A 72,089-nucleotide genomic window follows, 5' to 3' on the forward strand; every position below is an offset into this window, starting at 1 on the left:
AGGGTGGCCGAGGTAATAAGGGTGGAAAAGTGATCGAAATCACTATTGAAATAAAAATATGTGAAAGTTGTGAAATCATTGATGTGATGAAATAATGTTGAAAGGGGAAAAGGAGAGATTGTGGTGTTTGTTTGGCTTTGGTTGTTCCTTTCATGTGCATTTGATTGTTGATTCTATTACTGTTTGTTATCTGTGTATTTCTTGATTTTACTTGGGGTAAAGTTTGTTCATACATACCAGTACAATTCAAATGTACTGACGTCCCTTTTGTTGGGGGCGCTACATTCGTGTTATGATTGTAGGTGGTTCCATAATAGGTACTCCAGCCCACCAACAGTAGCACTCATTCACCTCCCGTCAGCTGAATTGGTGAGCCCCTTTCCTCTCGGGGCCCTGCGTGGCTCATGCCGCTTATCCTCCCGAAAATTTTATTTTGATATTTGCGTAAGGTATAACCGAAGCCTTGTTACCGACAAGTATTGTAACACTCTTTTGTATCTCTTGAGGCTCCGTAGACATGATATGTGGCTTATGTACTTATGTATTTTGGGCAGTATAACTTGTAAACCATGCTAAGTAACTACGTATGTTATGTAAATCTTGTAAGAATGTGTTTAAATTTATAAATGGCTATTTCACTTGGTTAATGGGTAATGGAAACACAAGGTATCACGTGGAATAGGAAAGGCACCCAGGTCCGCTTGGCTGAGGGATACCCGGTCGCGCCCCTCGGTTTTTGGGGCATGGCACAATGCTCCATATTAACTCCAAAACACTCTTTAACTTTCTCATAGCCCGGAATTACTCCTGCAAAGCATAAAGTTCTTAGTTAGAACAATTTGCTATCATTTAACATTCAAATATCAATAAAGTGCAGGTAAGTTAGAGCGTAAATAGTAGCTAAACTACATAATTATAGCATACTATCAACACCCCACACTTAAACTATTGCCCGTCCCCGAGTAATCAAACCACACTCTACAGAGGCCTAACTTCACTAAGCGACTTTCCTAACTCATCATACCAAGAATATTTTACATAGATTGAGTACAGTAGTGTAACATCTTCACCTCAAGAGTTGACTCCCATGCGCCACACAATATTCCTAACTTACTCACTTACTCTAACGCAGAGGTCAAGATTTACCTTTCCTTCATGAATCAAGTGCCTGCTCATGACAAAATAGACTCATTCCACATTCAAATAAAATTCACGCACAATGAGGAACTACAAAATAGACAGAATTCACTCACCCTCAGAACGATATTCTTGTGCCACAAAAAATGCTCCATAGGCTTTTCCGTAGTGTACTACTCTACTAATCGAGCTCATTTAGTCTAATATCAAATAAGACTTTATTTGGTTGTAATGTAGGCTGCAGTTTGGGTAGAATATATTTGGATATAAGAGTGACTACACCTCCCTAAGCACTTTAATATATATACTTTAACATTCAAGTCCATACTTATGTCAAACCAACACTCCACCTTAAACACCACGTATATCACCCCATACTTCTTTAAGCACCATTAAAAGCCGCCAAAGGGATATTATTCAGCACAATCTAGCTAATTTTTTTATTTTAAATGTATTTTTTCAATTCAAGTGGCTTTTTCAACACAGTGCGCCTTTCTCCTTATTTCATTAGTTCCACTCAAAAGCTCCACCAGCCACCCCACACTTTAACCTTTACAAGTTCATAGCAATGCAAGTGCTCACGAGAAGTGAAAATGGTTCACATATATGGTTAATTCAAACAAAGGGTAAGGCTTGTAATGTGATTGCCAAGGAAACTGGATTACAGGCTCAACGAGGTTAACTACGATACAAAATAATTAGGCGGGTGGAATATATATATGGATCAACAAAGAAACACCTATATCACTTCCAAGACTGAACAAGAGTACTATTTCGCTTTCAAACACACGGGGCAAGTTCTAGGCATCAAATACAATGCACAGAATACAACAAGCCTTACACACACATGACACATGAAACATGACTCACTCCAGATTAGATCATCAAAACACTCTAGTCAGGGTACTTAAGCCAAATTAAGAACATACAATTTAAGGCACTCTTACGAGAATCAACAATTGAGCCTAAGCGTCACACTAAAGCACCTGCTATATTCAAGGCATAACGATGTTAAGAGATTCTATTTCCATTTCAGCCCATAGCCCACGAGTTTCTAAAAAAAATAAAAACTAACTACACCCGGTTCAAAGGAAACCCTTGGAAAAGAACCGCAACACAAAGAAAAACCAAGGGGGGTTGCTCCACTACCTATAAAGAAAATCTTTTTGTCCATTTTTATTTATACTAAATGCCTCAAGAAAATTGTCTAATAGATCCATCGTCGGGAAAAGTCCAATCTTTTTAAAAAAAACATTATTCAATTAAAATAACACAACTAAAGTAGCACAGAAAGTCACCCAGACAATCTCCTTACCCCACACTTAAAATTGTGCATTGTCTCCAATGCACATCATAACTAATAAGAGGGTAAAAAAACTCCCTAGTAGGCCAAAAGCCGAAGCACTAGCAGCTCATGGGGTACTTAGACTTCTCCTAGGCTTGGTCCTTCGTGCGGGTACCTCACACTTAGTTCCAACCGTCTGGTTTATTGTTGCATCCTTCCAATAGCTTTGCTTTTCATACTCCTAGAAAATAAACAATTGACACTACAAAAATAATACAATAAAAAAAAAAGTAGTAAAGCTGGGTGCCTCCCAACAAGCGCTTGATTTAACGTCGCGGTACGACGTGAATCACTTTCTGCCTCCACCTTGAGCTTATGAATTGAACCCCATGTTATGCTTCAAGCTTATGATTATGCTCTTGGTGTGGTACATTCTTGCAAGCCAAAAATTAGATAAAGTCTTATGCACTTTTTGGCTCTCGACCGAGGAGTGTCATCTTGCTTAGACGGCCTTGAGAATTTCAAAATATAAGGCTCATCTACCTCTTCCTTTGACTCTTGCATTGGCTTATACAGATCATTTTCCTTTTTACCATCTGAACATAATGTAGAGAAGTGTTTGGAATGAAGTCCAACACGCTTAAATACATGAACTTCAAGATTTTTAACCTCTCAATACCAATCACACTAGAGTCAACTAAGTTTGTACCTTCAACATCCCTGGTTGACTCTAGTATTACTTTTTCAACATCGGCATCCTGAAATTCTAGATGGTTAGAGTGTTGGGGTTCTACTTTGGACCCCTCCATTGGAACCTCAATTTCCATCTCTAATGCACGCTGCTCCTGACTACTATCTGTAATATTGACATATTGAGCATTAAAAGCTTCAACTAGTTGACTCACTTGAGCCTCCAAGTTGGGAATAGTTGCATCTTGCCTTTGTACCTGCAGTTGTATCTCATCATATTGTTCCATAAGGCACTTTAGTATATCCTTGATCTCTCTCAGGTTATCATCCATGGGTTCTTTATTCCTATTAACTTCACAAGAAAAAGAAGAACCATCAAAGTAAGGGGTTGAGGAAAGATAAAAAATATAAGCACAACCATGAAAGTGACCATCTTGACCACCACACATATCATATACATTCCACACGTAAGATTGAGTTGGTGCACATAACTCACTCTCGAGAATATTTTATCCCAGGTGATTTTTGCCACAATTCACACAAGGAAGATCAACAGTAGAATTACCAACATCAAACCTCCCCTAATTCCAGGATGTCATGTTTCTCAAATTAACAAGTAAAACAAAAATAAAAAAATCAAATACAACAAAACAAAAATAAAAGTTCAAACTTGCAACCTAGCAATATGTACACCTACAGCTACACCATTTTTTTTCTAGCAATGGCACCAAAATTTGATCACGTCTAACTATGCCTTATAAAAAGGACTAAGCGGTTGTTGCAAATATAATCCGGTTTAGAAGTCCGAAGTCAAATTCCACAAAGAACTAAGGCTTAGCTACAGTTGTTCAATATCACTAAAGAGATAAGCTCAAACAATTCCTAAGTTATAAATATTAAGATTCTTATATCTAATTAATGAAATAATTAAAGTAGTAGATTAACAACTAAAGATACTACGGGTTGGAGAAAAGATTAAGGAGGTCTAGAGTTATAATTTCTCCAATTATCGGAATCCTTCCCGCTACGTCTTCTATAATTTCGCCTAGGTATTCTATACTGATCATGAGCACACTGAGTATCATAATTCTCTCCCAAGTAACTACCACAATTTATTATGCATATTCTCCCAAATTACGCTAGATGGCGTTAAGTACGGCTCACTCGGATCGCACCAAGGCTTCGTTATCCCTAATTCCACCTTTAAACCCTTCGTGATGATCCCTCATATACCTTAGGAGTGATGTTGTTTAATAACTACCTAAATATGTACTCTCTCCCAAGTAATACATACTAAATAGGCACAGTCGATTGAAAGCTCTTCAACCAACCACAATAATAACATAGTTAAACAAATAGAGAAAAAGCTACAGCAAATCTATATTAACGTAACAGAAAAATCATCCTCCAATAGGTTCCATCAAAACCCTAAATAAGAAATTAGATATTCATAATAGTATGCAAAACTACAATACTAGAATTCATAACCAATAATGGAAATAGGAAGAAGGAAGTGAAAAACTCGTAGAAGAATTCTCTGCCTTGCTCCTAGTGTGTTCTTGCCTCCTTAGGTCGAATCCCTGGTCTCCTTAGGTCTAAATTATGTCAAAAGTCAGTCCCCCATCTTTTTGGGCGAGTCAGGATTCATATAGGTCAAGGTTAGTCGTCTTTGAAATTACAAAATTGGCCTTGGACTATTTTTCCTCGTACTCACGTGCGCGGCCGCGGATTGACCGTGCATTTTGACCAATGTTCTGCCTGACCTGCACGGCCACACATTGACCACGCACCTGGAGGAGTTTCTGCCTTCGTTTTTTTCTTTCTTCTTTTTACGCGCGCTAACCTCCGATTGGCCTTCAATGCTCCATATTAACTCGAAAACACTCTTTAACGTCCTTACAACCCGGAATTACTCCTGTAAATCATAAAGTTCTTAATTAGAGCAATTTGTTATTATTTTAACATTCAAATATCAATAAAGTGCAGCTAAGTTAGAGCGTAAATGGTAGCTAAACTACATAATTATAGCCTACTATCACTACATGTTTTGCATGTTTCAGCTGTGTGTTGCCCCTTTGATCCTCGACTCCTATGCTTGTATTTGCTTCTGAATTGTCCTCTAATTCTTGTACTTCATCACTCCATAATGACCTATCACCTCTAGCTGCTCCAGTTGACTTAGGTGATTCATTAAAAGTTTGTAAGGGCACTTCTTGGCATAAGTAATTTGTGGTGACATTTATATCTTCACGAGCTGCCCCAAATCTCCTAGCAACCCAATCAACCGTCATTTCCTTACTTACATCATCCCTACTCCCATTAGCATTAGGAATTCATGTTGGAAAATATTAGCTGGAGGAATTCGTGTTGGAAAATGATTTAATAATTATGGAAGTACTTATATTAAAGAAAAAGTTTGAGAAGTTGGAAATAAATAAGGAAATCAAATTCTAAAAGAATTCTTTTCATTAACCGATTTCTTTTAGGTTTTGGAGCATAAATTGGAGAAGGATTTCGTCCAATCTCATGCCTATATACAACATCACATTTGTGTTGTAAATTGATTATCTTCGTTTGGGCTTCGTTCCCTTAGCATATTTTGACGCCGTGATTTTGATTTTTGATAGATTCAACGCGAGTGGAGGCCAATTCGAGGGGCAAAGGCGTCGCGAGCTAGAGATTTGACCAGATTGAGGTGAGTAATGATTGTAAATAAAGTTCTGAGGGTATGAAACCCCGGATTGCACATCGTTGTGCTATATTGAGGTGGCGCACACACTAGACGACGAGCGTGGGGTCGTGCACTATTGGGGATTGTGACTTAGTCCGTCCCGAATGACTATTTTGCCACGTATTTGACTGAAATCTATTTGCTATCATCATGATTTGGGCTGAATGTCATATTTGGGCTGAATGCCATATTTGGGATGAATTCCAACTACTTGAACCTTTAGGGGACTTTTATTGATATTTTCTCACTGTTCTGACTTTATACTTGAACTCAGTCATGTTATATTTCACTGTTTTCGCACTCAGCCATGTTTACTCTATTTTAACACTTAAATGATCTTTTAAATAATATGTTTGGCTGAGAATCATATTTTACCATTGCCCGAGTGGCTTGTGAGGATTTTGACTGAGTAAGGCCGAGGGCCTATGTGGTGAGGAAACATTTGATATTGATTATGAGGCCGAGGGCCTGAGATATGTACACCACGAGGTGGCTTGTTGATATGAGGCTGAGGGCCTAGTGATGATGCCACGGGATGGCTTGATATTGCGTTTGGGCCGTAAGGGGCCCCTCTAGGAGTCTGCACACCTCGAGTGAGTGCGAGTACCCATTGTGATGTGAGATATAGCCCGAGGGGCTGGTATTGTTCTGAGATATTGCCCGAGGGGCGAATTTTTGATACTGTGCCCGAGGGGCAAACCTTTATGTGTTTATTTTCCTTAATTGTCTGTCATTTACCTGCTTAAATTGTTGAAAAAGGTTTTCGTGAAGTTTAATTCGAGTTAAATGACTTTCACATAATTTTCACTGGTTTTACTGCTTCATTATAGTCTGCAAATGTGCTTACGTGATTTCCTGCTTTCGGTCTTTATTTATGATTATTACTCACTGAGTTGGAGTACTCACTTTACTCTCTGCACCCTGTGTGCAGATTCAGCCATATCTGGTCCCGCTCCCGAGTGCTGATCTTTCCAGCTCAGGCGGATCTGAGGAGTCTCTAGGTAGCTGTCGGCGTTCGCAGCCCAGAGCTTCTTCCCTATCTTATTCTCCATGTTCTTAGTTACTGTATTAAACTCTATAGATTTCTCTGAGTATTTCAGATTGTTTAGAGGCTCATGACTAGTGACACCCCGGTATCGGGTTGTTTTGGGTTGTATTCCGCAAATTATGTTGTTATCTGCTTATACTTTGGATTATTTTATCATGCTTAGACTGTTTCTTACCATTTAACTGTTAAATACTGAAATGGGAAGTATTAGCTGGCCTTGTCTTCACGAGAGGCGCCATCACGACCGGGTCCGGGTTTAGGGTCGTGACAATATAGGAAGGGTACTAGAGTTAGTACCCTTAATTATTGAGTTGTAACATAATATTGCTTTTTGAAGTTAGTGAAGTTTTGAAGGCAAATCCTATGAGAGTATGTCGTGGTTTTTTACTCACTTGAGCAAGGAGTTTTTCATGTAAAAATTAATGTTTCAGAATGAATTAGGACACTTAGTCCCAAGGTTGAAAGCCTAAGTTAAAAGAGTTAACCAGATATTGATTTATGTATAAATGATTCCAGAATGGAGTTTTGATGACTCTGATAGATTTGTATGGTGATTTTGGACTTAGGAATACGTCCGGATATTGATTTGGAGGTCCGTAGGTCGCTTTGGCTTGAATTTGGCAAAAGTTTGAAAGTTGAAGGTTTGGAAGTTGAGAAGTTTGACTGATAGTTGACTTTATTATTACCGAGCTCATATTTTGGTTTCGGAAGTTGGAATAGGTCAGTTGTGCTATTTATAACTTGTGTGCAAAATTTGAGGTCAACCAGAGTTGATTTGGTGTGTTTCAACATTGGTTTTAAAAGTTGGAAGTTCAATAGTTCATTAGGCTTGAATTGGGGTGCGATTTGTGTTTTCGATGTTGTTTTATGTGATTTAAGGGTTCGACTAAGTTCGTATGATGTTTTAGGATGTGTTAGTATATTTGGATAGGGTCGCGGGGGCCTCGGGTGAGATTTGGATTGATTGCAAATTGAGTTTGGCCTTGTAGAGTTGCTGAATTGCTGGTGTCTGATTTCCTTATACGCGTTCACGAGAGAGGTCTCGCATTCGCAAAGAAGGCCACGCGTTCGCGAAGGTCTAGATAGTTTGTGTCTTGTAAGCCTTCACGTTCGCAGAAGATGGGTCGCATTAGGCATTGGTTCAATGGTCATCGCTTTCGCGAGAGAGGCCTCGCGTTCGCGTAAGAGGAATTTTGGCAGTTGAGGATTTTGTGCTTCGCGTATATTATTTTCAAATCGAGGGTTTTGTCCCATTTTTCATCTTTTGAGCTAGAGACCTCGATTTTGGGCGATTCTTAAAGAGATTTTTAAGGAGTTGATTGGGGTAAGTGATTTTAATTCGGATTTAATTAATATACACAAGTCTATCATTATTTTTACCATTTAATTAGTGTTTTGGGTTGAAAAATTGGGAAAATTTGTGGAAACCTTCATAAGCTATATTTTGAGGATTTGAAAGGCGATTTGAGGTCGGAATTGGCTGATTTGGTATAGTTGGACTCGTTATTGAATGGGTATTCGAATTTTATAAATTTTATCGACTTCCGAGACGTGGCCTCGGGTTTGACTTTTCGACTTTGGTTAAAAAACATAGCTTTATCATATGGAATCAATTCGTATAACTTGTATTGATTGTATTAAGTTGTTTGTGGCTAGAATCAAGTCGTTCGGAGCTGATTCACGAGGCAAGGGCTTATTGGAGTTGTAATTTGTGTGGTTTGAGGTAAGTAACACTTCTAAACTTGGTACTGAGGGTATAAATCACTGGGTTTCGTGTTATATTGTTGGTGTTAAGGTGACAGGCGTGTGGGCGTGCACCGTGGTAAATACGACTCGGTTGATTTCGTGATACTGTGTAGTTATCAAATCTTGTTGCTATTCATGTAATCCCTACGTGCTAGAGTAATTGAGTTGCGATCCATGTTAGAAATTATGCTTAGACTATATATTTATTCTGTTGGGACCCACTGAGGTCATTTTTGTTGTTGAGTAATTTGCTTAAATTGCAATTATGTACTCAGTCATATTCATCATTTGCATATAATATCTCAGTCTCTGTTATCATTTATTGTTACATCATGTTATCATTGTTTAGGCTGATTGACATAAGATTTGTGAGCCCGAGAGACTAGAGAGATTGATGACTGAGTTGAGGCCGAGGGCCTGATTGTGAGTGATATTTATGGGATCAGGCTGCACGTCGCATCAAGCTTTATTGATACATTTATGGGATCGGATTGCACGCCGTAATATGTCATGTTGGCTTATATTAGTGCTTGGGCAGGATCCGCCCCTCCGGAGTCTCACATACCAGCAATTAGCACAGGTACCGTTGAGTGTTGAGTATGAGTACCGAGTGAGAGTGCTGAGTGATTGAGCGTACTGAGTGAGATTGAGTACTTTGAGAGTGTGAGTACATGAGTTTATTACTCTGTTGCATTACATGTAACATGCATATTTGACAAGTAGATATAGAGACGCAATATTCCTCATGCGGGCTATACTTGGTATATCCTATCAGTATTGAGCTTAAATTGTTGAACTTGAGAGCATGTCTACATCTCTGATATGTGTACGAATTGATTATGGGATTTCTCTAAGTTATTACTGTCATTTCCCTATTATATCTGTACTGTTATTATCTGGATTTGGACTGTAACTTTCTGAACTCGTTACTGCTTTCAGCCCAAGGTTAATCATATTACTTATTGAGTACATTAAGTCGGTTGTAATCATGCTACACTCTGCACTTCGTGTGCAAATCTAGGTACATCTAGACCCGGTGGTTGCTAGACTTGGAGCGGTATCTGCTGGGAGATTATTGAGGTAGCTGCTTTGACGCTCGCAGACCTCGACTCTCATTCCTTTCAGTATTTTTTTGTACGGTTCTATCTTTCAGAAAGTTGTATTAGACATTTAGACTGTGTTTCCACTTAGCAGCTCATGTACTCGGTGACATTCGAATTTTGGAAATTTTGTTGTTGAGTCGCAGTTATTCTAATCAGTTATTTATGAGATTTTTCACTCTTAAACTTATTACATTATGCTTTTAATTTAAAATATGTTGTTATTTTGTGCTTATCGACTTGCCTAGTAATGTGATAGGCTCCATCATGACATGTTGAGATTTGGGTCGTAACAACATGGTACAATGTACCTCTTCCCCTCTTGTGTGTAGGTACAACCTAAAATAACAAAAATATTTTAATTAAAACTTACACGCGTTTTTATGTTTACACGCATTTGATGAGTGTATGACATATATTATCACTAAATTATACCCCCTTTATTTTAATTTGTTTGCACCTTTTCGGAGTACGAAGGTTAAATTAACTAATTTTCGGTATGAATTCGAATGTAGATTTTCAAAATAAAATTTACATATTTTAAAATTATAAAAGGTGTACTATAAGATATAATAGGAATAATTAAAAATATTTAAAAATTATTTGTAAAAAAATATGATAAAAGAAAATTTTATTTGACTCCCCAAATAAAATAAGTTGATTCTTTTTGAAAGGGAGTAGTTAATTAATATATTTTTGCACCTGAATTTGTCATAATTAAATTTACTCACTTACTAAATTAATATTGTTTGAGATACACATCGAACGTATGTTTTACCCCCTATAGTACAAAATTAATAGCATATTTGTCTAAACTTCTAAAATCAACTTTTTTTTAGAAGCATTTTTTTCTTAAAAATACTTTTGAAAAAGTACTTTTTGTGAAAAATAGTTTGTGTTTGGTTAATTAAGTTAAAAATTATTTCTGAGCATCAATTAATATTTGGTCAAACTTTTATAAAGTACTTTAAAATGCATTTTTCTTCAAAGTGCTTTTTGGAGATAAGCTTTTTAAAACTGCTTTTTTTTTTTTACTTCTAAAAGGTTGGTCAAAACTTCCAATTAAAAAAAATAAGCATTTTAAAAATAAATAAAAAATGCTTTTTGCCTTGGCCAAACCGAAAGAAAACGGAAAAGGGTCAAATATGGCCTTATACTATTGAAAAAGGGTTAATATTATCCTCCGTTATACTATCAGTTCAAATATACCCCTAACGTCATACTATTGATCCAAATATATCCCTGACATCATGAAAGTGGTACAAACCTACCCTTTCTCCGTTAACTGCCTCCCTTATGAACATATTTTATTGCTATCTCACCATTTCACCCTGTTTGCAACTACCAAATTCAATTACTTTGAAGTTCTATCATTATTTTGAAGAATTCACTGCCTCTACTTCCTCTTGCTTTTCAAAATACATGTTGCTTCTCCAGCCGATCCTGGAATTGTACGTACTTTTCAGTTGACCTTACAATTTTGTGTTTTATTTTGCATTTCCTTGTGTTGCCGCTGAATTTGTAAAACCTATTTACGGAAAATTTAGTAGCACTTTTATTTTAACATAAAACGTAAAGAGAGAAAAAATGGTAGCCTTCCAGAAATGTGGTTGAAGAGAAAGAAACAAAAAAAATTAACTCTCGTGTCTAGGTTGTTTTTCTTTCTCACCATGGTCAATTTTGAAACCTTAAACTAGTTTGCCTGTATCTTTGCTTAGTTTTTTTATATAAAACAAAATGTATTTTCGTTCGTATAAGCATGAATTTTGAATAGCAAAATCATAATTTTCTCGGTTCACATTGTTTCATATTATCTTTAGTTGTTAGTATTTCTTTTGATATAGTTTGTTTGTATATCTATGATCTGTGATTTTTCTTCAAATGAACGGGAAAGAAAGGTTGTGGGGAAAGGATGAAAATGAGAGTATAATGGTGAGGTGGCAATGAAACGTTGTCATAGGGAGGCAGTTAATGGAGTAAGGGCAGCTTTGTACCACTTTTATGATGTTAGGGATATATTTGGATCGATAATATGACGTTAGGGATATATTTGGACGGATAGTATAAGGGAGGGCAATATTAGACCTTTTTCAATAGTATAGGGGCATATTTGACCCTTTCCCGGACAGAAAACGCAGCGTGTAAAAAAGTAGTTGCTACCTCCACCCCTTTACCCCCAACCCCCAACAAACTGCTTGATCCGTTCAAAGTAGTTTATAATTAAACCCAAATCTCTGTTAAATCTCATCCAAATCCTTCACAAATTTATAGGGCTTCGATTTCAATCCACTCTCTCAGTTTTTACACATTTTGATATACACAAATGCATACCTATACGTATACCTATACCTATAAGAAGACGCATAGTAAGAATTATTCAGTTGATTGATTTTGAATCGTACGAGAAGGACCTGTGAAGAGGATTTGACTATAGCATCAAATCTACATGTAAATCTCTTGAACATTTTTAAGATGGTGAATGTGGGATTGGAGAAGGATCGGGAGAATAATGGCGGATTAGCCTCTATGGATTCGATTGAATCGCGGTGGGTGTTTCAGGATGAGTATGATTCGGATATTAATAGTGTTGACCATGATACTGTCAATGGAGATGATGGTTCGACGCCGCGCAATGTCTTGGATTTGGACTCTGAGGATGAGGACGATAATGCCGTGCGTAAGCTGATCCGTACTGGCCCTCGCATTGATTCCTTTGATGTTGAAGCTCTTGAAGTCCCTGGTGCTCAGAAGAACGACTTTGATGTGAGTTTCTCTAGTTATGAATTTGCTGAATTGTGTGATCCAACTTTTATTTTCTTAATTATGCATAATTTAATTTGGTAAATTATTATATTTACATTCTAGAACCTCTTCACCTGTTTTCGGTTGAACTTGCTTGGTGAAGCTTGTGCATTAATTTCACTTGGTTACGTAATCAACGTGTTATAGAATATGTCTGCTGTTAGATGATATCTGCACTGTAAGGAAAGAACTGAAATGCAGAGGGTTGTGAAGCTTATTCGACCCCAAGAATGGTAACACTGATGGACAGAAAGGGAGAAAAAACAAAGAGGAGAGAGGGTAGTCAAGGTTAGAAGAAAGGAACAAGAAACTGAAGTATTTTTGAAGCAAAGGAGGGTACAAACGAAGTTGTTTGAACAGGTGCCAAATTAGTGTGAATTTAACTTTTTTGTAGGTAATGATAGAAGCAAAATACTCAATCAGGTTTTTACTTTTTTTTTTTTTGACAAGTAAAAGTTACGTTAAACTGTATACATTATCTAATATAGGACATATGTTATCTCTTTTCCTCACTTCTATTTAGTACCATGTCCTCTACCCAGTTTGTAAGCTAACATTTTCCTTAGCTTCTGAATTTCTGTGATCCTCCCAAAAGTAGTTATTGCATCACTTTTTGATGTTTGAGGTCATCCTTGAATGCTTATGCATCTCCAATTATTGCTTATTGCCTTATCTTTGATACTTGTAACTCTAACCATCACAAAGAAAATGTGTTCATTTTCTTGTTTTATCTTCGCATATGGTTGTTGTACCAAGAATGAAGAATGAATGCTCTTCTATAGTTTGCCTTAGCCAATATTTTTTTTTCCCTGATCAATAGTTAATAATTTAGTTTTGGCTAACGCTTTACTAAGAGGGAATTGCACTTGATAAAACTTAAAATTGGAAGAGAACTATAGCCAAATAGACTTCATCCTTAAAAAAGTGACAGGGTCACATGTAAAGACTGCAAGGTTATAGGTGGAGAAACACTAACCACACAAGATGAACTGGTAAGCAGATATGAAACAAAGAGAGGAGCGAAAAAAGAGAAAACTATCAGGCAACTGAGATTCTATGGTGAACACTAAATGGCATAAAGCAAATAGCATAGCACATAAGGACAATTTAATGAAGGAGGATCTGAGATTGGAAGCTAATACAGATATCCAGGAAATGACAAGTGCATTTAGAAAGTTGCAAGTGAAGTTCGTGTGTATATGACTTAGGACCTTGACCACAAGTGTTCTATTGTTGGAATGAGGAGGTGCAAAAAGTTGTTAAAGCAAAAAAGAGTGGTACGGAAATTTGCTATAACAGAAAATAGAGAAGCCTTTTAAGAGTGTACGAGCACAGCCCCATTATGTTCCTTTAAATTTTTAAGATCAGCTGGGCCATCTCTGGGAAGTTGTTTCAAGAGTTGCGCTGGAATGAAGCTACATGAGACTCCCATAAAACAATGGCAAACTATCTCATTATGCATATTTTGGGTCCAATGGAAGGAGAGGAATAGTGGATGCTTTGAAGGAATTGGTTATCCTGTACATCAGTTGAAATATTTGTGTACCTCTTTTCTCGTATTGATCAAAGTATTAATGCATAAATACTCCTTCCTTTTCTATTTTATATGAAACTCTTTCGATCATAGTGTGTTCCAAAATTGGTTATCCTGTACGTCAATTGAAATATTTGTGTACCTCTTTTCTCGTATTGGTCAAAGTATTAATGCATAAATACTACTTCCTTTTCTATTTTATCTGAAACTCTTGTAGTGTGTTCCAAAAAAGAATGACGCTTTTATATACTTGAAAACTCTTTAAATTTGAATTTTAGTTATCCTTAATGACATACTCTTATAGCTATAGAAATGTAATGATATGTTTAGGACCTAAAAGTTCAAAGCGCATTTTTTCAGCAGTCTCTCTTTCTTAGCCTTTGTGCCGAGTGAAGCACTAACTATTAAAATGAAACGAAGGGAGTATCATAGGTCAAATGATAGATTTAACTTTATGAGTTGCTGGTAGAATAGTATCATGAACAATTTGTATATACTGTGATCACACACCTTTTTGGTGCGATCGTCATCAGTGAAATGCCCTTACCTTTTCTCAGTAAAGTGTATGAACAGTGTAGTGATAAGGTAAAAAGTTACTTAGTAGAGCTCGAGGTAAAGACTCTAATGACTTGTACTATAATTTAGGGACCCCAGGATGGAGAAAGAAATGCATAAGCAAGCACGACTAAGAGAGAAAGGAGTAAAGACTCTTCTTTATAAGTGAAGAGAGGACTTGAACCAAATTAAGTGTATTAAAAATGATTTTCAACCAGTTTTGACCAGGATATTGAGATCAAAGAGAGATGGCATGCTATTTCGATATCTTCGTACATTTGTGACAAATAGCCTTAACTACACTTGTACAATCAAATCTACTAAAGTAGAGGATGTTATAAAAAGTAGGAGGGCTAGAAAGCCTGTGGTTCAATTGGTATCCATGTTGAAGTTTGGGTAGTATGATTTATGACTAACCAAGCTATTCAATGTTGTATTTTGGGAACGGAAAATGCCAAATGAGTGGAGAAACAATATTTTGTTTTGGAGAAGTGATAAGGTCACATGTAAGAGTTGCATCTTATACTAGAATGAGCTCTAACCACCTAACATAGTCTGGTTGTCTTGGGCATGAAGTGAGAGAGAAGCTAAAAAGGAGAAGAGTTATTTACAGTCAAGGATTCGATGGTGGACACTAGAAAGGCACCTAACAACGTTTAAGGATAAATAATTGCCGGAGGAACATGAGAGTTAGAAGCTATCCAAGGGAATGAAATGACAAGTTGTATTAAAAAATAGCAATTGAAGTTTTCCTCTTTATCACTGCGGTTTTTAGGGCGGTTGCAGACACCTCGAGTAGTCCACCGGGTGCTTGCTATCTCTTGCCAGTACATGTACCAAGTAATGCTGCACATCGGTGCTCAAACAGATGCAGTGATATCTAAAGTTGTTGATTCATTACTTAATGCGATTACTTAATGCGATGAGAAGCGAAGTGTTGTCACTTTATGGACGAAGCCGTGCACTTTACAAAAGTGTGTAATTCAAACAATGATGCGCAAATTGATCAGTTCTTTAAATCTCAACTTTGAGGAGTGAAATTAATATTGAAAATATTGAACTTTGGATTATAAAATTCATTATTTTAATTATTCCTTTTTAATGACTATTTTTTTTCATTATTATGGTACTAAATTCAATATTTGTTTTTTTTATATAATTTTTCATAATTTCCCGCTTCAGTCCAAATGTTGGTTAGCTCCAAGTCCCATGAAACTTGTCATTTTTTTGTGATCTTCACTTCTAATAGCCTGTTTGGCCAAGCTCCTTTTTGGCCAAAAGTGCTTTTGAGGGTGTTTGGCTAAGCTTATAAGCTGGTCAAACCAGCTTATAAGCACTTTTTAGCTTATCTACGTGTTTGGTAAATGAAAAGTGCTTATAAGCCAAAGATAAGCTATAAGCCATAAGTTGTTCACCCCCAACGTATGATTTTTCAACATATCAACACTTTTAGTTTGACGAAATTTTTTACTATTATATCCCTAAAATACTTCTATCTTTAAAACAAACTTCCTAACCCATCAATTGTTCCGTCACCTTCTTACCATTAACAAAAATCGGATTTTTCTTAGCATTATCTGGAGTGAGCAAGTTTGCATACTCTCATATAATGAATGTTTCCTATTAGAAATAAAGAAAATTTGAACACTTCTATTTTCTATATGAATATTTTGTGCACTATTTAAGTATATTTTTACTGACAAACTTTAGTCAAGTTATAATTATTGTATGTTAATTTATTATAAAAATAATTTATATTTATATAAAATAATCTTATCTAATAAAATTTAAACTAAAAAATAAATGAGACATAAAATAATTTCTATATGAAACAATGAATTTAAATCTTGCAAGAATAAGTTTCTAATTAGGGTAAATAGCTTTAAGGATATTTGAGTCATTTTAACCAAAAAAAAAAGAGCTTATCAGTATTTTTTACCAAACACTTCAGCTGCTTATCATCAGTGTCAGCACTCTTATCCAAACACGTAATTGTTTATTTATTAAATCAGCTTCAGCACTTAAAAGTGCTTTTCAACACTTAATGCTCATTAAAACAACATACCCAGTATTAAGTTCTTTAGGGTAAATGAGCATTAATGAGCACTTAATGCTCATTAACTTCTTTAAATCAGCTAAGCGAAACAGGTTTTTTTTGGGTGTAAAGTATTTTTTTCCAAAGTGAAGATGTTTGGCCAAGCTTTTAGAAGGAACAAAAAGTGCTTTTGACGGGAAGGAGAAGCAGTTTTTGAGAAGTAAAAAAAACAATTTCTTCCCAAAAGCACTTTTTTGAAAAGTACTTTTGAGAAAAATGCTTAGAAACACTTTTTAAAAGCTTGGCCAAGCACTAATTGTTGCTTAAAAGTGCTTTTCAAATTAATTAGTCAAACACAAACTGCTTCTCACTAAAAGTACTTTTCTGAAAATCACTTTTCAAAATAAGATGATTTTAGAAGCTTGGCCAAGCAGGCTATAAACATTGGAATGGAAAAGTATTCGCTTGGTGTTGCCAGTGCTAGGATTAGATCCACCTTTTTGGAGGCAATATCAATTGATGTTTGGGCATACACAAGGCCTAGGACCTGGATGCAATTGCTTGGTGGTGGAATGAAGAGGTGTAAAGAACTATTAAAATTAAAAGATTCTTTTATGGGAAGTTACCAATAACAGAAGATGGAGAAACCTTTGAAGAGTATAAGAGGGCAAAGAGAGAAGCTAAGAAGGCTATTAGCAAAGTCGAGGATAAAGCCTTAGACGACTTGTATGGTGTACCAAAAGTTTGGGATGCAGAAAGGGAGGGAAAAAATGCATAAGCTAGCAGGTCTACAAGAAAACATGGATAAAGACTTGAAATAAGTAATAGTTTTTAGACAAAAATGCTATTTCGATCAATTGCTCAACGCAATTTACGAGGATAACATTTCAGATTTCCATACATCTACGACAGGAAAACTTAGCTAAAAACGACTACTATGCCTCAATCCAAAAAAAGTTGGGGTCAATAGAAATGTCTATGGTCCGTAGTATCCCTATAAAGGTTTGTCATCAATAGGTTGAGCAATATAAATGGTCAAGTTAATCCATATCATATTAATGAATGAATAAATACAAAATGATTGAAGAAAGGGTATCTTAGATTCTTAGTTCTGATATACAAGAACAAAACAGATATTGCAAAGCTTATATGAATTGTCATTAGTATTGAACTTATAAGTCATATAATGAAACTTTTGGAAAGAGTAATAAACAATAGACTTGGGCTAGCTTGGGCTTATTCTTGACAGATCCACTGCAGATTTTTGTTAAGAAGATTGAAGCCTTTTTTATTCATTAATGGCGTATTGCTAAAGGTTACAAAATAGAAGCAAATATAGTCGTGGCTGTTAGCTCCAGTATAGATGATTAGCTAAAGACTAGGGAGCTAACAAAGTTAAATAACTATCAGGAGAGTCTACAGGGATAGGAAGAAGAATATCCACACGATATTCATTGAGCTAGAGTTTATACAGATCAGAAGTGTGCCTTGAGTCCATACTTGTTACACAAGGTATGCATGTGCTAATCAGATGTATAACCAACTTAAGAAACTCTGGCTACAATGTGGTTTTAGCTTTCTTGTTTTGCGAACCTTCATTTTATGGTTTCTCTTTTCTTTGACTTCATTCGGTGGATGTCCTTTCCTGAGGGTGAATACTAAATGAACCTGTGTACATAAGCTATCCTTAGACTTTTGTTTTGATTTGTTTTAGTAGGCATTAGACAGAATACTTGGAGTGTAAGTTCAGTGGTGCAACTTAGGTAGTGGACGAAGACGTGAGGCTTGATTCACAAGTCATACCTAGGAGGGCAAGTTTTAAATACCTTGGGTCAGTTATACAAGGGAATTGAGAGATCGACCGTCGACGAGTATGTTACACATCGTATTGGGGCGGGGTGGATGAAATGGAGACTTGCTTCCAGTGTTTTGTGGGATAAGAATGTGCCACCAAAACTTAAAGATAAGATCTACAAAGCGGTGGTTGGACCGACTATGTTGTATGGGATGGAGTGTTGGTCAGTCAAGAACTCCTATGTCCAGAAGATGAAGGCGATTGAAATGAGGATGTTGAGATGGATATGCGGGCATACCAGGTTACATAGAATTAGAAATGAAGTTATTCGGGACAAGGTGGGCGTGGCCCCTATGGAGAACAAGATGCGGGAGGCGAGACTTAGATGGTTCGGGCATGTGAAGAGGAGAGGCACAGATGCACCGGTGAGGAGGTGTGAGAGTTTTGCCTTGGAGGGCCTAAGGAGGGGTAGAGGCAGGCCGAAAAAATATTGGAAGAGAGGTGATTAGGCTAGATATGACGTTGCTCTAGCTTACTAAGGACATGACCATGGATATGAAGGTGTGGCGGTTGAAAATTAAGGTAGAGGATTAGGACAGGTAGCCGATCGTTGTCCTTGTTGGTAACAATAGCTTTAGTATGTGATTTAGTGTTATTTGTGTATTCTCGTATCCCTTGACTTCTGTGATTACTTGTTATTGCTTTCTGATTACAATACCTAGTATATTTAGTTTTGTATTTTTGCTTCGGTTTTCTAATTGGTATGCTTGTTGTTGTTGCCCTTCCTTTTCCCTATCCTAAGCCGAGGGTCTTCCGGAAACAACCTCTGTGCCTTCTTGAAGGCAGGGGTAAGGTCTGCGTACACACTACCCTTCCCCGACCCCACTAGTGGGATTACATTGGGTTTGTTATTGTTGTTGTTTTAGTAGGCTTTCTTTTTAGAATACAGAGTGAATTATTGACTAATTTTCAAGTGTATTTGCAGGATGTCTCAGCAGGTAGGAAAATCCTATTGACCTTTCAGACTCTTGGAGTTGTGTTTGGTGATGTGGGGACGAGTCCCTTATATACATTCAGTGTGATGTTCAGCAAGGCCCCTGTCAATGGCAACGAAGATGTTCTTGGTGCATTATCCTTGGTTTTGTATACCTTAATCCTCATTCCTTTGGTTAAATATGTTCTTATTGTTCTCTGGGCCAATGATGATGGTGAAGGTGAGCTGACGTTTGAAATTTGGCGAGCTGTTTTACATCATTATGCTCTATACTTTGTATCTTCTGATTCATTCAATGAGTTTGGTTAATAACTGCAGGTGGTACATTTGCTTTGTACTCATTGCTTTGTAGGCATGCAAAGGTTAATCTTCTTCCAAACCAACTTCCATCAGATGCTCGAATATCAGGCTTCAGACTGAAGGTGCCATCTCCAGAACTTGAGAGGTCTTTGAGAATAAAAGAAAGACTTGAAGCATCACTGACATTGAAAAAGCTTCTTCTGATGTTAGTTCTTGCTGGTACTGCTATGGTGATAGCTGATGGAGTCGTTACACCTGCTATGTCAGGTATCTGTAGCCTTTCTTTACCTGTTAAATCTGTTGGTTGAGAGAAACAAGTCAGTACTGCCTTTTGGTCCTCTAAGGTCCTTTCTTTTTTTTGAATGAATAAGCTATTCTTTCCTATTTAAAGTTTAAGTTCTTTCAACTATGCTGATGCAGTAATGTCTGCTGTTGGTGGTTTAAGAGTTGGAGTTTCTGGGATTAAGCAAGGTAATGTAATCGTACTTCTTCCTTTTCATCTCCTTCCTTTTCTTTTTCTTTTTCTTCTCCTTTCGTTTCCTTGTTCTCCTTCTTCTTTTTCTTCTTGCCCTTCTTTCTTTATCTTCTTCACCTTCTCTTGAGCCGAGGGTCTACCGGAAACAGCCTTTCTACCTTACCAGGTAGGGATAAGATCCGCGTACACACTACCCTCAACCCTCCCTAGATCCCACTTGTGGGATTAGACTGGGTCTGTTGTTGTTGTTGTAATGTAATCTTACTTATTGGCTGGGGAACCTTTACAGAATTGTTCACTTCTTGGAGTATATGTCTTCTGCAAGTATGTTGATCACTTAATTCTCTTCAACATGCCTTTCTGTAAACTGAAAACAGTTTTCTGGTAAATAGTTTGCTCTTAATTTCTGTTATACCATTCCTTTGGGACATCCATTACAATTGGAATGACACAAGGATGATTAGTGTGATATGTTCACGGATGACATGCACAAACTGAGGAAATGGTCCGTGTTTTTCTTACGTAAAAGGTTGCTTATGTGCATATGAGGTATAAACCTCGTTGACATTGCCTAGCTCAGTAATGAAAGGAATTTCTGGTTATATTACATTCTGTATCGTTTTGGTCATTGAGAATTCGTACCATTTAATAGTGGTGCTGCTCAAAATTGCTACGGAAGCTCAGTCGTGTGAGCTGATAGTTTTAGCCTGACAAGACTGATTTGTTGATGCACCTTGTATGAGGTGTTAGGTTTAACCTATGAGAATCAGATGATAGGATGGATATGATATTGCTCTTTCTACCATATGTGATATCATTATGCACTTGAAGTCCTTTTAGTTGTAAGATTCTTATACTCTAATGTCTTTTGCAGATCAAGTTGTGATGATCTCAGTGGCATTTCTTGTAATTCTGTTCAGTGTACAGAAATATGGGACAAGTAAAGTGGGGCTTTTCGTGGGTCCTGCTTTGTTTATATGGTTCTGTTCCCTGGGTGGAATTGGCATCTACAACCTCATTAATTATGATTCCAGGGTTTGGAGGGCATTTAATCCAGTTCATATATACTATTACTTTAAGCGCAATCCTACGAAGGCCTGGTACTCGCTTGGAGGCTGTCTTCTTTGTGCAACAGGTTAACTGTTGACCATGGATGTTTTTGATAGTTGACACTGAGCTTTTAATTGGAATCACACACAAAAATGCACTGTTATATGTTTCCTTTTTTCTTTTGTTTGTTCTTGGTTACTTGAGTGCACGGTGAACCTGACTTTTATGTTTGGACTTCTCTATTTATGTGCATGTACTGTTACAACGTCAGATGTTTTTTCAACCTCACTTCACTAACTTCTTTCTACAAATATATTCTCTTCTGCCAAAAAAATATTAAGTTATAGAACTGAATCTTACCTGTTGTGGCATCGTCGGATAATCATTGAGTTGCTATTTATCCCTTGCAAATAGGGCTGCGGGATGAACTTGTTTCAGCTTTAAAAAGAGAACAAAAGACTTGAACTTACCCTGGATACCGCCTAAGTTGCTTCCTCTAAGAAAGATGGTTCTCTTATACCAGTTGTAACGGCCCAGGTCCAACTGTCACAGTTTTGTCCCCTTGGGCTTTGATAGAAAAGGCGCCTCAACAGTTGAATCTTGAACTCGCCCTTTTATGCCCCCTAATTTTTTCCTCCCATTGCGATGTGGGATTTATCCAAGACAAGCTTCATTGCGAACCCCCTTTTGAGTTCTACTACCACCGGTCCGTGGGCTGTACATCTGTTGCACATTTCAATAAAAAGGAAGTAATTGCAGTCTTTGAGTTGCCAATCATAAGGCAATATGCGAATTGATTTTTGTCAAAGAATTGTAGAGGAAAATTATGTTATGTACCATAAATTAAAACTATTCTTGAAAATATGCCTTTGAAGCATGAATGTATGGAAACATCATTTGAACTAAATAGTCCCTTTGGATCTTCACTTTTCCAGCTTTTCTGAATTCTGATCTTGAGCAATCAGGGCTTTTCACATATAGTTATTTTCTTTGTTCTTGTCCTAACCCAAGTTTCAAGTGCGCCTTTTATTTGTCCTCTATCTTTTGGAAGGTTAAATTCCATAAAAGTCTTGAGTAGTTTTGATTCATTATATGCAATAGAAAGGGATTAAGCTTGTCTCTGTATCAGTGTGTTGTCATGGGGTACACCACAACTGAATGCTACTCTGCATCTGTTCTTGCATTATCTGTTAGTGATTGTGTCCTGGTAAACTTGTTTATGTTTTAGGATATTTATGTTTTAAGAACTTAATTTTGGGGTTTGGTCTAACAAAGTTAGGTGCAGCTCTTCCATTTTCTTGGTTAAAACATACACTTGAATTTTTTTATGACAAGTACTCAGATGAAATATATGTACAATAGATTTGACTCTTCGCCTCTCTTTTGAGAGAGAAATATCAATGGCTTAAACATTTCCATTTGGTATAGGTATCAGCCCATGGTAATTTCTTGATGTTTTTTCCCACTTGAATGAAGACATCTTATCCTCACCTTCTATGTCACCTTTTTTTTCTTCTTTTTTTAATCGGATGTCCCCGAGGGGTCACCTGTTTTTCTTCACTGTTGACGTTTTCTTGGCCTTCTAAAGAAATATACTTCAGTGTGTGACTGTGTGTCTGTAAGCAATTTTCTCTATTTTCTTATTCTTTTTTCTCCATTAATTCATTTAAGAAACTTATAACTCCTCAATCTTCTTCCTCTTTTTTGGTAAATGTTGTTTTATATTTTTTGTCTTTATTTCTGGGATGTAGAGCTGATCATCATTTCTAAAACCCAGGTTCCGAGGCAATGTTTGCTGATCTTTGTTATTTTTCTGTGAGATCAGTCCAGGTATGCAGCAGCAGATCTGGTCATAGGATTTGTGGCTAGGGGGAGTGGGGTGGGGGGAGGTGTATAGATATAATTATACCTACCCCTTTTGTATTTTTGATAATTCTTTTTTCTGATTTTCATGGACGATTATTGAGTATCAACCTTCTTGTTACAGCTTACCTTTGTGTTCCTTGTGCTGCCATGCCTTCTCTTGGGTTACCTTGGTCAAGCAGCTTATCTTATGGAGAACCATGCTGACACAACACAGGCTTTCTTCTCTTCTGTGCCAAGTAAATTTCTGCATCTGTTCTTTCCCTGATAATCCTTGTTTACTTAGTATGAAAAATAAGGATGACACATTTCAATATACTTTCTACTTGGAACTAATCAGTAATCTTCTATGATTTTGATGATAAAGGTTTATGAATCCAAAAGGAGCAAAAAATCAAGTCTTTTAGTTAAAATTTCCAATCATGTTGCAGGTGGAGCTTTCTGGCCCATCTTCTTGATTGCTAATGTAGCTGCACTGATTGCCAGCAGGGCAATGACTACAGCAACTTTCTCTTGCATTAAACAATCCACAGCCCTAGGCTGCTTCCCTCGCCTTAAAATTATTCACACGTCTCGAAAGTTCATGGGTCAGATATATATCCCAGTGATGAACTGGTTTCTTCTCGCATTGTCCTTGGTGATGGTCTGTTCTATCTCAAGCATATATGAGATTGGAAATGCTTATGGTAATGCCTGGTTCCTTGTTCTTTTAGAATTTATTTATTTCTTTGCTACTTCATTTGGTTCTTTTCTTTTGTTTATTCCTATTACTGCTGGATGTATGCTCTCTGGTGCATATGGCGAATAGTGAACGCCTTGATATTTATTTTTCAGCAAGTGTTTAAGGTCGTCCGATACAAAATTTAAATTTCCTGTTCATCTAAGATCTTGTTTGACCTTTGATTTGACCAAACTAACGTGAGATATGTCAAATCTCTTGGAAAACTTAGATCCCTTACTTTCTGTTCTTCTCAGAGAAGGGTTTTGCTCATATCATTTGGATTGACTCAGATCCTTTCATGTTGGAGAGGTTTTCGACGGGTTTTGAATTTGCATTGATCCAGGGGCCGTCTGCATGCACTTGGGCTTGCTTATTTATAATCTTTTTTGACTTTTGATTAAAACTTAGAAATTATATTGATTGATCTGGTGTTTGAAAGTATAAACCCTCCAAATTGCAGCATGTTTTCTAATTATTCATGAATGCTACAGTTTGATCCCTTTAATGGTTTCTATTTTTATTTTTAGTTTTTTAGTTATTAATCTTTATCATCACCAAGTTTCAATTAGTTAGGATATCAGTGTTACGTAACTAGAAGCTGCCACATAGATAAATCATTGGGGATCATTCCAAGTAACTAATAACTAATTGAAAGATTAAAGCTACTGCATCGTTTCAAGAAATAGAATTTTGTAGAGTGCATTTACCAGGACAGAAAAACAGTTGAATAAGTGTATATTAGAAAAAGAAACAACTTAACATCCAATTTCTTGTCCTTCATTGTTTTTTGTAGTTTGTCTTGAAATGATAAAAGTATGCATTTGATCTTGATCAGTTTATGATCCATGTTCAGTCAAATGTTGTTACGTAAAATGGGATGAATTAGTATTCAATCTTGTAGGTCGTGACTCTATATTTTCCATTTTTTGACAGGCATCTAAATATATCAAAGTGTATTGTACCAATCAGTTCCACAGGATGTAGTACATGTAATGACAACTGATTTGTGCGTGATGAAACTGAATATACTTAAGATATTAGGGTTTTGGCCTGTTAGGCAAGATAGCAGAAGAATATTCGTATGTTGCTTGAATAGTTAATGACAATTGCTTGGATTTCAATTTAGAGGTCCTGATCAGTTTGACTAGGAAAACAGTGGGGTGCTTCCAATTTTAATTAACTGATTTCTAGGCTGCATTATTAAATGAAGGCTTATACTGGCTTGTTCATGTCTGATGCATATCCTGTCTGACAGGAATAGCGGAGCTTGGTGTGATGATGATGACAACAATACTAGTCACTATTGTTATGCTTCTGATATGGCAGATCAACATCATTGTTGTGCTTAGTTTTGTCGTTATCTTCTTGGGGTTGGAATTAATGTTTTTCTCATCAGTTTTATGGAGTGTGGGAGATGGAAGCTGGATTATTCTGGTTTTTGCAGTAGTCTTGTTTTTTGTTATGTACATATGGAATTATGGAAGCAAGCTGAAGTATGAAACTGAAGTCAAGCAAAAGATGTCTATGGACGTGCTACGTGAACTTGGCCCCAACCTTGGAACAATCAGAGCTCCTGGAATTGGCTTGCTTTATAATGAATTGGCAAAGGGCATACCGGCTATATTTGGACATTTCCTCACCACTCTTCCTGCTGTTCATTCAATGATTATTTTTGTTTGTATAAAATACATTCCTGTTCCTGTAGTACCTCAGAATGAAAGGTTCCTGTTTCGGCGAGTCTGCCCGAGAAGCTACCACATATTTCGTTGTGTTGCCAGGTGATCATGCTAGCTTCTTTCATTCTCTGTTGGTACATTCTCTAGACTATCTGGTGTGATTTCTGTGGCCAAGGAGAACCTACTATAAATTTTACACTTGCATAGCTTTTGACTGACCTAATAAAGACTGCTGCATGACAGGTGATATCTGTAAATAGTTGTAGCATTTGGACAGTAATTTCTGTGATAAACCGGGACCTGTATCTTCAAGTGAACACCTACATTGTGATACCTAATTCTCGTTTGCAAACAAAATTTGCTAAATTGCCCAACTCTATGGGTAGTTCTTCTGTCATGATTCTCTTGGACCCATGCTTTGGATACAGATGAATTTCGACAGTTTTTCTTGGATAGATGCTTTCTCTTTTCTGCATTTGTTGTGTCTTTTTATGTGGAACCTGGCTACCTAATATTTCAGCCCTAACTCTTTGAACTGACAGATATGGTTACAAGGATGTTCGCAAAGAAAACCACCAGATGTTCGAGCAGCTACTGATTGAAAGTCTTGAGAAGTTCATTCGCCGAGATGCTCAGGAGCGGTCACTTGAAAGTGATGGCAATGGTGAATCAGATTCTGAAGAAGAGCATGCCTTTTCAAGGGTCCTTGTTGCTCCCAATGGGAGTGTTTACTCACTTGGTGTTCCTCTCTTAGCTGATTTTAGGGACACTGGAAAGGCAGTTATGGAGGAAAGCACTTCAGAAGAGATGAAGCCTGGCCCTTCCTCTGAGTCGCTCTTGTCCGATGCTGATCAGTCCTTTGAGAAGGAGCTCTCATTCTTACGCAAGGCCAAAGAATCCGGTGTGGTTTACCTCCTCGGTCATGGAAATATTAGGGCAAGGAAAAGTTCCTGGTTCATCAAGAAGCTTTTCATAAATTACTTCTATGCTTTCCTTAGAAAGAATTGCAGGAGGGAAATTGCCAGTCTGAGTGTCCCGCACTCGCATTTAATGCAGGTTGGCATGACATATATGGTGTGAGAATTAGCTTTCTGGAAAAAGCCCGTACTGATATATTTTGGCGAAAAAGGCAGTTTTAATGTCAAATTGCTGTTATGTCCCCCATATCAACTTGATGAGTGCAGACAAGTGTCCATATGTCTTCCTTGCACACACCACAGCTGAATTTGAAGTCCCTCGTCTTATAGCTTGGAAGTCTTTGCACTGATCCAGTTATAGTAACGAATATCTCTCCATAGTCGTTTGGGTTTCATTCTAACACTGTCTCGACCCCTTGCCTTATTCAGTGCTTCTCCATCAATTGAAGCTAGAAGAGCAGGGAATAAGGGAAGAATGGACAGGCAGCGATCGCCAAGATAGATACAAACTCATAATATTGTAATTCTTTTCAGTTACCCCTTGCCTTTATAGTAACTATCTCCATAGTCGTTTGGTTTTCATTCTGACATTGTCATTCTTATAATTTTCATGTCGAAACACCTTTTTAAATGTTGATGAAGTTTTCACTACATTGACAAGTTAATTCGTCTTGTGGAATTGTTGCCTTGCTCTTTATAGTAACTCATAATTTTGTTTTGTTCTTTTTATCTGTATGGATGGAATGTTAGCATTTTTTATGGTGCAACTAGTGTGTAAATACTGTCCTGGGAGGACATGTGGGACTGGAAGTTAGATTGGAACAATCAGCCACAAATGGTTGAAATATTTGTGCCAAAAAATCTAGAGAGATGTACCAGTTGTTCCATCTCGTGTCATGATAGGAAAAACTTAACATCCGTCTTGATAAATCTCTCGACTGGTCGCTTCTTCATTACACACAACTATTACATAATGATTGAATATTAACTCATTAGTTAACGTTTTGATAGTTAATGAAGCGTTGATTTTTCTATGTTTTGGTTATTAATTTCAAATATTTCATTCTTTTAAGTAATCAATCACCATTCTTTCATTTTCTGTCTAGTAATTACCAGTAAACAAACTTGAGTTTTGAGTTGTAAACTTGTAATGGGTGGATAACAGTTTGCCACATTGCTAACACATTTAGGTTCAATTTCCATTGCTAATATGGAAAGATACGATCACGAAATTAAAATTCTTGCTCCTAGCAGATTTAACTAGTTTTTTTCTTATAAAGTTTTTTAGTACTTTTAAATTTTTCTCAATATACCAAAAAAAGACTCCTTATATGCGAGTTTTGTTAGATATGCTTATAATTCTAAACTTGTGAGCTGGAATCTTTTGACATTCATCTTTTTCACGTAGAATGAATCACAAGTTTCACAACTAGTAACAACTTTACTCTTTAGATTATATAGCATTTATTGATACAATTTCTAAAATATAAAACTTATTGGCATTTAGATTTGGTTTCCATGAAGTTTCTAAAAACTATTCTGGATAAAGTTTTGTGTGACTTAATTTTTTCTTCTTTTTAAGATGGAATTGGACAAGGAAAAGTATCAATTGTAACAACGCCCCACAAAAATTATAATTTACATTGATAATTGCTCCTGCCATTTCTTTTTTAATCTTGATTTGATAGTAATTTCGCAAGATAGTCAAAGGAAACAATGAGTGAAAGCAATTGTTGCTTTGATCTTTCCTATATTTGGAATGTATTAGTGTTTTTTTAAAAAAAGAAAAAAATATTTGATGACAATTACTTTACATTCTTATATCAAATTTAATTTTTAATTATTTTTTGGCAAATTGATATTCAAATCCTATATTAAGTAATTCTTATTGATTAACTTAAACTTTTATTTTATTATGCGCATGAATTCCGTTTATGTACTAGTGACTATGGAGTTGGGGTTTATTAGTTATAACTAGACCTCTGGTGATATTCATCTCTTATAAGTGGATATTAAGTTGAAAACTACAAAATCAAAAAGTGATTCATTATATACAAATTGTTTCTTACCAATATATGTCATTTAATCAAAATCATATACATATAAAAAGATTTTTTTTGGTAACTAACTTATTTTATTTGTCACTAATGAAACGTTACAAAATAGTTAAACTAAATTCAAAATAAAATGCACCTCAGCATTCTCTGTGTCCAACATCATAAGACATCACATCTAAAACAAAAGCTTCTGTAAACAAAATCTAGTGCCAAGTGAGGCTCTTACATTATAAATATTGCTATGGCCTCGTAGCATTTCTTCTAAAAAATTCTCTGATTCGTCTCTATTCAAGTGGAGTGAATACATTCAGCATATATCATTTTGCACAGCTTGTGATCTTCCTTTAGTACTACTGATAATCCATATATCAGTCATTTGACTAATAATCTGTCAGCAGTTAACAGTTTGCCTTGCATTATAAGCTAGTAACCACATGGTAAATATAGTTTTTGGCCTAGCATCATTCTTGAACATTATACATTTTTAGACCATTAATTCTAGGATAATCTCACATAGCTGCAAATAGATATGCTTGATCATGCTCTTACCAGCATCCAGTTTGCACTAAACCTGTCCCAAAAATCCTCTAGCATTTAGTATATATTCTCCTGATCATTCAATATGCATGCATGTTGAGATACTGGATTGCTGCTGAGCATGCAGTTGCCCTTTAATAATAAGTATGAATCTGTTTCTATCCCAAATAAGAAGAGTTTTTTTAGTGATCGATCATATTTTTCCGTGACCAAACATAACTTCTACATATATAAGCCCTACATAATGCGTCAATAAACAATTGAGCTCAGTATGCGAGAGAGTATAATTTGTACTAATTGTATCCTACCCCCATATGACAGCTTTTTTATAGTCCATAATAAGATTTTAGTTATATTTTCTGTATTAGGTGCTCAAACTGTAATAAGATGAGTTCTTTTATAGAAAGACAAAAGATCTTTCACATTGTAGCATCCCACCAAAATATTGAACGATTAATTAGCTTGCACGATTGAAGCATCTGAAAACTAGATGAAGCACTTGTGTGAGACAAGACAATTAATGAACCTAAATCTCATCTGGCAAAGAGTAATAAATCATCTGCAAAGCACAAATGAGTGCATATCTAGGATGGAATTTTAACTTTTTATCTAACTTAAATTCGTCCAAAAGTTTACTTAAATACTCCATGACTAGGAAGATATTGTATCTTCTTGCCTAAAATAGAAAGGCTTTTCACGAATGCTTCTTGTGATTCGATATTTAAAGGTCAAAATTAGGGAGAGATACAAAAAAAAAAAAAAAAAAAAAAAAAAAAAACTAAGTGAGAAAGATAAAATACAAGAAAAAAGTGATTAAATCTTTTGTCCATTATAGGTATCAAATAGTTGGAGATTGAAATCAATATATGAGATTTTTTTTTTCTTAAAAAAGTTTGTTAAGGCATTCGCTTAAGAAAAACTGAGTCGAAGTTTTAAATATTACTCCATCAATCCTAAGTTATATAAAATTCATGTAAAGGTATTTGATTCGCCACTGGATTTAAGGAAAAAAAAAAAAGAAGACGTTTGAAACTTGTGATTTAAAACAAGCAATATATGTATGTATTACTATAAATTATTTCATTAAATAAGAAGTTTAATCTTAAATTATTTTAAAATTAAATAAAAAGTATGATATTCTTCTAATATAGACTAAAAAAAATATGACACATAAATTAGGACAAAGTAAGGACAAAATAAAACACATAAAGAAAAACTTTGATTGATACATATTCATTTTTAGGACCTTTGATAATGTTTCTATTTAAAAAATTATTTTTTCTTTTCTCTTTATGTCTCAACTAAAAGGAAAAAACAAATTATATGAGGTACTTTCTTTTTGAGTTTATTACAAAATAAATGACATGTTTCTAAATTTGGAAATAATTTAACTTTAAACTTTTATTTTACCTATTTTATCTATTTACCCTTAATCACAAGCTTTGTCATGACCCCACAAAGCTTTTAATCTTAAGCTTTTGAGATCACAAGTTTCAAAAGTTTCTTATTTTTTCTTAAACTCCATATCGAGTCAAACTAGATCATCTAAATTGAAACTAGAAATCGAGGGATTTTCTCGTGTGTGTGTGTGTGCATATATATATATATATATATATATATATATATATATATAGGAAAAGATGCATAAGTACCTCCCATACCTATACCCGGATTTTCAACTACACACTTTTTCTTTGCGGGAATTCTATTACCCCCCTAAACTTATTTTAATGGAATTATTTGCACCCTGAACGCTGACAACCAAACTCTTGGCAAGTGGTGAGCTACACGCGCTCCCACATGTATTTTTAGTACTTTTTTAATTCTTTCTTCTTTTTCTTATCCTTTTTTCTTATTTCTTATTATTCTCATTTTTTTTGGTTATTTCATTCTCTTTCTTTTTGTTTTAGTCACCAGCGGCATAAAATGGTGGTCATCGGAATTTCACAAACACCATTTTTTCGGCGATAGATTTTTATTCCGATCTAAGTGTGTTTTGTTTTATATATATATAAATTTTTCTTGAAAGTGTAATTTATATGTGGGAGAAAGAGCAAAAAAAATGAATATAAGCTGAGAAAACTTTTTCCAATTAAAATTTCAATACATCATTTTTTTTCCGGCGTGGGAAGGCTTTCCGATGATGAATTTCCCCCCCAAATATGAATGTATTTTGTTTTGCTTATGAATGGATCTTTTTGAGAGTTTAATTTGTGTGTGAAAGAAAAAATGGAAGAAAATCGGTTAGACAAAGTCGTCGGTGAATGAATATCCGCCAGAATTAGAGAAGAAACGAAAAAAAGTAAAAGAAAAAAGACAAAGAAAAAGGAAAAGGAAAAAAAAAGTAAGAAAAAATGTAAAAAATAATAAAAAATAATCTTAAAATCGTTTTTTCTTGCTTCTCACTCTCCTTTGGGAGAGTGAAATACACACTCTGCCACGCCAGCATTAAGGGTGCAAATAATTCCATTTAAAATAAGTTTAGGGGGTAATAGAATTCCCGCAAAGAAAAAGTGTGTAGTTGGGAATACGGGTATAGGTGAGGGAAGTACTTATATATATATATATATATATATATATATATATATATATATATATATATATATATATATATATATATATATATCTTAAGATGTATATATGTTCTCCAATAGATAAACAAGAATATCTTGTTCAATTTTATTCTGGAAAATTGAAAAATGACTTAGACACAAAGTAAAACTCTCTAAAAGATAGACATTCACTCTAATTACAATTCTATACATAACGCTCCCCTTGAATGTCTATTCAATAAGTAATGTGCCTTGTTAAAACCTTAACTAAATTAAAACCTAATGGAAAAAAAATTCTAGAAAAGGAAAAAGAGTACACATATTTAACAATACGCCTTTTGATTGCCTCGTTCAAAACCTTGCAAGGAAAACCCAGTGGGACAAAACCTTGTAAGGAAAAAAGAGTGCAACGCATATTAAACTCCCCCTGATGAGAGCATCATTTCACATCCTTGAGCCTTCGCATCCCAATCTTATGTACTAGCTTCTTAAAGGTTGACGTTGGGAGATTTTGTGAACAAATCAGCCATATTATCACTTGATCGAATCTGTTGCATATTGATATCACCATTCTTTTGAAGATTATGTGTGAAAAATAACTTTGGAGAAATGTGCTTTGTCTTATCTCCTTTTATGAATTCTCCCTTCAATTGGGCTGTGTATGTTGCATTGTCTTCATACAAAATCGTGGGTAGTTTGTCACATTTCAAACCACATTTGTCTCGAATAAGATGTATTATAGACCTCAACCACACACATTCTCGGCTTACTTCATGAATAGCAATTATCTCAGCATGATTAGATGAAGCCGCCACGATTGATTGCTTAGTTGATCGCCAAGATATGGCAGTGCCTCCACATGTAAACACATAGCCTTTTGAGATCGAGCCTTGTGTGGATCGGATAAATACCTAGTATCGGCATAACCAACAAGATCAGGACTGTAATTATTGCTATTAAATAAGCCCATATCGGTAGTTCCTTTTAGATACTGCAATATGTGTTTGATTCCATTCCAATGTCTCCTCGTAGGAGCAGAGCTATATCTTGTTAAGACGTTGACTGAAAAAGTTATGTCAGGCCTTGTTGTATTAGCAAGATATATTAGTGCACCAATTGTACTAAGATATGGTACTTCAGGACCAAGTAGCTATTCATTCTCTTCTTGAGGTCGGAATGGATCCTTATTCACATCAAGTGAACGAACAACCATCGGAGTACTCAATGGATGTGCTCCATCCATCTAAAACTGTTTCAATACCTTTTCTATGTAGGCAGATTGATGAACAAAAATTTCATTTGCCAAATGTTCAATTTGCAAACCAAGACATAATTTTGTCTTTCCGAGATCTTTCATCTCGAATTCTTTCTTTAAATAATCAATTGCCTTTTGGAATTCTATAGGAGTTCCAATAAGGTTTATGTCATCAACATAAACGGCAAGTACAACAAATTCCGATGTTGTTTTCTTTATAAAAACACATAGACAAATGGCATCATTTATATAACATTCCTTTAATAAATACTCACTAAGACGATTATACTATATTCGTCCTGATTGTTTTATACCATACAAAGATCTTTGCAATTTGATTGATATATATATATATATATATATATATATATATATATATATATATATATATATATATATATATATATATATATATATATATATATATATATATATATATATATATATATATATATATATATATATATATATATATATATATATATATATATATATATATATATATATATATATATATATATATATATATATATATATATATATATATATATATAAATGCATGTCAAGTTTTTCATGGATAGCAAAACTAATGAGATAACGGAATGTTATAGAATCCATAACGGGTGAATATGTCTCTTCATAATCGACACCAGGCCGTTGTAAAAATCCTTGTGTAACAAGGCGTGCCTTATATCTTTGTACCTCATTTTTCTCATTCCTCTTGCGTACAAAGACCCATTTATAGCCAACAGGCTTAACACCATTAGGTGTTTGGACTACAGGCCCAAAAACTTCACTTTTTGCAAGTGAATTCAATTCTGATTGGATTACTTCTTGCCATTTTGGTCAATCACGTCTTTGTCGATATTCTCCAACGGATTGAGGTTCAAGATTATCACTATCTTGCATAATGCTAGATGCAATATTATATGCAAAGACATAATCCACCACTATATCCAATCGATTCAAATTTGTCTCAATATCGATTGGATTTTTGATAGTTCCTTATTTTTTTGAGTCTCAGGCTCAGTGATTTCCTCATGAATCTCAGGTTTGATTAAATCATGAATTTCTTCATGAGACTCTTTCGTAGTGTCATTTTGATCATTTGTTTTTCTTTTTCTAGGATTTCGATCCTTAGAACCTAATACTCTGCCACGTTTTAGGCGTGCTTTTGACTCATTAGCTATGACACCAGAAGATTGTCCAACAGGGACATCAATACGGATTGGAACATTCTCTGCAGGGATATGTGATTTTGTTATCCTTTTCAGATCCGTAAATGTGTCTGGCATTTGATTTGCTATTCTCTGCAAATGGATAATTTTTTGCACCTCTTTTTCACAAATAGAGACACGTGGATCAAGATGAGATAATGATGGATTTTTTTACAAAATTTCCCGTTTAGTTTCACCATTTTCCCCCCCCTAATTTTGGGAAAAGTGTCTCATCGAATCGATAGTCTACAAATCGTGCATCAAACAAATCCCCCATTAATGTTTCGAGGTAGCGAATAATGAAGAGCGATTCAAACCCAACATATCTTCCTAAACTTCTTTGGGGACCCATTTTGGTGCGATATGGCAGTGCTACAAGCACATATACTGCGCATTCAAAAATTCTTAAATGGGATATATTAGGTTCATGGCCCAAAACTAATTGCAACGGGGAATATGTATAATAATTTGTCGATCTGAGACGAACTAGCATTGTTGCATGCAAAATGGTGTGACCCCAAATAGAAGTGGGCAACCTCATTTTCATGAGTAACGGTATCACAACCCAAAAATTCCTCCGAAGGATTCGTGATGGCACCTAATCTCTAAACTAGGTAAGCATAACATTAACTGAAATAACATTGATATTTGCCAACTTTAAATTCAATAACTCTTAACAATTTATAATTCCCAAAACCGGTGGTACAAGTCACAAGCCTTTCTAAGAGTAGTTATACAAAATAAATACATCACTGTTCCGAAACAAAGGGAACAAATGGAAATAAGTACAATTGAAGGTGACTCTGAGGACTGCGAACGCTGCAGCAGGTTTACCTTGAGTCTCCACTATAACGAGTAGCTACTATCGATCAAATACCTGGGTCAGTACACAAAAATGTACAGAAGTGTAGTATCAGCACAACTGACCCCATGTGCTGGTAAGTGCCTAGCCTAACCTCGGCGAAGTAGTGACGAGGCTAGGACCAGACTACCAAATAAACCTGGGCAAAATAGCGTACAAAAATAATAGGAAGCAGATAACAATGATGACAACAATGATCAACCAGTGATATAAATAGCAGGCAACAAGAACACCATAAATGTTTCTCAACAAATAATAAATACAAGTGCAATCAATTAATCAAGTCCTTCAAATATAAATCTTTCGCCTATAAATCCTTCAAGTAATAATCTCTAAGATAATATGCTTTTCAATAAATATATTTCGAATATATTTCCTTCAAATAAATATCTTTCAGATAAGCATCTTTCGAATATAATTCTTTCGAGTAAAGGTCACCTTGTGACACCTCATTTCATAATCATAAATAATATAGGTCTCAGCCCACATTCATATTTTCACGGCACCTCGTGGCCATATTTATGTTACAACTGCACGGACAACTCACGTGCCATTAAATAAAACTATAATATTTTTCCCGGCACCTTGTGCCCACATATTTCTGTCTCACATTGCACAACAATATTCTCATGTTACTCAGCTCATAGGTTCCATAACCCAATACAATTAAGAGTGTTCAAGGAGCCTCATTCACTTAACATAAAGTAGAGTACAACTTCCAACCCAATTAGGAAATCAACAAGAAAAGATGAAGTTATTTTTTTTTTGAAATCATTTGATAAAGAAAATACCATTTTCAATGAAAGTACTATATCGAAGGAATCATTACCTTTAATACGAGAAATTAATAAATCAATACATAGTAGAAATTCGTTTTAAGTAAAGTACAACCCCAAACGGTTTAAGGAAACTTTAGTTGAGAAATCAATTGAGTTAAAAATGTAACAATTCTTGAAATTTGAAGTATTGAACATATTAAAAAAATAAGGCGAGGTATTGTAAACACTATGGATTCCAACACAAAGGATCACAACAGTAAAGGGATCTAAACAGTTAATACACTTGAATTGTTAATAACAAGTAAACACAGCAAACAGAAAGTGCACGGCATCACCCTTCGTGCTTTAACACTCTCTCACCAAAACAATACACGGCATCACCCTTCGTGCTTTAACACTCTCTCACCAAAACAATACACGACATCACCTTTCGTGCTTTACACTCTTCCTCACCCAAGCAACAAACACAAGGCAAATAGGGTAAGGGAATCTATAACATCGAAATAAAATCAAGTAATAACGGAAAATCAGTAAATAAACGTACAGGATAACATAACTCAATTAGAATTAGGAAAAATCAAGGACAAGTGCACGGCATCACCCTTCGTGCTTTTACTCTCGTCCTCACCATAAGAATCAATATAAACTACACGACATCATCTTTCGTGCTTTACACTCTTCCTCACCATAAAATCAATATAATCGGCACGGAATTGTACATCGTGCGGCACGGCATCACCCTTCGTGCTTTACACTCTTCCTCACAAAATCATACACGGCATCACCCTTGGTGCTTTAACACTCTTCCTCACCCAAACAACAATCACAAGAAATAAGGGCAAGGAAATAAATAAAATCACAATAAAATCCCGGTAAGGGAACAATAGTACAACAATCAAATAAATGGCAAGGGAAACAACATCAAAACAATAACATCACGGCAAGGGAGACAATAATATCAAACAAACATCTCGGCAAGGGAACAATGGTGATAATAACATATGAAGCGCAATAAACCACAACAGAGTCATAACAATTATAATACAAGAATCACGGGCATGCTTGACACCAACGTATAGATACTCGTCACCATGCCTATACGTCGTACTCCACAATTAACATGTAGCAAATAAGACACAACTCATAATCCCTCAAGCTAAGGTTAGACCAAACACTTACCTCGCTTTGCATCCAATTCAAAATTCCAACAAGCCTTTGCCTCGCGAATTTGTGCCCGAAATTCTCAAATCTAGTCATAAACAATTCGATTCAGTCAATAAAAATTATAGGAATTGATTCTATATGAAATTCTATATGAAATTCTATATTTTCCATTAAAAATCCGAAATTGCACTAAAAATTCGCCCGTGGGGCCCACATCTCGGAACCCGAAAAAAATTACGGAATATGAAACCTCATCCAACCACGAGTCCAACCATACCAATTTTACTAAAATCCGACATTAACTCGACCCTCAAATCTTCAAATTAAACCAAGAGGGTTTTCAAGATTTTCCCAATAAAAATCACCAATTAAATGCCAAAACTAGTAATAGATTCGGGTAATCTAACCAAAATTAAGTTAAGAACACTTACCCTGTTGTTTTCTCTGAAAATCTCCCAAAAAATCGCCTCTTCCCGAGCTCCAATTTGCTAAAAATAGAACTTAATGTTCTGTCCAGAAAAATTCCGGACTGCTCACGCGTTCACACTGTTCACGACTATTCACGGGGTACTGTACACGACACTATTCATGGGGTACTGTACATGGTACTGTTCATGGGGTACTGTACATGATGCTGTAAAAAAAAGACAGTAGCTTCCCAAAGAGAATTTCAGCAGCTTTTTCTACCCGTTTACCTTCCGAAATCCACCCGAGGCCCTCGGGACTTCAACAAAATACACCAACAAGTCCTAAAATATAATACGGACTTAGTCGAAACCTCAAATCGCATCAAATAATGCTAAAACCGTGAATCACATCCCCATTCAAGCCTAATGAAACTAAGAACGTCCAACTTCTATATTCGATGCAAAAACCTATCAAATCAAGTCCGATTGACTTTAAATTTTGCACACAAGTCATAAATGACATAACAAAGCTATGAAAATTTTTAGAACTAGATTCCGACCGCGATATCAAAAAGTCAACTCTCCGGTCAAACCTAAGAAATCTTTAATCTTAGATTTCTAGATTCCGTTAAATGGCGATAATTTGATTGGGACCTCCAAATTCGCTTTCGGGCATATGACCAAGTCCCAATTCACGATACGGAACTACCGGAATGGTCAAAACTTTTATCCGGGTTCGTTTGCTCAAAATGTTGACCGAAGTCAACTCAATTGAGTTTTAAAGCTCTAGTTCACAATTTAATCCATTTTTCACATAAAAACCTTCTTGAAAATTATACGGACTGCGCACGCAAGTCGAGGAATTATTGATACCGCTTTTTAAGGTCTTAAAAAAACCGAGATGATTATTTAATTTAAAGATGACATTTTGGTTCATCACAAACGGTCTTGCTATCAATTGCAGACGTTTAATTAAAGACTTCGCAAGACCATTTTGTGTGTGAACATGAGCTACAGGATGTTCCACTTTTATCCCAAATGATAAGTAATAATCATTAAATGCTTGGGATGAAAACTCAGCAGCATTATCAAGTCTAATAGACTTAATTGGATTATTAGGAAATTGTGCCCGTAATCGAATTATTTGTGTCATTAATTTTGCAAACGCAAGGTTGCGAGATGACAATAGGCACACATGAGACCATCTAGAAGATGCATCTATTAAGATCATAAAATATCTAAACGACCCACTAGGTGGGTGAATAGGTCCACAAATGTCCCCTTGTATACGTTCCAAAAACGCAGGGGACTCAATCCCAACCTTTATTGGTGATGGTCTAATAATTAACTTGCCTTGATAACAAGAAGTGCAAGAAAATTCATTATTTAAAAGAATCTTTAAATTCTTTAATGGATGCACATTTGAGTTTTCTATAATTCGTCTCATCATAATTGATCCAGGGTGTCCCAATCGATCATGCCAAAGTACAAAAGTATTGGAATTAGTAACCTTTTGGTTCACAATAGAATGTGCCTCAATTGCACTAATTCTTGTCCAATACAGGACACAAGACAAAGATGGAAACTTCTCAATAACCCTCTTTTGGCCAGAGACATTCTTGGTAATGATGAGATATTCAAGATTATTCTCATATATTATCTCAATATGATATCCATTTCGGCGGATATCTTTAAAACTCAACAAGTTCCTCTTGGACTTGGAGGATGTCACAACCCCAACCCCGGTCATGATAACGCCCAACACACTGCTAGGCAAGCCCGACCATTCAACAACATTATCCCAGATTCTTATTCAGATATAGATAAATATCACAGAGAATTTACTAAGTCATTTCATTCAAGTGTATAATTAATAATAAAATCTGCGGAAGTTCAATTAAAATATCACACCATAGCCCAACAGAATCTGGTGTCACGAATATGAGCCTCTAATACAAAATATCCACCTATTACAAGTCTATCTAGGAAAAATACGGAATAAAAGATAGAGATAGAGGGGAGAGATCAAGGCTGCGAACGCCATGCAGCTACCTCAATACTCCCGGATACTGCCTGCTCAGCTAAACAATTCCTCACTTAGCCTGTGGTGTACCTGGATCTGCACGCAAGGTGCAGGGAGTAATGTGAGTACTCCGACCCAGTGAGTAATAAACATAAATAAAGGCTGAGAATAAAAAATCATGAAAAAATACAAAGTAAACTATAACTGGCAATTTAGAACAACAAATAGTGAAGCAACAAGTCAATTAAATCAGAGTACCAAATATTGAGACAGGTATAACCGATAAAAACAAATGCATGAGTGCAATGCAATGCATATGATGGTACACTCTAATACCCACTGTGGCGTGCAGCCCGAGCCATCCATTTATTTATCGTCGACGACGCTCACTGGGGGTGTGTACAGACTCCGGAGGGGCTCCTACAGCCCAAGCGCAATACCATTCCATCTCGTAGCATCAAATCTAGGCTCTCGGCCTCATATCAATCTCAGTATAATCAACCAGGCTCTCGGCCTCAATATCAATGTAATACTATTGCGGCGCGCAGCCCAATCCATGCTCAGTCCAGAAACCATCATAAGCCCCTTGGGCATTTGTAAAACAGTAGTTCTCAGCCCGAAATATCATTTAGAAATATCATTTAAATTTTTAAATCTTAGAAAGATGGCTAAGTTTGCAAAACAGTATTTAAAACCTTGGACTGAGGTCAAATGATATGCAAAATATGTGAAAGCAGTGATATCAATCCCTGAAGGATTCAAATAATTGGCAAGAAGCCCAAATGTAACAATTAAATCTAAGTAAGGATGATTCTCAATTTAGTTCAAGTAGAAAACACGGTACAAACATCTCTCGGGACGGACCAAGTCACAATCCCCAATGGTGCTCTACCCCACACCCGTTATTCGGCGTGCAAGTCACCTCAATATAGTGTTACGATGTGAAATTCTGGGGTTTCAAACCCTCAGGACATCATTTACATCAATTACTCACCTCGAACTGGCTAATTCTCTAGATCGCGATGCATTTGCCCCTTATTGACCTCTGAATGCCTCGAATCTAGCCATAACGATTCGATTCAGTTAATAAAAATTATAGGAATTAATTCCATATGGAATTCTACATTTTCCATCAAAAATCCGAAATTACACTCAAAATTCGGCCGTGGGGCCCATGTCTCGGAATACGACAAAAGTCACGGAATATGAACCCCATCCAACCACGAGTCCAACCATATAAATTTTACCAAAATCTGACATCGGATTGGCTTTCAAATCTTAAAAATTCATCATTAGGGAATTTTAGAAAATCATCCATTTCTCTTCAAATATCAATAATCCTAAGCCAAAAATGAAGATTTATTCATGGAATATAATCACAAGAGAGTCAAGAACACTTACCCCAAGAATTCCCATAACTTCTCGCTCAAAATTGCCCAGAATCCGAGCTTGAAAGTCCAAAAAATGAAAGAAAATCGGACTGCTCTTTCTCTACACTGTCCAGAATTTTCGGCTATTGTTCACGCGTGTTACTGTTCACGGTACTGTTCACGGGGTGCTGTACACGATGCTGTTCACGGGGTACTTTACATGGTAATGTTCACGGGGTACTGTTCACGGTACTTTCACGGAGTACTATTTCTGCAATTTTCTCCAATTTTCCTAAGTCCGAAATCACTCCGATACACCTCCGATACACTCCCGAGCCCTCGGGGCTCCTAACCAAACACATACACTAACTCAACAACATCCTACGAACTTAACCGTGCGATCAAATCGCCAAAATAACGTCATATACCACGAATTAAGCGTTAAAATCCAAGAATTTTTTCAAATTTTATAAAACATCAAATTTTCCATTTTGAGTCCGAAACACGTCAAACGACGTCCGTTTTCAACCAAACTTTACAGAAAGTGCTTAAACCATATATAAGACCTGTACCGGGCGCCGAAACCAAAATACGGGCCCGATACCATCACTTTCTAATCAAATTTTATTTCCATTTTCCTTAAATATTTTCAGAAAGCAATTTTACTCAAAAATTCATTTCTCGGGCCTGGGACCTCGAAATTCGATGATTCTTGTCCCTGTGAGTCAAAAATAATAATATAAACATAGCCCTTCAGTCGAAACTCAATTCAGAGCTCATTTGCTCAGTTCAATACCCATTTCGCTCGTTAAACAATTAACTCATGTTTCGCGTCAAAACCCAATCGCGACTTGATGAAATTAGACCAAACTTTTCAGATCACTCCTATAATTCATCTCAAAATTCCAGAAGTCTCAAAATCAAATTTCAATCTCTAGAACTAAAAATAGACCTTTGGATCATTACATGCTCATAATCGAAACACCAAAATCTTCCAAAAACTCTTCCAAAACATATCCAAGCCTCATGGGACCCCGACCAAACATGCCAACATAACTCATAACATCATTCAAACATGTTCCAATCATCAAAACACCTCAAACAACATCAAATTACCCAAAACTCATCGAATTCAAGCCTAAGTTTCCAAAAACTTCCGAAATACACTTTCGATCAAAACCCCGACCAAACCACGTCCGAATGACCTGAAATTTTGCACACAGATCCCAAATCACCTAACGAAACTACAGCAACTCTCGGAATTCCATTCCGACTCTCGGATCAAAATCTCACCTATCAACCGGAATTCGCCAAAATACTAACTTCGCCAATTCAAGCCGAATTCTACACCGGACCTCCAAAATTACTTCCGATCACACTCCTAAGTCACAAATCTTCCCCCGAAGCTAACCGAATCATCGGGATTCAAATCCGAGCCCTTTAACACATAAGTCAACGTCCGGTTGACTTTTCCAAAACAAACCTTCCTTAAAGAGACTAAGTGCCTCATTTCCTACTAAAACCAATCCAAATCAACTCGTTCACACTCAACACTGATAATGAAGCATAAAAAAATAGGAAATAGGGAAAACGGGGCGGTAACTCACGAGACGACGGGTCGGGTCGTCACAGAGGAGAATATTGCATTCTCTATGATAAGTATTGTTCCCTTAGGCAGAGTTATAGTAGCTCTTCCAGTGCCTTCAATTAATTTACTACTACCAAAAATTGTAGTAACATCTGCCTTACACATATTTAAATGAGAGAAATATTTCTTCTCTTTGAATATTGTATGTATTGTATATGAATCAACTAAACAAATATTTTTACAATTGAACTTTAATCCAAGTTTGCTTTGTGGGATATCCATCTTTGCTTCCCATATTTTAACATACAAAAGAAATATACAAATAAACGTTAGGTATTTTCAGAGAAAATGAGAAGAAAACAAAGTTATACCAGTGATAAATAATGACATTTTAATAACAATTACGCATCTAATAGTGTAATTGTGCTTTATTTATACATTTACCACTTTCTCAAAAGGTGTCATCATGCTGATTTATCCTTATTATTTTGTTTCAAAGACGTTCTAACATCTAATACTATTTTTTAAAATTATAGTGATAGATGGAAAAGCTAGCCAATCACCAAGTTAAAATATAAATTAAAGTAGTATATTTATAGTAACTCATCGTATTAGTCTTTGATAACGAACACCTAAGTATTCGGCTACAGATATATGTTTATGCCTTAACATTTCAAAATTAATAGTAGAAAAGCATTACTTTCATAGCTATAGCTATAGCTATAGCTATATTATATTAAAAGGAGAGTAATGAAACATGTAGTTAAACCAAGTGACACGGTAAAATGAAGTCACTTGGAAATTTTAAGACAACATTAAAAATTTGAATTATAAATAGAAACATATTTAATGGAGGTAGTAGTACAAGATTTTCTATATATATCTTTAATTAAATTTGTGCATAATTCAGTTATGGTAGGTATCCTTTTTTGAGCAAGAATCAATTAAAATTTCGTTGAAAATCTTATACACTAATTTTAAGTTGAAATAATAATTCTTTATTTAGTACAAGTTTTGTATCTAACCTTATTTGTGAACAATATACATTATTATAGGTATCTTTAATTAAATTTTGTGTATAGTTCAGTTATGGTAGGTGTTCTTTTTTAAGAAAAAAATATTTAAATAAACATTTTGTATCTTACAAAATCGATAGTTCATATCCAACGATCACTTACTATTGAAAAAATATTTATTATAAATTTTACTTTAGAGCTAAAAACATTTTTTTTAGAAACATGTGATGTAATTAAATTATTGAATTCCAAATGTTTGTTAATGCAGACTTTATATGATGAGGTTTAAATTTATTGAAATGAATCTTGCAAATATTTTGAAAAATGATTTTTAAGGAAAAAAGACTCATAAACTGCCATATCTCTTGGATATCTTTTAGACTATTATCCTTAAAGAAAAATAGAATTAAATAAATCACTCAGATAATTAATTAAGAATAACAAGGTAATCAACCCCGTCAAGTGGTGTGATAAGAAAAAGTTAAAGTAAATGTTAATAAACATTATAATAAAAATATTGAATTTAGATTAAAACATATTTAAATTGAGATAAAGAAAATTTAAATTGAAGGATAAAAGTTTTTGAATTGAAATCTTAATCTTGAATTGAAAGATAATCTTTTTTTGAATTGAGATTCAAAAATCAAGTTTGATTGAAAGAAGCATTATGATACTATTAAAAAAAATTGCAGATCTTATTGATTTTTCTTCGTGCTTCATTGTTGTTGGATTTTCTTTTATGAATCAAGATATGTAAATGTGTAAATATAGTATCTATATATTGTGTATCTATATTTGTTAGAGATGTGATACTATATGATATATTATAGGAATATGATATTATTAGAATATTCTTAGGAGAGATTTTAGGGAGTATGAGCTTAAACTCATGTATATATAATCTTCTTTCTAGGAAAGAGAAAGCAAGTTCGATCCATCTAAAAGTTGTGCAATCTCTAATGTATTATTTTTCCCATTGAAGCAGTGGTAGTACGGTGAATTCTCCTTTTCTTTCTTATTTATGAAGCTTTGAAAAAATTCTATAACCATGATATGATATTGTTCTTAATGTTTAATTCATTCATTTTCCAGAAGTATATCATCATTTCTTAAAAGTAATTAGTATGATTTTCTGGTGAATTTGAATATTATAAGGTTCATCAAGTTGATATAAAATGAAGGCATTCTGCGTTGTTCATAATTGGATAATGTGTATGCGCTATATCTAATTACAAATAATTATTGTATTTAAATTTTCAGTCAAATATTTTATAATATCATCTATCATTTATTCGACTATTTTGATTTCAACAGACTTCCTGTTTGGTTAAAGAACATAGAAAATACTCTTTAGAATATCTACAAATAAATAGTAATAGCTACAACTGTTAAATTTTAGAGAACCCGAGATCTTTACATGGTAATTATCTCAATTGATTGGATCCATTTGATGCATTGTTCTTTAAAATAGAGCACCAAGGACCGAGAACAACTTCTTTGTAATATAAGATGGTATTGATTATCTCCTGAGTTATTTTTTCATTAGTGTACGCATTGAAAGAACATGATTTGAAATGGTATATATGTCTAGAAATAATGTCGAATTGAATTGTACTTTGTCTTTACTATGACTTAATTCTCATTTGCTTATTTTCAAACCTTTTTATGCACTTTTTTTTTGCTTTTGCAAATAATAGAAGATGTTATTTGTATGGTATGCCAGGAATACAATTATTCAGATTTTTTTACTACTTTTCTTTATTTAAATAGTAGTAATTTAACAGTTACAAAATTATTGAACATTTAGAAAAATAAAGATCAAATTACTTTTAAACAAAAATTATTTTGTGTTGTTCTGTCATAGCAAAACTTAATTTTATTCTTCTTGTTATCATTTTTTTGCCTTCTCAACCGATTGAATTTTACTGAATCAATAAATTCCTAGCTATAAAATAAGAGTGTGAAAACAAATTAAATTTAAGAGTTAGACTAAGTATTGCATAATGCAACAACGAACTAACATGGTTTAAAAGGTTGAAAGAATAATACTTATTTTAGTTTGAAATGAGGAATTATTTTTGATTTGTGAAGAGCAACGATATACAATAAATACTGTTACACATCTCGAATCTCATTAAGTAAAGTCAATAATAAAAATATGTAATAATAAAAGTCCTCTGAGCAACACAGCGAAATGTTAAAAATAGAAAGAAATTTCTCATGTAGAAAGTTTTCAATAATTAAAATAAAATAGAAAAAATAATCGTTAATAGATGTAATAAAAAATAAAAAAATATTAAAACATTAGATAAAAAAGTAAATGAGGAAAACTAATCAAAACATCATAGTATAAAAAATATACAAAATAGGGCACACAAATTTTAAAAATAAAATAAAGTAGGAAGTACAAAATTATTATTTATATATTAAATATTCGAAAAACTGTTAACAATATAAGAAACAAAAAATTTAAAAAGTAGGAGAAATAAAAATGTATATCGATATATAAAATTGAGTAATGGACAAGGATACTAACCCATTAATAAAAGCTTTTATATCTATGTAATAATACGAAATAGCCGATAATGTAATAAATTAAAATAATAAATTGAAAAGTTAATTAAAGCTATATAATTAGTTTCCTTTAATTTTACTATTTTATTTCTGGTTACACTGCATTAAAGATACAAAATAACAGTTGAAATTTTATTAAAAAAATATGATTAATATTTTTTAAATGTTATTCGCGCATCGCGCGGTTTTTAATACTAGTTATATTAAAAAGAGAGTAGTATGCATTGTGGTTAAGCCAAGTGGCAAGCTAAAATGAAGCCACTTGGCAATTTTAGGACAACATTAATAACTAAAAATTATATATAGAAACATAATTAATGGAAGTAGTTTAATGAATCTTATACATAATCTAAATAGATCTTAGACAAATCTAATCTATATATCTATAATTAAATTTATATGTATACTTGTATCTATATCTATATGTATATTTATATTTACATATTGATCTACTCATAGATTGTTTGTCTATATTAGCTAGAAATATGGAGGTGAAAAATTAATTAAAAACTATAATAGAAAAAAATATAAAAAGACGTAAATTGAGATAACCTATAACTATTTATACTTTGGAGTAAGTTAAAATATAAAATAAAACTAAAATTTACTTAAGATATTAAGGATTTATTGAGTTTAAAATTTAAATAATTTCAAGCAGCAAAATAAGATCTTACATAAAGTGTACAAATTATTTATAAGGTAAGAGAAAAATTAAATAATTAACAAAAGATATTTTAATAACAAGAATTATAAATTCATATTAATACTGATAAATCATGCAAACGAATATTTTATACGTAAATATTACTAAAACATTTAGATATAATGTGTTCGAACAATTAAGATATGACGACCCAAAGGGTCATCACCTGTGTTCTTATCCATTCTGTGCATCTGAGGTCTTGAAAACCTCATTTAGAGTCAGCTCGATTTGCGTGCGCAGTCCGGGCGCGTAGCCGGAAAGCTTAAATATGAAATTCTATGAAAAATGCTAAGTTTTGAGTTTAAAATGAATAAATTTGACTTCGGTCAACATCTTGGGTAAACAGAACCGGACACGTGATTTGACGGTCCCGAAGGATCCGTAGGAAAATATGGGACTTGGGCATATGCACGGAATCAAATTTCGAGGTCCCAAGCCCGAGAAATAAATTTTTGAGTAAAATTGTTTTTCTGAAATTGTTAAGGAATTTTGAAATGAAATTTGATTAGAACGTGTTGATATCGGACCCGTATTTTGGTTCCGGCACCCAGTATAGGTCTTATATATGATTTAAGATGTTTCTGTAAAGTTTGGTTAAATCGGACGTCGTTTGCCGTGTTTCGGACTTGAAATCCTAAATTTGAAACTTGATGAAGTTTTTGGAGAAAATAAACTCTTGATTTTGAGTTTTGATTCGTTGTTATTGATGTTATTTTGGCGATTTGATCGCACGAATAAGTTCGTATGATGTTGTTGAGTTAGTGCATGTGGTTGATTAGGAGCCCCGAGGGCTCGGGAGTGTTTCGGAGGTATTTCGGAGTGGTTTTAGACTTATGAAAGTTGCAGGTTTCCAGTTCTGGTATGGTTTTCTTCGCGTTCGCGGGAGAACCCTCGCGAACGCGATGAGTAAATTTGTTGAAGAAAAAATCCTTCTACGCGAACGCGTAGCCCAGGATGCGAACGCGAGGCAATGGGGGTTTATACCTTCGCGAACATGGACCTGGCCACGCGAATGCGAAGGCCAAGTGGTCTGGGCAGGGAGTGGGGTAATTACCCTATGCGAACGCGACCCATTGGACACGAACGCGAGGGCTCGAGGGGATCCTTCTCCGCGAAGGCGAGCCTGTTTATGCGAACGCGAAGACTTAACTAGCCTGACACATCGCGAACGCGAAGGGTCTGTCGCGAATGCAAAGGGCAATTTTGCACAGTTATTTTAAAACTCCAAAACAAAACCATTACGGGATTTTCACAAAACTTCACAAACTCTTTCTTCTCCAAAATTCTAGGGCGATTTTTGAAGCATTTCTTCACCATAATCTCTTGGATAAGTAATCTTTAACTCGTTTTCTTCCATTTTCATCAACATCTATTGAATTTCTAGGCCTAAAACATGTAATTAAGGGTAGAAATTAGGGAATTGGGTAGAGTTAGGGCTTTTTGATTTTTCTTGATTTAGACCTCGTTTTGGGGCCGAATTTGAAAACAAATTATATATTCGGGCTCGTGGGTGAATGTGTGATTTTATTTTGGTCCGAACCTCGTATTTTGACCAAGCGGGACCGGGGTCGATTTTTGGAATTTTGGGAAGAATGTTTGGAAGCTATAATTAGGCATTGGGTTTGTCATTGTTTAACATTTATTGATGTATTGAAGTCATTATTGTATAGATACAATCGATTTGGAGCCGAATTCAAGAGGAAAAGCGGTAATTGAGGATTGATTTGACCGTGGAAATTTGAGGTAAGTGTTTGGTCTAACCTTAGATTCAGGGATTAGGAGTTGAGTTTTATTTGCTACGTGCTAATTGTCGAGTACGACGTATAGGCATGGTGACGAGTATCTATACGTTGGTGTCGAGCATGATCGTGAGTCTTAAATTTTAATGTTGTTTTGCTCTTAGATGGCACTTTGGATGCTTTAATTAATGATCTCCTATATCGAGTAAACATTGATTTTATCCTCGTAGATTTTAGTTATGATTGAGTATTGTCATTAATTGAATAGAGTACAAAATGAGTTAGGATTTGGTTATAGCTGACTCTCCCTTGTCGGGATGACTATTTCGATATTGTTGTTCCCTTGTCGGAAAATTATTATATTGTTTTTGTTCCCTTGCCGGGAAGTTATTATATTATTTATGTTTCCTTGCCGGAATTTCTTGTGATTGTGTGATGAAATGGGAGTGGGTGGTACGCCTACCACAAGATATAATGAAATGGGAGCGGGTGGTACGCCTACCACGAGATATAATGAAATGGGAGCGGGTGGTACGCCTACCACAAGATATAATGAAATGGGAGCGGGTGGTACGCCTACCACGAGATATAATGAAATGGGAGCGGGTGGTACGCCTACCACAAGATATAATAAAATGGGAGCGGGTGGTACGCCTACCACGAGATATAATGAAATAGGAGCGGGTGGTACGCCTACCACGAGATATGATGAAATGGGAGCGGGTGGTACGCCTACCACAAGATATACTGAAATGGGAGCGGGTGGTACGCCTACCACAAGATATACTAAAATGGGAGCGGGTGGTACGCCTACCACAAGATATGAGAAGTGGGATCAGGTTGCACGCCTGCAACAAGATGAAACTGAAAGTGAAAGTTGCTTTATTTCTCTTTATCCGTGTTAGAAGTTAAATTGTAGTTTCCTTACTATTCTTTGATATTCTGTTTTATCTGCTACCCCCGGAGCATGTTTCCCATTTCCTAGCTTTGATTGCTTATTACCTGTTTACTTTTTCCGCCATATAGTATAAAACCACACAGGTTTATCTGGAGTCTGGTCCTAGCCTCATCACTACCTCGCTGGGGTTAGGCCAGATACTTACCAGCACATGGGGTCGGTTTTGCTGATACTACACTCTGTGCTCTTTTGCACAGATCTAGGTCTTGGACAGCAGCAGTAGCGCGGGAGCCAGCCTTCATTCTAGTGAGACACTGAGGTAGCCTTGCAAGCGTCCGCAGGCCCGGCATCTCCTCTATCTTTTATTTCAGTCAATTATCTCATGTTTTCGAGACAAACAACTTATATTTTTCTTTCAAACGGTTGTATTTAGTACTCTTAGAAGTTCGTGAGTAATGTGACACCAGTTCTTGGGTAGAGGCATATGTTGATTTCCGCATTTTTGTTCAGTTTCTTTAATTTAAGTCTTCCGCATATTTATTTAATTTCGTTGTTTTCATGATATTACTGATAATTGTTAAAAGAAGTAATTTGTTAATGAAGTAAGCAGTTAAGGATTGGCTTGCCTAGCTTTCACGAGTAGGCGCCATCACGACTCCCGAGGGTGGGAAATCCGGGTCGTGACAAGTTGGTATCAGAGCTCTAGGTTACATAGGTCTCATAACTCACGGACAAGCTCAGTAGAGTCTGAGGGATCGGTACGGAGACGTCTGTATTTATCCCCTAGAGGCTACCAAGTTAGAGGTAGAGGTAGCTCCGCCTACAGCCACACCTGTTCCATTTAAGGTAAAAGTGGCCACACCTTTCACAGTGATAGTATCAGTCACACCTCCTTTCAATTCCAAGTCCATACCTTGGGATTACGTCGTGGAAGCTAGGCAAAAAGGAAAAGCAAAAATGGAAGAATTTGATGTTGCACAAGGAATGACCAGAATGGGAAGCATCTATACACCTGAACACTTGGGAGGATCGAGTAAGGAGGCTTCTACTAAGCAACCTATCATTGAAACTTAACTGGATGATCTTTGGAGGAAAATACAAGCGAGGGAATACTCTGTTGTCGATCATTTGAAAAAAATCCCCGCCCAGATATCCATCTTATCAATATTGCAAAATTCAAACGCACACAAGAATGCTTTAATGAAGGTGTTAAATGAAGCTTATGTGCCCAAAAATATCACCTATGGCGAAGGCCAATATGGTAGGGCAAGTGCTGGAGAGTCATAAGATCATTTTCCACGAGGATGAATTACCGCCTGAAGGGTTAAGTCACAATCGGGCACTGCATATCACGGTATAATTTGAAGACAAATTCATTGCCAAGGTCCTAATAGATGGAGGTTCAAGCCTCAACATTTGTCCATTGACTACCCTAAAAAGATTGGGCAAAGGTTTTCGTGAGATACGTGCAAGAAGTATGAACGTGAAAGCCTTTGATGGGTCTCAAAAGGCCACAATTGGGGAGATTAATCTTTGCCTGCAGATGTGGCCAACTTGGTTCGATGTTGAATTCTAAGTGCTTGACATATTAGCTACATACAATCTCCTGTTGGGTCGACCTTGGATACATGCCGCTGGGGATGTGGCTTCTACCCTACACCAGGATATGAAGTTCGAATGAAACCGTCAGGAGATGATCATTCACGGAGATGGAAGTAATTCTATTTACACAAGTCAATCCATCCGGTTATTGAGAATAGAAGAAGGCTAGGAGGGGAAAATTATCACTACATTGAACATGTCAATGCAGTTGAGAAGGATACATGGTGGAGTAACAAGATAGCAAGCATACTAGCATGGTCTGGGTACAAACCAGGCAAAGGACTTGGAAAGGATCTCCAGGGCATTATTAAACTGATCCAGCTGAAACGTTATGGCATAACTTTTGGGCTCGGATACCAGTATACATGGCAAGAATATGATGATTGGTCGCCTCCATGGCGTGGTCCTTATTACCCTCTCGAGCAACTAGTGCCATATCTAGGTTAGACTTTTCACCAGGCTGATACAATATGGGGAACTACAGAGGAAGAAGCTTTAGATGGGCTGAGGAATTTTTTCCTAGAGGACGAGGATATGGATTGCAGTGTGATAATTGAGGAGGAGGAGGAAGAAGGCTTCACCATTAAGATTGTGGATAAAGGAGTCGTTCTTAGGAATTGGATTGCAACACCATCCCGGCCCCGCCGAGTCCCTAGGTAGCTTGGAATTTAGCCTAATTTATTTCTATAGCCATGCTAGGCATTTCAGATGTTTTCAGTGATTTTGTTTAAAAGACGCATTTTGTTTCAAAATAATTGCTCGACTCATCGAGTCGTACTTGTTTGGATATTTTCAAAATTTAATTAATGCATTGTTATTTATTATTCATTGTTATCTTTCACGTTTTTCTTTCTACAACATTATTATTACTTTTCCTGATGAACCGATGAATGTGACATTTAATGAAATAGTGCAACATAAGGATAGTGACTCAAAAGAACAGGATGAAATACCTGAGGAAATTGTCATGGAGGTTGAAAGCTTTGAGAACAAACCTAAGTCCAACCTGGATGAGATCGAAGCAATAAATTTGGGAGATGCCGAAACCGTTAGAGAGACTCGCATAAGCATTCACTTATCACCGTCAGAGAAAGAAGAGTACATTCGTTTCCTGAAGGAATATGTGGATATCTTTGCATGGTCATATGATGACATGAACTGTCTGAGCACATCCATAGTGGCTCACAAATTGCCTACCAATCCAATGTGTCCGCCAGTGAAGCAGAAACTCAGAAAATTCAAACCAGACATGAGCTTGAAAATCAAGGAGGAGATCACTAAGCAGATCAAAGCCAAAGTCCTCAGGGTAGTTGAGTACCCAACCTGGTTAGCCAATATTGTACCAGTTCTGAAGAAAGATAGGAAAGTCAAGGTGTGTGTTGACTATCGAGATTTAAACAAAGCAAGTCCCAAGGATGATTTTCCACTGCCAAATATACACATCCTGATTGACAATTTCACCAAGCATGAACTCCAATCCTTTGTAGATTGCTTCGCGGGTTATCACCTAATCTGGATGGATGGAGAAGACGCAGAGAAAACAGCTTTCATCACACTGTGGGGGGGGGGGGGGTATACTGTTACAAGATGATGCCATTTGGTCTAAAGAACGCTGGGGCTACTTATATGAGGGCCATGGCGACCATTTTCCATGATATGATACACAATGAAATAGAGGTGTATGTTGACGATGTCATCATCAAGTCCAAGAGGTCCGCCGATCATATATCGAATTTGAGAAAGTTCTTTGACAGTGTTCCCGCAAGAAAGCTGCGGGATTCATTTTCATCCACCGAGGAATCGAGTTGGACCCGTCCAAAGTTAAGGCTATGTAGAAGTTACCACCACTAAAAAGCAAAAAGGACGTGATGAGTTTCCTAGGACGTCTCAACTACATTAGCCGCTTCATAGCACAGTCCACAGTTATATGTGAACCCATCTTCAAAATGTTGAGGAAAGATGCTGAAATAAGTTGGACCGAAGATTGTCAGAAGGCTTTCGACAAAATTAAGGAATACCTGTCTACACTGCTAGTCCTAGTCCCGCCAGAACTTGGGAGACATTTGCTACTCTATCTATCTGTATTAGATGGAGCTTTGGGATGTGTTCTGGGACAACAAGATGAGACAGGAAGAAGGGACCAAGCCATATACTACTTGAGTAAGAAATTTACACCTTACGAAGCACGATACTCTTTGCTGGAATGCATTTGTTGTGCTTTGACCTTGACAGCTCAGAAATTGAGGCATTACTTCTGTGCCTATAACATATACCTCATATCTAAGATGGACACTCTGAAGTACATCTTCCAAAAGCCCATGCCAATAGGGAAGTTAGCCAAGTGGCAGATATTGTTAAGTGAGTTCAATATCGTCTATGTAACTTAGAAGGCGATCAAAGGACAAGCATTGGCAGACCACCTTGCTGAAAATCCTATGGGAGGAGAATACGAACCCTTTAAAATGTATTTTCCCAATGAAAAAGTATTGTTCATAGGAGAAGACATTGTTGAAGCCTACGACGGTTGGAGAATGTTCTTTGACGGAGCTGCAAACTTCAAAGAAGTGGGCATTAGAGCAGTTTTGGTATCAAAAATAGGCCAACATTACCTGGTATCCGCAAAGCTTAGATTTCCATGCACCAACAACATGGAAGAATACGAGGCTTGAATTATGGGGCTTAATTTGACCATCGATATGAATATACAAGAGCTGCTAGTAATTGGTGATTCGGATCTTCTGGTATATCAGGTTCAAGGAGAATGGACTACAAAGAACACCAAAATACTACTGTACTTGCATCATGTGCAGGAATTGATGAAGAGATTCACAAAGATAGAATTCAAACATGTGCCCAGAATTCAAAATGAGTTCGCAGACGCACTGGCCACTTTATCATCAATGATACAACACCCAGACAAGAATTTCATCGATCCCATCACAGTGAAAATCCATAATCAACCGGCTTACTGTGCTCATGCTGAAGAGGAAACAGATGGAAACATTGGTTCTACGACATCAAAGAATATTTGGCAAGAGGAGAATATCCAGAGCAGGTAAACAATACTAAAAAATACACTATGCGGAGACTATCCAATCACTTCTTTTAAAGCGGAGGGACCCTGTATGGAAGAACTCCTGATCTAGGGTTGTTAAGGTGTATTGATGCAAAGGAGGCTTCTAGACTACTCGAGGAGGTACATGTCGGAACTTGTGGACTGCATATGAATGGCTTTGTCTTAGCCAAGAAAATACTCATGGCTGGATACTTTTAGATGACCATAGAGGCGGATTGCATCTGGTACGTACAGAAATGCCACCAATGTCAGGTACATGCGAACATGATAAGGGTACCACCCAACGAGCTCAATGCAACAAGTGCACCTTGGCCTTTTGCTACCTGGGGAATAGATGTCATCGGTCCGATCGAGCCCACTAATTCAAACGGGCACTGGTTCATTTTAGTGGCCATTGATTACTTCACAAAATGGGTAGAGGTTGTATCCAACAAAGCTGTAACCAAGAAAGCCATCGCAAACTTTGTCAAGGATCGTATTGTTTGCCGATTCGGAGTTCCCGAGTCCATTATCACTGATAATACTACCAACAACAGTGACATGATGAAAGCCATGTGTGAAACCTTCAAACTCAAGCACAAAAACTCTACAATATACAGACCTCAAATGAATGGAGCTATGGAAGTTGCCAATAAGAACATCAAGAAGATACTAAGGAAGATGGTAGAAAACAATAAAAAATGGCACGAGAAGTTACTCTTTGCCCTATTGGGGTATCACACTACGGTCTGCACATTAACTAAGGCAACCCCCTATTTACTGGTTTATAGTACCGAAGCTGTCATTCCAGCCGAGGTAAAAATGCCTTCTTTAAGGATCATACAGGAAGCCAAACTCAGTGATGCAGAATGGATAAGGAGTCGCTATGAGCAACTAGCCCTTATAGACGGAAAAATAATGAACGCAGTATGTCATGGTCAGCTTTATCAAAATAGAATGTCCAGAGTTTTCAACAAAAGGATCAAACCACGACAATTCGCACCGGGACAGTTGGTGCTGAAGAAGATCTTCTCGCATCAAGATGAAGCCAAAAGGAAATTCTCTCCCAACTGACAAGGTCCTTACATGGTTCACCAGGTGCTAACAAGAGGAGTAATCATACTCGCAGAAATGGATGAAGAAGTTTGGCCGAAACCAATCAATTCAGACACAGTTAAGAGATACTATGTTTAGATTGTTTACATTCTTGCATATGATGTAATTGAACTACGCTTGACTTGATTCCCATTTAAGAAGGGATACGTAGGCAGCCCTGTGGGTTCGGTCATATCTTAATAAAATTTTCATTTCCCCCAGTACCAGAAACTGGGGCAGAATTTTGAGGAGGATCCTAAAAATTCCGAAGCAAGTCCAGCCAATGCCATCATGTGACAGACATTCAGAAATTGGTTAAGAAACTGGGACAGGATTTTGAGAAGGATTCTCAAAATTCTGGAGAAGGTTCAGCAAGTTTCGTCACACGCAAAGCGGCCGAGTGATCATTTACCAAACTGGGGCAGAATTTTGAGGGAGACCCTCAAAATTCTAATGCAAGGAAGGTGCAACGTCTCTGAAATGTGTTACATTCATTGGTTCATCTAAGATCACTTAATATTTCACTATGTCTTCTTAAAAAAGTAACTCCAATTTTATCAATAAACACATATTTTCGAAAACTCTATTTATGTGATAGCCAGGCGTTACCCACGACAACTCAAACAAGGCCTCCAGAGTGGAGCGAATCAAAGCCAACAGACGAAGGCACAAACCAACATCCCCTTACAAAACTTACAATTTTTCTTTGGACGCAGGAACAGTGAACATAATAGAAGTATTTGCAAACATACATATACCAGAGTCCTAACAATCAGGCCACCAGACGCAAATATATCTCCAACTAAGAAATATTCTACTCGTATTTGCTACTTGTTCACTGCATAAGGCTAAGCACTACCTTCTCTTTGCATGAGACTAAGCCCTGTCTCAAATCTTGCATGAGGCTAAGCCTTGCCTCCACATTTGCATAAGGCTAAGTATTGCCTTCTCTTTGCATGAGACTAAGCCCTGTCTCAAATCTTGCATGAGGCTAAGTGTTGCCTCTACATTTGCATAAGGCTAAGCATTGCCTCCTCTTTGCATGAGACTAAGCCCTGTCTCAAATCTTGCATGAGGCTAAACCCTTCATCCATATTTGTATAAGACTAAGCATTGCCTTTTCTTTGCATGAGACTAAGCCATGTCTCAAATCTTGCATGAGGCTAAGCCCTGCCTCCCTATTTGCATAAGGCTAAGCACTGCCTTATCCTTGCATGAGACTAAGCCCTGTCTCAAATCTTGCATGAGGCTAAGCCCTGCCTCTACATTTGCATAAGGCTAAGCGTTGTATTCTCTTTGCATGAGACTAAGCTCTGTCTCAAATCTTGAATGAGGCTAAGCCCTGCCTCCATATCTGCATAAGGCTAAGCATTGCCTTCTCCTTGCATGAGACTAAGACCTATCTCAAATCTTGCATGAGGCTAAGCGCTACCTCCATATTTGCATAAGGCTAAGCATTGCCTTCTCTCCGCATAAGACTAAGCCCTATCTCAAATCTTTCATGAGGCTAAGCCCTGCCTCCATATTTGCATAAGGCTTAGCAGTACTCTCTCTTTGCATGAGACTAAGCTCTGTCTCAAATCCTGCATGAAGCTAAGCCATGCCTCCATATCTGCATAAGGCTAAGTACTGCCTTCTGTCGCGCCCCCCTTTTTCTCACAAAAATAGGGTTTGTGACATTTGGGAGGACAACTCGTTCTCTTTCGGGAATTGGGTTTGAAGTGAAGAGTTGCCACCTAATGATTAAAGTGAATTAGGACACTAGGAGGGATTTGTTTTGAGAAAAAATAGAGATTGGGTAAGAGCTTGAAATTATCTCAAAGAGAAGGTGTTAGGCACCCCTCAAGATCCACTAGTGTGGTTCCCGGCCAAGCTATTATTGTGACTTAAGTGCAAATAATGCATAGGCAAATAAAGGCTTCAAATAAGAGGGGATTTTCACGTAATGGTTACAAATAAACAAAAGTAAGAAAAAGGAACCAAAAGAGTTGATTTTCTTAAAAGAAATGGTTTAAAAAAGATTTAAAAGAAACAAAGAAAACAAAAGGAAGGGGGGCCCTAGGTTTATTAATAATATGGATCACCCCATACAATATCCGGTAATCACTCCTCAGTGAGGGGCTACACGTGATGTTATCGCGTGGTCATCATATCCATGCCTACCCTTTCCCACCCCGTTAAGGTATTAAAGCATGGAATGGTCTCGTTTACTTATTGCATGCTATTACCTGCCCCAATCCTATCAGCCCCGGAGGCACTTGGGACTACTAATCCTAGAGGGAGGAGGTATTGGGCTTATTTGTGATTTCAAAAGGTAAAATACTAAGGCGACAAACAAAACACAAATAACAAATTTTAGGGAAGCATATAAACAAATAAAAGGGTTCAAATAGACCTCCTTTAAACCAAAGAAAGCACATAACATAGCATGACTTGCATGTACTGTTTAGGGTCTGATTAAAACTTCAACGATGGAGGCAGATTGATTTATTACATAGTTTAAATAAGAAGCCCGAATCAGGTCTGTCTGCTGGTTGTAGTTAATAAAATCTGATTCAGTTTATAAACTGTCCTATGGCTTACCTAAGTGTTAGATGAAAACCTATAGGCATGATATCTACTGATTTCAGAAAAGATGAAGTATATTGATTTTAGAAAAGGTTGTAAGTTATTCAGGAAAGACGAGTTTTGATAAAAGATCATAAATTCTGCAGACATTAGACATTGTCATTATTGGTTTTAGACTTATAAGCGAGTGAAATGTTTCAGACTTGGTTGATAGTTCCTATAGGCATGCTTTCTATGCGTTGCTGATTTTAAAAAAAAAAACTTTTGGACATAATAAGAATGCATAAACCCTATAGGCATGACATCTAATTGTAGTTGATTTTCATAACCTATAGACATGTTCTCTACATGCATATGCAGAAGTCACGATATCTACATGAAAGTGTAGGGTCCCTATAGTCATGGTATCTAAATGAGAATGCTGAAGTTCCTACAGACGTGGTAACTAAATGAGAATGCAGAAAATCTTATAGACATGGCGACTAAATGAGAATGCAGAAATCTTATAGACATGGTAGCTATATGAAAAATGCAGAAATCTTATAGGCATGGTAGCTATATGAAAAACTGCAGGAATCTTATAGGCAAGTTATCTACCCTTTTTTACATGTATGGTTACCTTCCCTTTTCACTAACCACCCCCAAAAGTTATTACAAGTTATTACAGTCCAAATAAAATAAGAAAAATACATCAAAAATTGAAAATTACAACCAATGAGAGCCTGATTCAGACTTACTGTCTGAAGTATAAAGTAAACTGACTCCAAAGATCATGCTTCAAAGCCTTTCTACCATTTGGGTGTGTCAGAGTTCCCTAAGAGTTTCATAAGAACTCCGGGCAGTGCTTACACCCAAATGTATCACCATATTAAGCCAAAGTGCAGTGTGGAAGGGCTATCCCTCAAGTGTCCAAGTTCAGATGGAACTCAAGGTCCCAAGGCAAGGCTCACAAGAGGGAGGCAAAACTTAGGAACTAAGAGAGAGTGTAAGTGCAGAATTCTGAAAGGGGAAAAGGGAAAGGGAAACAACACACATAGGGATATAGGGAGTGGGGAGTTGCAAGAGGTAAAAAGCAGGCTAGTGGGAATAACCCAACAATGGGAGATGTTGGCACACCCATAAGCCTACTGGAACACATTGTTTAGAGGTTAGGATCCCCTAAGGGATCAAGTTCAATCCATAGACAATAACTTGTATATTGCCATGTTTTAAACTGTAACTCAAAGCACATAAAGGGAAATAGGGAATAGGGATTCATAACAGAAACAAGCAAAAGGGAATCAACATGCTAGTTTAAGTATTTAACTCTGCAGAAGTAGTAAAGTAGACATAGATGCAAAAAGCTGTAAGTAAACACATTGTGGGGATGCTGAAATTTGAAATTAAGACATACCAGTTTCAAAGAAACAAGTAGAGAAAAATGCAGTAGTCTGGTAAAACCTCAGTGCAGACAAGAAGAGAGAGTTCTATTATGTGAGTAAGAGTTCAGAAGAGATTATGAATTGTGAAGTATGTAATATGTGTTTGTGAGAAGGGTCATGCCTTTTATAGTGTAAAAACCAAGTAGAAATAACGTAAGAAATAATTGAAGAACTGATTGTCAATCAATTACACAAGACTCTCTTTAGTTAAGGGATTCAGATTCAAATGGGTATAAACCAATTAAGGAAAGAAATTAATCAAACACTTTGTGCAAAGTAGGCAATTAGGGGTCAATACATAAAAGTTATTTAAGGACAGGGTTTTTGAAATACACAGTTTGTGCAAATAAGGTAAGAAGATCAATTAACAACCAGTAAATCAAAAGGGTCTGAGATTTTGTATGAATGAACCGAGTCAAAAGATGGGAAAGGTTTTTAACTTAAGGGAAATTAGCAAACAATGGAAAGGGAATCAATTAGACCCATATTCAGAGGGAAGTAGGAACTAATCATAAATTCAAAAGCTACTTTAAAGGGAAGTCTATCATATATAAGGAGCATACGAACATGTTAAGTATGAAGGAAGACTGTAGTGCCATTGTAAAGTAAATAGAAAATCCAGTATAGAAAAGTTTAGCAAAAGGTCAGAGTCATAGGAAAGTAAGGAATGGGTCTGAAAGAGTTAGGGGTTTTGAAATAAACCCTAAGTTCAATCAAATCACATAATGGATTTCTACTCTGTTCTTTTGCAGATGGCGAGAACACGCACTTCCTCATCTACCGCTCAGCAGCCCGAGCCCCCAGCAGTGGCTCCCACTAGGGGAAGAGGGCGAGGGCAAGGCCATGCTAGAGGCCGAGGTAGGGGCAGAGCTCAGCCCCGAGCAGCAGCACCAGTGGCGGAGCCTCGGTTGATTTTGAGGAGGAGGTTCCGGCCACAACAGTTTCGGCGGGCCCAACTCAGGTCCCAGAGGGGTTCATTGCCACCCCAGTTCTTCAGGACGCTCTGGTCAGATTGGTGAGCCTCATGGAGAGTGTCACCCGAGCAGGTTTGCTTCATGTAGCACCAGCCACTTCTCAGGCTGGAGGAGGGGCTCAGACTTCTGCTACGCGCACTCCGGAGCAGGTAGCTCCTCAGATTCAAACTCCAGCGATTTAGCCTGTTGGAGCAGTTCAGCCGGGTGTAATAGCTCAGACCGGTGATGGAGCGGCTATGTCTATCGATGCTTTGTGGAGGCTGGATAGGTTCACCAAGCTCTTCACTACTACTTTCATCGGTGCTTCTTCTGAGGATCCCCAGGATTTTCTATACAGTTGCCATAAGGTTCTCAGGAACATGGGTATTGTTGAGACCAATGGGGTCGATTTTGCTACATTTCGCTTGTCTGGATCTGCCAAGACTTGGTGGAGGGATTATTGCTTAGCTAGATCAGCCGGTTCGCCAGCTTGACTTGGGAGAAGTTTTCAGTGTTATTTCTGGAGAATTTTCTCCCCGTTACTCAGAGAGAGGCCTATCAGAGGCAGTTTGAGCGCCTCCAATAGGGTTCCATGACGATCACCCAGTATGAGACCAGGTTCATTGATCTAGCTCGTCATGCTCTTGTCATACTTCCCACCGAGAGAGAGAGGGTGAGGAGGTTTATTGATGGTCCTATTCAGCCGATTCGTCTTCAGATAGCCAAGGAAGCCGGGAGTGAGATCACTTTTCAGGAGGCGGCCAATGTGTCCCGCAGAGTTGAGATAGTTCTGTCGCAAGGAGGTGGTCATGGGTCGAATAAGAGGCCCTGTCATTCAGGCAGATTCAGAGGTACCTCGTCTGGAGGTAGAGATTCATATGGTAGAGGCCACCCTCCTAGGCCCTTTCAGTCAGCTCTTCAGGTTTATCACGGTGCCTCAGGTAGCCGTGGTCCTCCGATGTAGTATTCTGATCAGCAGTCCTTCAGTGCACCACCAGCACCTATTAGTGCACCACCGCTTCAGAGTTTCCAAGGTCGTCAGCCCCAGCAACCGAGGGCTTATTTTACTTGTGGCGACACAGGGAACATTGCTAGGTATTGCCCTCGAGCTTCGAGCAGTTCTCCGCATCAGGGTTCTCGTGCTATAGTTCAAGCCCCAGGTGTTCTACAGGCCACCCAGCCAGCTAGGGGTGGGGGTAGAGGTGCTAGAGGTGGAGGTAGAGGTCCTAGAGGTGGAGCTCAGGCCACCAGAGGTGGAGGCCAGCCAGCAGCAGGCTATCCCAGAGAGGTAGTTTAGGGTGGTGGGGCCCAGCCCCAATGTTACGCCCTTCCAGCTAGGCCTGAGGTTGAGGTTTCAGATGCAGTCATTACAGGTACCATTATGGTTTGTGATAGAGATGCATCAGTGCTATTTGATAGTCTACGTATTCGTATGTGTCATCTTATTTTGCACCGTACCTGGTCATGCCTAGTAATTCATTGAGTATTCCTATTTATGTGTCTATACCAGTAGGTAATTCTATTGTGGTCGATCGAGTTCATTGTTCTTGTATTGTGGTGATTGGGGGTCTTGAGACTCGTGTTGATTTGTTGCTTTTAGACATGGTCGACTTCGATGTTATATTGGAGATGGACTGGTTATCACCTTACCACGCTATCTTGGACTATCATGCCAAGACTATGACCTTAGCTTTACCGGGTATGCCTCATTTAGAGTGGAGAGGGGATCTTGGTCAATCTACCCGCAGTGTTATCTCGTGTGTGAAGGCTCAGCGTATGGTCGAGAAAGGTTGTTTGGCCTATTTGGCGTATGTTCGCAATTCTAGTGTTATGGTTCCCTCTATTGATTCTGTGCTTGTTTTTCGCGAGTTTCCTGAGGTATTCCTTTCAGACCTGCCGGGGATGCCACCCGACAAGGACATTGACTTCTGCATTGATTTGGCTCCGGGCACTCATCCCATTTCTATTCCAACGTATCGCATGACCCCGCCTGAGTTGAAAGAGTTAAAAGAGCAGCTGCAAGACTTGCTTGAGAAGGGTTTCATTAGACCCAGCATTTCGCCTTGGGGTGCACCGGTGTTGTTTGTAAAGAAAAAGGATGGGTCGATGAGAATGTGCATTGATTACCGACAATTGAACAAGGTTATGATCAAGAATAAGTATCCAGTGCCGAGGATTGATGATTTGTTCGATCAGCTTCAGGGTGCCAAGGTATTTTCAAAGAATGACTTGAGATCTGGCTACCATCAATTAAGTATTAGGGCATCCGATGTCCCTAAGACAGCATTCCGCACTTGGTACGGGCATTATGAGTTCTTGGTTGTCATTTGGGTTGACAAATGCCCCAGCAGCTTTCATGGATTTGATGAACCGGGTGTTCTGGCCTTATTTGGACTCATTCGTGATAGTCTTCATTAATGATATTCTGATATATTCCCGTAGCCGGGAGGAGCACGAGCAGCATCTCAGAGTGATTCTTCAGACTCTAAAGGATAGTCAGTTATATGCTAAGTTCTCAAAGTGTGAGTTCTGGTTGAGTTCAGTTGCATTCCTGGGTCATGTTGTGTCAGCAGAGGGTATTCAGGTTGATCCGAAGAAGATTGAGGCATTCAAGAACTGGCCCAGACCAGCATCAGCTACAGGGATTCGGAGTTTCTAGGGATTGACAGGCTACTACCGTCGGTTCGTGGAGGGGTTCTCATCTATCGCAGTCTCGATGACCAGGTTGACCCAGAAGGGTGCCCAGTTCAGATGGTCGGATGAGTGTGAGGAAAGCTTTCAGAAACTCAAAACAGCTCTGACTACGGCACTGGTATTAGTATTGCCCACAAGTTCAGGGCCTTACACAGTCTATTGTGATGCTTCCCGTATTGGGCTTGGTGCAGTGTTGATTTAGGATGGCAAGGTCATTGCCTATGCTTCGAGGCAGTTGAAGATTCATGAGAAGAACTATCCAGTGCATGATTTAGAGTTGGCAGCCATTGTTCACACATTGAAGATTTGGAGGCATTATCTGTATGGCGTGGAATATGAGGTGTTCACTGACCACAAATGTCTTCAGTATTTGTTCAAGCAAAAGGAGTTGAATTTGAGGCAGAGAAGGTGGTTGGAGTTGTTGAAAGATTATGACATCACTATCTTATATCATCCGGGAAAGGCCAATGTGGTGGCCAATGCTTTGAGTAGGAAGTCAGCCAGTATGGACAGTCTTGCTTATATTTCAGTCGGTGAGAGGCCGCTTGCTTTGGATGTTCAGGCTTTGGCTAATCGATTTGTGAGGTTGGATATTTCTGAGCCTAGTCGAGTATTAGCTTGCACGGTCGCTCGTTCTTCGTTATTGGAGCGTGTCCGTGACCGGCAGTTTGATGATCCCCATTTGTGTGTCCTTAGAGACACGGTGCAGCGTGGAGGTGCTAAGCAGGTCACTTTAGATGCTGATGGAGTTTTGAGATTGCAGGGTCGAGTTTGTGTGCCTAATGTGGATAGGCTTCGAGAGTTGATTTTAGAGGAGGCCCATAGTTCCCGGTACTCTATTTATCCGGGCACCGCAAAGATGTATCAGGATTTGCAACAGCATTATTGGTGGTGTAGAATGAAGAAGGATATTGTGGCATATTTGGCACGGTGTTTGAATTGTCATCAAGTTAAGTACGAGCATCAGAGGCCTGGTGGTTTACTATGGATTTCGTTGTTGGGCTTTCGCTGACTCGGAAGAAGTTCGACAGAGTTTGGGTCATTGTTGATAAGCTGACCAAGTCAGCGCATTTCATTCCTGTGGCAGTCTCCTATTCGTCCGAGAGGTTAGCGGAGATTTATATCCGGAAGATTGTTCGTCTTCATGGTGTGCCGGTCTCTATCATTTCGGACCGAGGTACGCAGTTCACCTCGTGTTTCTGGAGAGCAGTTCAGCGAGAGTTAGGCACCCAGGTTGAGTTGAGTACATCATTTCATCCTCAGATGGATGGGCAGTCCGAGCGGACTATTCAGATATTGGAGGATATTCCTGGGCTTGTGTTATTGATTTTGGAGGTTCGTGGGATCGGTTTTTGCCTTTAGCAGAGTTTGCCTACAACAACAGCTACCAGTCGAGTATCCAGATGGCTCCTTATGAGGCTTTATATGGTAGGCGGTGTCGATCTACGGTTGGATAGTTTGAGCCGGGAGAGGCTCGGTTGTTGGGTACGGATCTGGTTCAGGAGGCCTTGGACAAGGTCAGGATCATTTAGGATAGGCTCCGTACAACTCAGTCCAGGCAAAAAAGCTATGCAGATCGTAAGGTTCGAGATGTGGCTTTTATGGTTGGTGAGCGGGTATTGCTCCGAGTGTCGCCTATGAAGGGCGTGATGAGATTTGGGAAGAAGGTCAAGCTTAGCCCTAGGTTCATTGGTCCGTTTGAGATTCTTGATCGAGTGGGAGAGGTGACTTATATACTTGCATTGCCGCCGAGAGTTTTTCATATGTCCATGCTCTGGAAATATCACGGTGATCCAGCCCACGTGTTAGATTTCAGCACTTTCCAATTGGACAAGGACTTGTCTTATGAGGAGGAGCCGGTAGCTATTCTAGATCGGCAGGTTCGTCAGTTGAGATCCAAGAGTTTCCCTTCTGTATGTGTTCAGTGGAGAGGTCAGCCTCCTAAGGCATCGACCTAGGAGTCCGAGTCCGATATGCGGAGCCGTTATCCTCACCTTTTCCCCAACTCAGGTACTTCCTTATTCTGTCCGTTCGAGGACGAACGGTTGTTTTAGAGGTGGAGAATGTGACGACCCAAAGGGTCATCACCTGTGTTCTTATCCATTCTGTGCTTCCAAGGCCTTGAAAACCTCATTTATAGTTGCCTCGATTTGCGTGTGCAGTCCGGGCGCGTAGCCGGAAAACTTAAATATGAAATTCTATGAAAAATGCTAAGTTTTGAGTTTAAAATGAATAAATTTGACTTCGGTCAACATTTTCGGACTCGGACCCGTGATTTGACGGTCCCGGAGGGTCCATAGGAAAATATGGGATATGTAATTTAAGATGTTTCTGTAAAGTTTGGTTAAAATCGGACGTCGTTTGACGTGTTTCGGACTTGAAATCCTAAATTTGAAACTTGATGAAGTTTTTGAAAAAAAACTCTTGATTTTGAGGTTTGATTTGTTGTTACTGATGTTATTTTGGGGATTTAATCGCACGGATAAGTTTGTATAATGTTGTTGAGTTAGTGTATGTGGTTGGTTAGGAGCCCCGAAGGCTCGGGAGTGTTTCGGAGTGGTTTTAGACTTATGAAAGTTGTAGGTTTCCAGTTCTGGTATGGTCTTCTTCGCGTTCGCGGGAGAACCCTTGCGAACGCGATGAGTAAACTTGCTGAAGGAAAAATCCTTCTACGTGAACGCGTAGCCCAGTACGCAAACGAGAGGCAATGGGGGTTTATACCTTCGCGAACGCGGACCTGGCCACGCAAACGCAAAGGCCAAGTGGCCTGGGCAGGGAGTGGGGTAATTACACTACGCGAACGCAACCCATTGGACGCGAATGTGAGGGCTCGGGGGGATCCTTCTCCGCGAACGCGAAGACTTAACCAGCCTGACCCTTCGCTTTGGGTAGAAATTAGGGAATTGGGTAGAAATTAGGGAATTGGGTAGAGTTAGGGCTTTTCGATTTTTCTTGATTTAGACCTCGTTTTGGGGTCGAATTTGAAAACAAATTATATATTCGGGCTCGTGGGTGAATGGGTGATTTGATTTTGGTCTGAACCTCGTGTTTTGACGAAGCGGACCCGGGGTCAATTTTTGGGATTTTGGGAAGAATGCTTGGAAGCTATAATTATGCATTGGGTTCGCATCGTTTAGCATTTATTGATGTATTGAAGTCATTATTGTATAGATACAATCGATTTGGAGCCGAATTCGAGAGGAAAATCGATAATTGAGGATTGATTTGACCGTGGAAGTTTGAGGTAAGTGTTTGGTCTAACCTTAGCTTGAGGGATTAGGAGTTGAGTTTTATTTGCTACGTGCTAATTGTCGAGTACGACGTATAGGCATGGTGACGAGTATCTATACGTTGATGTCGAGCATGACCGTGAGTCTTAAATTTTAATGTTGTTTTGCTCTTAGATGGCACTTCGGATGCTTTAATTAATGATCTCCTATATCGAGTAAAGATTGATTTTATCCTCGTAGATTTTAGTTATGATTGAGTATTGTCATTAATTGAGCAGAGTACAAAATGAGTTAGGATTTGGTTATAGCTGACTCTCCCTTGTCGGGATGACTATTTCGATATTGTTGTTCCCTTGCCAGAAAATTATTATATTGCTTTTGTTCCCTTGCTGGAAGTTATTATATTATTTATGTTCCCTTGCCGGGATTTTTTGTGATTGTGTGATGAAATGGGAGCGAGTGGTACGCCTACCACAAGATATAATAAAATAGGAGTAGGTGGTACGCCTACCACGAGATATAATGAAATGGGAACGGGTGGCACGCCTACCACAAGATATAATAAAATGGGAGTGGGTGGTACGCCTACCACGAGATATAATAAAATGGGAGCGGGTGGTACGCCTACCACAAGATATAATGAAATGGGAGTGGGTGGTATGTCTACCACGAGATATAATGAAATGGGAGCGGGTGGTACACCTACCACAAGCTATAATAAAATGGGAGCGGGTGGTACGCCTACCACGAGATATGATGAAATGGGAGCTGGTGGTACGCCTACCACAAGATATACTGAAATGGGAGCGGGTGGTACGCCTACCACAAGATATACTTAAATGGGAGCGGGTGGTACGCCTACCACAAGATATGAGAAATGGGATCGGGTTGCATGCCTACAACAAGATGAAACTGAAAGTGAAAGTTGCCTTATTTCTCTTTATCCGTGTTAGAAGTTAAATTGTAGTTTCTTTACTATTCTTTGATATTCTGTTTTATTTGCTACCCTGGAGCATGTTTTCCCTTTCCCAGCTTTGATTGCTTATTACCTGTTTACTTTTTCCGCCATATAATATATAACTGCACAGGTTTATCTGGAGTCTGGTCCTAGCCTCGTCACTACCTCGCCAGGGTTAGGCCAGACACTTACCAGCACATGGGGTCGGTTGTGCTGATACTACACTCTGTGCTCTTTTGCACAGATCCAGGTCTTGGACAGCAACAGTAGCACGGGAGCCAGCCTTCAGTCCAGTAAGACACCAAGATAGCCTTGCAGGCGTCCGCAGGCTCGGCGTCTCCTCTATCTTTTATTTCAGTCTGTTATCTCATGTTTCCGAGACAAACAACTTATATTTTTCTTTCAAACGGTTGTATTTAGTACTCTTAGAAGTTCGTGAGTAATGTGACACCAGTTCTTGGGTAGAGGCATATGTTGATTTCCGCATTTTTGTTCAGTTTCTTTAATTTAAGTCTTTCGCATATTTATTTAATTCCGTTGTTTTCATGATATTACTGATAATTGTTAAAAGAAGTAATTTGTTAATGAAGTAAGCAGTTAAGGATTGGCTTGACTAGCTCACATCAGTAGGCGCCATCACGATTCCCAAGGGTGGAAAATCCAGGTCGTGACATAAGAAAATATTTTTCTATGATTATATTTGAATTAAGTTCAGTTAGTTTAAATTTGAAAGCATAACATAATTTTTTGAAAATATAGTCCAATTAAGAAAATAGAATGATAAAAATTATTTGAATTTGAGATGAGAAAGTTTTTAAATTTTTATCTATATTATATTAGAATGAGTGTGGTAAAAATAGATACTAAATTCAAACAGGCTAATAAAAATTCACATGACAATGTAATAATATTAGGTATTGAATAATATAAAATCAAAAATAAAGAATAAATAGAGAAAAAATAAAAATTCAGATTTTTTTATCATAGGATAAAGGTTAACACTTATTTAAATTTGAGATGAGAAAGTTTTTTATATTATACTAAGAAAAGTCATAATATAAGTCCACATAACTCAAGTCTAATAGTTAAAATCAAAAACTAAAACAATTGAACAATTAAAATAAATTAGAGATAATGTAAGGACATTTATAAATCATAAGTTTAGAAAATAAAATAAAATAAATATACGATACTTAAAAATATTATTAAATTTTAAATAATTTAAACTTTTCGAGCAATGTTTTTAAAACAAAATAAATATTTATTTCATAATTAAAAATATTATATATTTATCTTATATTATTAAAGAAAAGTAGTTGATAATAATATTAAATAAATTTACAAGTTAACAAAAAGCCACATGAAATGTAATAAGACTATATATATTAGATTAAAAAAATAGCAAAATTATGTTAAATTATTAGAAATTTACTATTAGAAATTAAGAGAATAGACTATTTGAATTTGATATTAGAAAGTTCTTAAAACTATGATGTGAATGCTCAAATTCTGGATAATACCACGAAATTAAAGTCTTAATTATGAAAAATAAAATAATAATAAAAAATAAAATTTTTAAATTACAAAATAAATTTCTAATATAGGTAATTTTGCAAAAATTAAATTTGTATCTTAAAACTAAAAAATAAAGAAAATTTTAAGTAAAGAAATAAAATGACAGTGAAAATATTATTACAACATTTAGATACTATATGTTCAAACAATTAAGAAAATATTTTTCTATGATTAATATCTGAATCGAGTGCAGTTCGTTTGAGTTTGAATGCATAGCATAAATTTTTAAAAATGCGGTCCATTTTAGAAATTAGAATGATAAGAATTATTTGAATTTGAGATGAGATTATTTTTTTGTTTTTTAAAATATTATGTAAAGAACTAAAATGACAATAAAAATATTACTACAATATTTAGAAATAATGTGTTCAAACAATTAAAAAAATTCTATGATTAAATAAAATTTTAAAAATACAAATAAATTTCTAATATTGGTAATCTTACTAATGAAAATTAAAAATTAAATTGTATCTTATAGCTAAAAAAGAAAGAAAATTTAACTACATCTAATACAAAATTAATTATAAGAGAACTCAATACATTTGGAACATGATAATCAAATAACTTATGTATTAATATTTTAGACTAATTAAAAGTTACAATTTAAAACAAAATATGATATTATTTTGTCTCCAGGTAAAATATTAATATAAAAACTAATTAACATTTGTAGTAGGGAAAAGAATGTACATAAAAAAATAGAGGTAGTGTGAGGATACTTATACTTTAAATTAATTTAAAAATAGATAAAATAAAATAATTAAATTATATTTAAAAATATTATTGATAAATTTAAATGATTAAAATATTATGAATAAATATTAAATAATACAATAACTATAGGAAAAGAACAAAAAAAAAGAATTTATGTAAAAGTGATGTGATGAAGAAGATATATTTGACTTCCAGATAAAAATAAAGTGATAATAAGAATTTTGTTAAGATAATATGATCTAATGTGCTCGAACAAGATAGATCACAATATAGCATGTTTACAACAATAACAACAACAACAACTCAATATAATCCCCACTTAGTGGGATTGGGAGGGTAGTGTGTACACAGACCTTACCCCTACCCTGGGGTAGAGAGGCTGTTTCCAAATAGACACCTGACATCCTTCCCTCCAAGAACTTCCCACCTTGCTCTTGGGGAGACTCGAACTCACAACCTCTTGGTTGGAAGTGGAGGTTGCTTATCATCAGAGCAACCCCTCTTGCTTACAATATAGCATGTTTAGTATTTTTTAATATCGACAACGGAACGAAATACAAGTACCAAAATCAAGGGGTTAGGTTGTTACAAATATATATTAAAAAGATTGGTTGTTCACTACGAGATTTGAACAATAATTTCATATCACGTTTCATAATTAAATTCTCATATTATATAATTTTTATCTGAGATGTTTATATTTTAAGGTTATTTGTACAAGATTCAAATAACCTACATCGCAATTTGAAATGATTTGTCCGCGTATCGCGCGGGTACTGATACTAGTTATATTGAAAGGAGAGTAGTGAAGCAAGTGGTTAAGACAAGTGGTAAGCTAAAATGAAGTCACTTGGCAATTTTAAGACAACATTAATAATTATAAATTATAAATAGAACATAATTAATGGAAGTAGTTGAATGAATCCTATACATAATCTAAATAGATCTTAGAAAAATCTATTTTTTTTCTTCAAATCTATCTATATTATATTAAAAGGAGAGTAGTGAAGCATGAGGTTAAGCCAAGTGGCAAGCTAAAAAAAGCCACTTGGCAATTTTAAGACAACATTAAAAATTTAAATTATAAATGGAAACATAATTAATGGAAGTAGTAGTTTAATAAGAATTATTTTTTAATTATGATACAAATCTCTATTAGTAGTATAATTTAGTTAACATTTTTTTGTACAATTATGGTAGGGACGAATTTTAATTAATTGATCGAGCTTTGTAACTGACCTATTTTGGTACAATATACATTACTGTAGGTATCTTTAATTTAAATTTTATGTATAATTCAGTTATGGTAGGTATCCTTTTCTGAGAAAGAATCAATTAACTTTTCATTTTGTATCTTACACATCAATTTTAAGTTGAAATAATAATTCTTTATTTAGTTCAAGCTTTGTATCTAACCTTATTTGGGTGCAATATACATTACTATAGGTATCTTTAATTAAAATTTTGTGTATAATTCAGTTATGGTAGGTATCCTTTTTTGAGAAAAAATCAATTAAGTTTTTATTTTGTATCTTACACATTAATTTTAAGTTGAAATAATAATTTTTTATTTAGTACAAGCTTTGTATCTGACCTTATTTGTGAACAATATACATTACTATAGGTATCTTTAATTAAATTTTGTGTATAATTCAGTTATGGTAGGTATCCTTTTTTAAGAAAGAATTAATTAAATTTTGTTAATTTCGTTTTGTATCTTACACATAAATATTTCTTAAAATAATAGTGAAAATATTGTTGCAACAATTAGAGTTTTTACGATTAATATTTGAACTGAGTATTGCTAGGTTAAGTATGAAAGTATAAGATGATTTATAAAAATGTGGTCCAGTGGATAAAATAGAAGAATAAGATATATTTGAATTTGAGATGAGACTTTTTTTTATTATGATAAGAAAAATCATATTTAAGAATATGAGGAATAGAGTTAAAGTTACTATTGAAATAATTTTTATTTATTATTTGTATTATATTAAAATGAATGTGATAAAAGTGGATAATAAATTCAAGTAAACTAATAAAAAGCACATGACAATATTAATAATATTAAGTATTAAATATATAAAACAAACAGAGAAAAAATCAAATTTCTATCGTAAAGAACAAAGAAGGATAAAACTTATTTAAATTTGATATAAAAAAGTTTTTTTAAGTATGATAAAGTCATGATGTGGATAAGGCCACATAACTGAAGTTTAATAGATTAAAAAAAATTTAAAAAATCAAAATATTAATAAATTAGAGATAATGCGAGGTTATTTATACTAAGAATTAGTTTAAAAAATAAAATAAAGTAAATATATAATGCTTAAAAATATTATTAATAAATTTAAATAATCTAATAATTTTGAGTATTAATTTTAAATAAAATAAATATTTTTTTCAATATTAAAAAATCATACATCGATTTATATAATAATATTAAAGGATATAAATAGATTATGATATTAAATAAAGAGGCATGTTAATGAAAGCCACATAAGAAAATAAAATACTATATATTAGGTAACTTAATAGCAATAATCAAAAATTTAAAAATATTTAATACTAGAAATAGAAGAGAAAGACGATTTGAACTTGAGATTTAGATTAAAATTATGGTAAAAACGCTCAAACTATGGATAGGACTACAAAATTAAAGTTTTACTAGATAAAAAACTAAAAATTAGATAACAAATTAAAACTAAGGAAATATAAAATAAATATTTCATATGGGTAATTTTATGAACGATAATTAAAGTCTAATTTGTATTCTAACTTTAAAACAGAAAGAAAATTTAATTACACGTGATACAAAAAACAATTACAACAACAACAACAACAACACAGTATAATCCCACTTAGTGGGGTCTGGGGAGGGTAGTGTATACGCAGACATTACCCTTACCCTGAGGTAGAGAGGCTGTTTCCAAATAGACCCCCGACATTCTTCCCACCAAAAACTTCTCACCTTGCTCTTGGGGAGACTCGAACTCACAGCCTCTTGGTTGGAAGTGGAGGTTGCTTAC

General features: G+C 36.4%; 1 protein-coding gene across 2 annotated transcripts; it reads left to right on the forward strand.

Moving 5' to 3' along the window:
- The first annotated feature begins 11,873 nt into the window (after positions 1–11,873).
- On the forward strand, positions 11,874–27,119 carry LOC107783760 (potassium transporter 7). 2 transcript variants are annotated; one of them, XM_016604782.2, is made up of 10 exons: positions 11,874–12,500; positions 19,444–19,672; positions 19,771–20,019; positions 20,173–20,223; positions 21,102–21,362; positions 23,055–23,107; positions 23,265–23,379; positions 23,572–23,826; positions 25,117–25,639; positions 26,080–27,119. In XM_016604782.2, exons 1-10 carry the CDS (start codon positions 12,210–12,212, stop codon positions 26,615–26,617), a joined length of 2,565 nt encoding a protein of 854 aa, XP_016460268.1. In that variant the 5' UTR covers positions 11,874–12,209; the 3' UTR covers positions 26,618–27,119. The 2 variants fall into 2 exon arrangements, with proteins under 2 accessions (XP_016460268.1, XP_075079126.1); XM_075223025.1 differs by lacking the exon at positions 11,874–12,500 and adding an exon at positions 12,767–12,899.
- The last annotated feature ends 44,970 nt before the right edge of the window (positions 27,120–72,089 follow it).

This window comes from Nicotiana tabacum, chromosome 10 (genome assembly GCF_000715075.1).
Source record: "Nicotiana tabacum cultivar K326 chromosome 10, ASM71507v2, whole genome shotgun sequence".
Lineage (NCBI taxonomy): Eukaryota > Viridiplantae > Streptophyta > Magnoliopsida > Solanales > Solanaceae > Nicotiana > Nicotiana tabacum.

Coding starts and splice junctions, on each gene's coding strand:
- LOC107783760 (XM_016604782.2), top strand. CDS start 12,210: ATGGTGAATGTGGGATTGGAGAAGGATCGGGAGAATAATGGCGGATTA. Junction 20,020..20,172: donor CGTTACACCTGCTATGTCAG/GTATCTGTAGCC, acceptor ATGCTGATGCAG/TAATGTCTGCTGTTGGTGGT. Junction 25,640..26,079: donor ATATTTCGTTGTGTTGCCAG/GTGATCATGCTA, acceptor TTGAACTGACAG/ATATGGTTACAAGGATGTTC.